General features: G+C 45.0%; 1 protein-coding gene and 1 non-coding gene across 2 annotated transcripts; one reads left to right on the forward strand and one right to left on the reverse strand.

Moving 5' to 3' along the window:
* Positions 1-6,168: 6,168 nt before the first annotated feature.
* ZFP64 (ZFP64 zinc finger protein) lies at positions 6,169-39,270 on the forward strand. The gene is given in 7 exon segments (XM_029612524.1): positions 6,169-6,618; positions 13,946-14,188; positions 15,824-15,985; positions 17,897-17,959; positions 19,174-19,425; positions 37,940-39,123; positions 39,125-39,270. Coding segments are annotated over 7 exon segments (2,067 nt in total). The 5' UTR covers positions 6,169-6,572; the 3' UTR covers positions 39,242-39,270.
* A 5,914-nt stretch (positions 39,271-45,184) lies between these two features.
* Positions 45,185-45,257, reverse strand: TRNAF-AAA. The gene has a single exon. It is a non-coding gene; the product is annotated as a tRNA-Phe (tRNA).
* Between the last annotated feature and the right edge of the window lie 26,832 nt (positions 45,258-72,089).

The following is a 72,089-nucleotide window of genomic DNA, read 5'->3' on the forward strand; positions in this document are numbered from 1 at the left end:
CAGGTTAACCTGGCAGAAGCCAGCAGAGGAGGAGAAAACAGAAGGGCCATTTGGGAGGACCAAAGCTCTCTTGCTGGAGTGCAGAATAGGAGTTGGGGAAAGATACTCAGGGGCCGGGTCGTTCACTCATTTCAAGACAAAGCACAGAGGTTTCAGCTGCACCCTGTTTTCGACCAAAGCCAGTGTAGTTATGTGGTCAGATATTTAGATCTTTTAAGCCTGTGCCCATATGCTTTATACAACCAAGACCACTGATCATTTTAATTGCCACCCTCTGGACAGACACCATCATGTTTATATTCTTTTAAAGATGCAAACTCTAGATCTGTACACGTCGGTATTTAAAATGAGGTCTCACCAGAGACTTGTACAGAGGCAATATCACCTCCTGGTTTTCTGCTGTCCATCCCGCTCACCATGCACTCAAGCATCTTTCCAGCCTTTGCTGGCACTTTATCGTCCTGCTTGGCAACCTTAAGATCACTCAGATGCAATCACCCTCAGATCTCAGTCTTGTTTTGTGCTGAGGAGAATTTCACACACTCTACTGTACTACCCCTTAGGCTTTTGCAGCCCAAATGCACGACTCTGCATTTTTTAGCATTAAGTTTTAGCTGCCAAACTCTAGACTGTTTCTCAAACTTTGCTAGATCCCTCCTCATATTTTCTACACCTTCCTGGCTGTCTAACCCGTTGCAGATTTCGGTATCATTTGCAAAAAGGAAAACATTTACCAATAGTCCTTCTGCAGTGTTGAAAAGAACTGGTCCAAGCGCCAATCCCTACAGACCACCACTAATAATGCCCCTTTCCTCAGAGTGGGAGCTCCAATTATCGCTGTCCTGCCACCTCCCACTCAAACCAGTTTCCTAACCCAGTCAGTCACTAGGGCCCACACCAATGACGCTGAGTTTATTTATACATAGTCTACGTGGAACAAATGTTTTACTGAAATCTAAGTACAATACATCTAACACTCTCCGCTGATCCAACTCTCTGGTCACCCAAAGAAATTGATACAATTTGTCTGACAAGATCTACCTCTGGTACAACCATGCTGCCTCAGATAAGAACATAAGAAATTGCCATGCTGGGTCAGACCAAGGGTCCATCAAGCCCAGCATCCTGTTTCCAACAGAGGCCAAACCAGGCCACAAGAACCTGGCAATTACCAAAACACTAAGCAGATCCCATGCTACTGATGCAATTAAAAGCAGTGGGTATTCCCTTAGTAAACTTGATTAATAACCGTTAATGGACTTCTCCTCCAAGAACTTATCCAAACCTTTTTTGAACCCAGCTACACTGACTGCACTAACCACATCCTCTGGCAACAAATTCCAGAGCTTTATTTTGCGTTGAGTGAAAAAGAACTTTCTTCGATTAGTCTTAAATGTGTTACTTGCTAACTTCATGGAATGTCCCCTAGTCCTTCTATTATTTGAAAGTGTAAATAACCGAGTCAAATCTACTCGTTCAAGATCTCTCATGATCTTAAAGACCTCTATCATATCCCCCCTCAGCTGTCTCTTCTCCAAGCTGAACAGCCCCAACCTCTTCAGCCTTTCCTCATAGGGGAGCTGTTCCATCCCCTTTATCATTTTGGTTGCCCTTCTCTGTACCTTCTCCATCGCAACTATACCTTTTTTTAGATGCGGCAACCAGAATTGTACACAGTATTCAAGGTGTGGTCTCACCATGGAGTGATATAGAGGCATTATGACATTTTCCATTTTATTAACCATTCCCTAATAATTCCTAACATTCTGTTTGCTTTTTTGACTGCTTCAGCACACTGAGTCAACGATTTTAAAGTATTATCCACTATGATGCCTAGATCTCTTCCCTGGGTGGCAGCTTCTAATATGGAACCTAACATCGTGTAATTACAGCAAGGGTTATTTTTCCCTATATGCAACACCTTGCACTTGTCCACATTAAATTTAATCTGCCATTTGGATGCCCAATCTTCCAGTCTTGCAAGGTCCTCCTGTAATGTAACACAGTTCACTTGATTTAACTACTCTGAATAACCTCACTCGTCGTATTCCTTTCCATATCATTTATATATATATATATATATTGAAAAGCACCGGTCCAAGTACAGATCCCTGAGGCACTCCATTGTTTACCCTTTTCCACTGAGAAAATTGACCATTTAATCCTATTCTCTGTTTCCTATCTTTTAACCAGTTTGTAATCCACGAAAGGACATCGCCTCCTATCCCATGACTTTTTAGTTTTTGTAGAAGCCTCTCATGAGGGACTTTGTCAAATGCCTTCTGAAAATACAAATACACTACATCTACCGGTTCGCCTTTATCCACATGTTTATTAACCCCTTCAAAAAAATGAAGCAGATTTGTTAGGCAAGAGCTTCCCTTGGGTAAATCCATGTTGAGTGTGTTCCATTAAACCATGTCTTTCTATATGCTCTACGATTTTGATCTTGAGAATAGTTTCCACTATTTTTCCCAGCACTGAAGTCAGGCTCACTGGTCTATAGTTACCCAGATTGCCCCTGGAGCCTTTTTTAAATATTGGGGTTACACTGGCCACCCTCCAGTCTTCAGGTACAATGGATGAAATCTGTAACTAATAGATCAGAAATTTCATTTTTGAGTTCCTTCAGTACCCTAGGATGCATACCATCTGGTCCAGATAATTTGCTACTCTTTAGTTTGTCAATCTGGCCTACTATATCTTCCAGGTTCACAGTGATTTCATTCAGTTCGTCTGACTCATCACCCCTGAAAACCATCTCCGGAACTGGTATCTCCCCAACATCCTCATTAATAAACACGGAAGCAAAGAATTCATTTAGTCTTTCTGCAATGGCCTTATCTTCCCTAAGAGCCCCTTTAACCCTTCGGTCATCTAATGGTCCAACCGACTCCCTCACAGGTTTCTTGCTTCGGATATATTTAACAAGTTTTTATTATGAGTTTTTGCCTCTATGGCCAACTTCATTTCAAATTCTCTCTTCGCCTGTCTTATCATCCGCAGCAATTCCATTAATTTACTCACCACAGAGGTCAGACTAACCAGCCTGTATCTCCCAGCCTCCTCCTTACTCCCACTTTTGGGAAAAGGAAACTCATATGCCTGATTCCATTCCTCCGGAACTACTCCCAGCTCTAAAGAAGCATTGGAAAGCTCAGCCTGCGGAGCTGCCGGAACTTCTCCATATTCCTTTTAAACACTCACATGTATATCCCATCTGGCCCCATTGCTTTATCTGCTTTATGTATAGCTAGTTCCTTATGAGCACACTTTTCTGAAAATGGTTTGGAGGTTTACCTCGCTTCCAATCTTATTTGCATCTGATTTCTATGGTCCTGCTGCTGGCCCTTCCTCCAGCGATTCTGCATCATTAATTCCATTTTTCTAGGAGAATGAGAAAGCTAAAATACGGCACTCTCTTTTCCTGCTTGCTTGCTCTCCTTTGTAAATTATACAGTTACCGGAGAGGGTTGCCACAGCAGGTAGGAAGGCACAGCAGGCAAAATGCTTATTCTTTGTACTCTTACTGTGCTTTGTCCATTACACATCTCTAAATTACCAGTTTAAGCCAACAGCGGTTCCAAACTGCAGAGTCGCTGAGAACTTGCTGGGCGAGGGAAGAGCGAAGAAACTTAAGTACACGTCATTCAAAAAAGTTAAAAGGGCTGTCGAACTGAAGAGTGGCAGAGGCAGAGGTCGCACACTGCATCCCTCTCTGGCTCCTATTCCTGCTGCTCTCCCCCCTTCAAGAGGTGGGAGGGGAAGAAGAGAGTGAGATGCTTACAGAAACTATGACACCCAGAGGGAAAGGACAGTAAAACTGCTATTAGCCAGTTTCCAGCAAGGTGGCGCATCTGGAGCGCTGGCTGCCAATACCCAGAAACCCTCAGTCCAAGAAGCTAAAGTCCCAAATTTGTTCCCAAGCCTACCTCTCACATGCAAAAAAAAATAAAATGCTAACCCTCTGCCTCTTAAATATGCACTTTTCATTTGACCTGGCAATTCCTCCTTTCTCTTCCAACTTAATCAGAACCAGTACTGGGCTCCTGGGACCATGAGCCTTCACTCACAACTACCTGGGAATAATTCCCCTATTTTAACCGACCCTCCATCTCACTGTTCCTATTCTGCTCATTGAAGTTTATGTGGCGCTGGTGCACGGAGCCCATTCAGAACCTCGCGTCATGGGCTCCAAGTCCAGCTATTAGGTGACAACTTCATTGAAAACTGCAGTTCCTCCTCTTCCTTCCCCCAGCCCGCCCAAGCGCTGTGAACACTGCCTCCGCAACCCCCAACCCTCCCATGGTGTGGAAGAACTGATCCGAAAATCCAATTGGGGACTGGATCGACCCTAAATATGTACTTTTACTAAAGAAAGGTAACAGCTACGCCTACAGAGTCATTGCAGGTTGGCACTGTACAAACAGAAGTCTTAATGTGCTATGTGCTAATGCATGTTTTCATTAACACCTGGGTTAACACTAACGTAGGTATTAACGTCCATATACTAAGCGCATTAAAGCACATTATTTCCATGCATGTTAGCACAAAAAAAACCGAAAAGAATATCTGTGTGGCAGATGTTATTATAGCTGTTGCTGTAAACAGGGCCATTAGCCAGGGCACACATGGTCATATGATCAGAGAGGGAGCGAGGATCTCCTCCCTGGATCCCAGAAGGAGAAAGATTGTGAGTTCTGGGCTGGGATCCCCCACCCCCCAGTGCTGGAGAAGAGATACAATGAGCACAGGGCCTAGAGGAACACAAAGAGTGAGTATGGGGCTGAGGAAGCCCCTCCCTGAGATCCAGGAGTCTACGAACACAGGGACTCCACTTCCTGGGACCTAAGAAGCTAAGGTCACAGTGAAGACCCTGGGATACCCTCTTTTAGGTCCAAAGGGGAGAAAGAAACCAGTAGAGACCTGAGGATCCCCATTCCAGGATGAGACAGGAGTCAGTAGGGATCCCTTCCCTGAACCCCAAGATCAGAGAAAGTGGTTAAGAGAGGGTGCCCTTCAAGTTTTTCTCTGTCTCCATCTGCTGGGAGGCATAACCCACAGTCTGGACTGATCCGGGTACGTACAGGGAACAGTAAATCCGTTTCACTAGAACAGAGAGTAAGCATAGGGCCTGCAGAGAAGGAAGGAAGTGTTCAGCCAGGGATCTCAGTAGAGCACAGGATTGGGAATCCCAACTCTGGGAAACAGGAGAGTCAGAGAATCAGTGGATGCTGAGCCAAGGATCAGAAAGTGGCATGGGGTTGGGTATCCCCTCCCTAGGACTCATTAGAGACAGCGAACAGTGGCCAGAGGTCCTTTCCCCAGACACCTGTTTTATTTAATCTTAAATGGCTTTCACTACTCAATAGGGTTCATTGTAAGGTTGCTTGTCTTGCATTCAAGGCTATTCAGGATTTACCTCTATTTGTCAGTAAAATCTTCTAAATATTCTCCAGTTTGGCATTTAGGGTCAGGGAATGAGTGCTTTCGATCCATACTTAGCTGGAACTAGGTCTTGGGCCTTAACATGTAGCTCCATGTATGAACACTTTATCGATAGAAGTGAAAGAGAATAATTAAAATTTAGGCAGCTTTTGGAGGCTCATCTGTTTCAAAAAGTGTTTAACTGTGCTGTTTAGTAGTGAGCCTGCCTATATGAACAACTATTTGGGGAATTTTTAGTTTTACATTTCATGAATTTGGTCTGGTAGTTAGTTTTATTATTTTAGTCTTTGGTGATGTTTTTTTGGGCATTTCATTTTTAGTTGCTTGTTTTTTTTAATCCTTTGTATTTTTTTATTATGTATAATTTGGCTCTGTTTGTTTCTTATTAAGGATTTTCCAATTTTTGTTGTGCATGACCAAGGGCACCAAGATGGGCAATTACTAAATATAAACAAACAAACAAATCCAGGAGAGGGTACATGCAGGAGTCCTCTCCCCAGTATTCAGGAGAGCCAGTGCAAGTATTCAGGAGAGCCCATCTCCAAGCCCTTCTGTGACTCCAGGACCTAGGCGACAAGCGAGTCCTGGGATCACTGGGGCCCCGGTTTGTGGATCCCTTCCCCAGGACTCGGAAGAGTGCAGGGGTCTTCTCCCCTGGCACACGTGGTATCCTGGGTTCAAATGATCCCTTCCCCACGGCTCAGAAGGCAGCGATTCCTGGGATCACAGAAGAGCAGAGCAATGGGGCTTTATTTCCTCCTAGTTTACGAGACAGTAAGCGCGACAGGGTAGGGTCAAAGCGAGGAGTTGCATTGCATCGCACTAACAGCGGGCACGGCAGTAGGGAGGTCCTCGCCAACCCCCTGCAGTGCTCCGCAAAGTCGAGTGGAGGACCGGGCCTGTTTGGTGACAACAGCGAAAGAAGCAGCTACTCGGGACCGGCTGCCCCGCGGGCCCCAGCACAATCCCTTTCCCCGCCTCCGGGCGCCCTCTAGCCAGCGGAAGTGGCACTGGAGGTGCACAGAGATGGCGTGACTCGCCCCCATTCTCCCCGACGGATTAGGGGAGCGCCGGGGAACAGGAGCTCTCTCCCCCCCCACTACTTCCCGCTCCGTTCCGCAGCCATGAACGGCAGCGACGGCCAAGCCGAGGCCTTCCCGCCCGGCCACTGTAAGTGTGGGGGCTGCGGCACGCCGCGCGTGAGCGCGCGCTTTCGGGCCCCGGAACCTGGCTGAGGCAGAGCGCGAGGCCCCGGAACCTGGGCCTGGGAATGCCTCGCGCTTCCCGCACGCGCGCCGGCGCTCGCCGTGCAGGCTGGGGACGAGCGTTCGCAGCGGGGCTGGAGGCGGGAATGGCTTGCCACATAAACCCGGTTTAGTGCACTGCAGTAAAGAAAATCTGAGGAGGTTGCTGGGAGTGTCCCTTTTTACCGATAGCAGGGTACTTGACGATTAAAATTAGTGCTCGCTCTGCTTTGTTTTGTATTTTTTTTAACTGCTTTTTTGCATGCTGCATCCCTATGGAGAAATATGTTTTTTGCCATAAGGAGCTGCAATGCAAATTACCGTCTAGCTCTGCTGTAGCGCAAAGCTGTGCCAGTCCGGACTTTTCACTCAGTGCATGCATGGACTTGTAGTTCCCGTTCCTTAATTAAGAAATCTGAATTACATATCCTCGTTTTCAAAGAGACTGAAATCGCGCCCAGCTCAGCCTCGCCCTGCTGACATGGAGCCAGTGGCTAGCCAGAATTGATTTTTTGGGTGGGCACAAGGTTAATATAGGTGGGCTGTAGGCATGCAGGTCTACTAGTTGTTTTCTTATTGATAAATAATTCCATATACTGCACCCTAGAATGGCTTTCTAAGTAATTTGCAACAGGCATTATGCATCATGTATGAACCTTTAAAATAATTTACCTCAATTATTTCAAGCACTTACCATCATTAAAAATTCCTTATTAATCAGAATTTATTTTATATCTATTGCAGTTTATAAATGCACGTATAGAAAAGAATCAGATCCAATCATGTAATAAAACAAAAATTAATGTATTCTTTCATGAACCATCTTTGCAAAAAAACAGAAATCATCATAAATACAATAAAATATAATTATTCATCAGAACAGGTGCAGCGCAGAGCTAGGGCAATTCACATTACAACTAACATGAAAAAAAAAATTCTAATTCTGGTGTCACCTCAGCAAAAAATAACCCTCCACTGCTATTTTGTGAAGTAACACAAACTCTTGCAAAGAAAGAGGCATCTAGAACCTTGCCATACCATATAGTCACAGCACTGACTCTCAGGATTCAAATAAAGGCAACCTTATGAAAAAGCAGCAATGCAAATACTACACCAGGCCCTAGAACATTAATACATCACCTACTGGAATAACAGAACAAGCTGGACTACTACTCCTGGAAAACTACACCCTAGCAGAAAAACTGATTTTCGGTCACACACACACACAGGCAAAACAGAGACCTATCTTTACCTAATATAGAAATAAGAGACCACAAATTAGAAACAGAAACATGCAGATAAAACCAAAATAGCCTGAGAAACTAAAGTTTCTGAACAGTGGAATACTTAAGAAAGAGCAAAATACAAAAATATAAGAAATGCACATTCCTAAAGATGCCATATTTAAATTGCTCATATAATCAAATACTTCTTTTACGTTTTTTGACGATTCAAATACTATATATTCAGGAGGACGTCAAAGAAAGTCGTGCTTATAAATATTTCTCTTTATAGAAATCCCAATGTCACAAAACACTCTTATTTTTCATGAACGACTTTCATACCGCTCTACAGTATTCTTGAGCATTGCCGCCCATTTGCTATACTGCTTAGAGAGCCATCTTTAATCATTGGTCGGTCGTATAATGTATTTTATCCCTTTTTCTTTTTTTATCTTTTTCAAAATTATGGTAAAATTCAATTTTATCGCTTTTAGTTCTTTCTAGAGATATCAAGTTATGGGTACGTCCTTTAAACAGTAGAGCCCGGTTTCACTCGGGAGATAGCAGAGTTCGGTCCAACGTAATTATGTTTCGTGTCCCAGCTGCCCCAGTGACCTCTCTGGTATCAAGTTCGCTTTGCCGGTACTTCAGATGCCAAGGGATATATTCTCAAATTTCTTGTACGAGAATGTTTCTAAAATGACAAAATATTATCACAACCACTTTAATGGAATTATACTTTAGCTTCCTTGCAAGACGTAAACTTACTCAACAGTGGGCGTTATAATTACATTCCCGCGGTGCGGGAGAAATATCCTGCTACATTGTGTGTATGTGATCTCTTTTTATGTGCATGCTCATAAGTTGATTCAGAGGCGGGATGATCTTGATTGTGCCCAGATGAGTGCAACTAAAGTCAAGAAATGAAATCACATGAACTGCGTCCACTCGATTTCGCGATTAAGCCCATGTGGAGAGACAGTGTGTAGTTGGTAAATTCACCACTGTTCATTTTGAAGGAGCCGTTTCACCCCATTCCCTCTGCGCCAATGTTTTGGAACATATCGTAGAATGGTCCATGTAAGATCTGCAAAGACATGCTGCTGTTCCTGACAGTGGGCAATTAATGGTGCCTCAATTTTCCCGGTTTTCAGGCAGCTTTTATGTTCGGTTAACCTGGTTCTAATGAGTCTTTTTGTCATTCCAACATATGTCAGCTCGCAAGGGCAGAAAATTGCATATACCACATATTGGTCGTGACATGAAAAGTTTCTTGGTAAGTTTATATCGCGGCCAGTGGCCAAACGAATTGTGGTCTTAACAGATTTCAAAGAGCAAAAACTACAGCCTTTACATTCTGAATCACTCTACACTCTGAATCAACCTATGAGCATGCGCGTAAAAAGAGATCACATACACCCAATGCAGCAGATTTCTCCCGCACCGCGGGAATGTAATTATAACGCCCGCGGTTGAGTAAGTTTACGTCTTGCAAGTAAGCTAAAGTATAATTCCATTAAAGTGGTTGAGATAATATTTTCTGTCATTTTAGAAACATTCTCGTAAAAGAAATTTGAGAATATATCCCTTGGCATCTGAAGTACCGGCAACGCAAACTTGATACCAGAGAGGTCCCTGAGGCAGCTGGGACGCGAAACGTAATTACCTTGGACCGAACTCTGCTATCTCCCGAGTGAAACGGGGCTCTACTGTTTAAGGGAAGTACCCATAACTTGATATTTTGAGAAAGAACTAAAAGAGATAAAATTGAATTTTACCATAATTTTGAAAAAGATAAAGAAAAAGGGATAAAATACATTTACATGACCAATGATTAAAGATGGCTCTCTAAGCAGTATAGCAAACGGGCGGCAATGCTCAAGAATACTGTAGAGCGGTATGAAGGTCGTTCATGAAAAATAAGTGTTTTGTGACATTGGGATTTCTATAAAGAGAAACATTTATAAGCACGACTTTCTTTGACATCCTCTTGAATATATATATAAATTGCTAACATCTCAAAATAATTTTTTTTTTTACCTTTGTTGTCTGATCTTTGTATTTTTCTAATCAGTTGGTCCTGGTCTCTTTATCCTATTTTTTCCCTTGTCGCTCATTTCCTAATTCCTTTTCAGTGTCTTTCTTCTACTACTGTCTTCTTCCACACACACACACACACACACTTTCTCTCACAGACTCCCTCACACACTCAAGCTCTCACTCTCATATGCTCATCCCCCCCACACACACACAAGCTCACACTCTCTACAGACACACATACAAGCTCTCACTTTGTCACCCCTTCCCAGGCTTACATTCTATTAACACACAGCCACACATCCAGGCACCCATTCTCACCCACGCACTCAAACCCAGACTCCCATTCTCACCCACACATACACACATTTAAGGTCCCATTCTCAACTACACTTACACACATTTAAGGTCCCATTCTCACACACACATACACACATTCAAGCACCCATTCTCACCTACATAGTCAAGCTCCCATTCTCACCCACGCATACACACATTCAAGCTCCCATTCCCACCCATGCATACACACATTCAAGCACCCATTCTCACCCACAAAAAAACCCAGGCTTCTATTCTCACCCACATACACACATTCAAGCTCCCATTCTCACCCACACATACACCATTCAAGCTCCCATTCTTACCCACATATAAACATTCAAGTTCCCATTCTCACCCACGCCTACACACATTCAAGCTCCCATTCCCACCCACATACACACACATTCAAGCTCCCATTCTCACCCAAATACACACATTCAAACTCCCATTCTCACCCACACATACACACATTCAAGCACCCATTCTCACCTACATAGTCAAGCTTCCATTCTCACCCACAAACAAACCCACGCTCCCATTCTCACCCACACATACACATATTCAGGCTCCCATTCCCACCCATGCATACACACATTCAAGCACCCATTCTCCCCTACATAGTCAAGCTTCCATTCTCACCCACAAACAAACCCAGGCTTCTATTCTCACCCACATACACACATTCAAGCTCCCATTCTCACCCATGCATACACACATTCAAGCTCCCATTCTCACCCACATACACACATTCAAGCTCCCATTCCCACCCACATACACACATTCAAGCTCCCATTCTCACCCCTGCATACACACATTCAAGCTCTCATTCCCACCCACATACACACATTCAAGCTCCCATTCTCACCTACGCATACACATACACACATTTAAGTTCCCATTCTCACCCACATACACACATTCAAGCTCCCATTCTCACCCATGCATACACATACACACATTTAAGTTCCCATTCTCACCCACATACACACATTCAAGCTCCCATTCTCACCCATGCATACACATACACACTTTCAAGCTCCCATTCTCATTCCCATACACCCATTATCATCCACTCATACACACAAGCCCGCGCACAGCTTCTGGTTCCGCTTCCTCCCCCCAGCAGGAAGATCTGTTGGCCTCTCCTGCTTCCACCGGCCTCCTGCTATCTTCGGGCCGTACGGCACACCGATCCTCCTACTTGGGGGGGAGGGGGAAGAAGTGGAAGCTGTGCGTGGCGCTTCTGCGCCCCCCACCCAAACAGGAAGATCGGTGGGCCATACGGCCGCAGGACTGCTTCCCCATGAGTGCCGTGCAAATGCACGGAATAGCACACCAGGCCTGGGTCCTCTTCGCCATCGTGGGGATGGGATCCCGCGACGGCCTTGCAGTTCCGTTGCCAGTTGGCTGGGCCTGGGTCCAAATTGGGTGGGGAGCTGCCCACCCAGGCCTACCTGTGGCTACACCACTGCATGGTGTAGCCACAGGTAGGCTTGAATAGCTTGAATAGAAATAGCTTGAATAGAAATGAACCAAAACATTTGTGATTGCAGACAGCTGCCTCTTTCCGGAGTTGCTAAGTGACCCAATGCAGAGACCTTTGGGCCAAACCTGATTTGTGAGCTTATGTCCCAGGAATAAAATATATATATACATATATTCCGATCTCTCTCTCTCTATAAGGTAATACCTTTTAATTGGACTAATTTAATATATTTCTTGTCTAGCTTTTGGGAACTAATACTCCCTCAGTTAATGTCATTCTTTGCTCAATCTATTCTTATCAGAAAATATTGAATCATAAAAGGCATTCCATATGGCCCAGTTTGTGGCAGTCAAAAAAACAAATAGAGTGTTAAGATACTATTAGGAAAATAATGGAAAATAAAACAGAATATCATAATGCCTCTGTATTGATCTGTGGTGCACAAGCTTGTACTGTGTGCAGTTCTGGTCACTCCCGTCTCAAAAAAGATATAACAGGGTTAGAAAAGGTACAGAGAAAGGCGTCCAAAATGATAAGGGGGATGGAACGGGTCCCCTAGGAGGAAAGGCTAAAGAGGTTAGGGCTCTTCAGCTTGGAGAAGAGACGCCTGAGGGGAGATATGAGAGAGGTCTATAATATCCGAGAGAAGTGAAACAGGTTATTTACCCTTTTAAGTAGGACTAGGGGACGCAATGAACCCAATAGAAAGCACATTTATAACAAACTGGAGAAAGTATTTTTTTTCACTCAGAACACAAACTGTGGAATTTGTTGCCAGCGAAGTGGTGAAAGCAGTCAGTGTAGCTGGGTTTAGAAAGGATTTAGACAAGTTCCTGGAGGAAAAGTCCACAAAACATTATTAGCCGTGTAGGCTTGGGAAACGTTATCCCCGGTTATGAGCAAGAAGGATTGGCTCTGTTTTTTGGGATCCTGCCAGGAACCTGTGACCTTGATTGACCATTGTTGGACACGGGATGCTTGCTTGATGGACCTTTGTTCTGACCCAGTATGGATTTTCATATGTCCTTAATGATAGTGTGAAGGGAAGGAGGAAAGAAGGGGTGCTTGGATGGCTGACTGGAAGGTGGAAGGTGGTATAGTTGTATGGCTCATAATGAGTTAAGAAGCTCAGGTCTTTGCATCCTCTTTGAGTCAATTCCGATCATTTTAATTTCAAAAGTCTTATGTTCCTGGATTATTTTAAATGTTCTTTTCTTTATCCTGATCATAAAGTCATTATTGTAGTGGTCTGATTCCCAAGGTGCTCCCCCATGGAGGCATTGCCTTGGTCTTCTCTGTAGTGCTGATATTGTGTCTGTGTGAATTGACTCTTGCCTTTAATGTCTGGCCTGTCTCGTTAATGTATCGTACTTCTTCACATTTTCTGCTCTAACTAAGCTAGCCCAGTAAACAGGTATCACCTTATATATTTTCTTTTTGTTAACCTTTATTTTCCATACATTCAAGTGAACTAACATGGCAGCCACACTAGATCCCAATGCACTGTGGAATTTGCATCATCTGAAATCAGCATCGCAGATACCACGCAACAGGATGGGGTTGTCATATCCAGGATTAGCCTAAAAATCTCCCTCCTTGAACTGGGTCACTTGGCCGCTCTGCCCATAATCTGGGTATGCGCCCTCAGGCATGGCATATTGGCCATGGAACTGCCCTTTGGCAAGTACACGTATCATGCCTTAGTCTGCTGTCACAGATTACAATTTTTGTGCCGTTCTTAGCTTTGCAATTATTTTTTCTAGCTGTGTAGGTGCTATAAAGTCACATGCCTAAGTGGTTAAAAACCAATTACATCTTAATTATTAAGCATTGCAGCAGAACACAGAATTTCTCTTTTTTCTACCCTTGGGATTTATGTTGGAAGTGGGTATTGGCATTGAGTTTAAAAAAAAAAAAAGGATTAATGGCAGCTCATGGGGTTTCTGACGTTCATACCATAGGCTTAAATTTGTGTCACTCAGATGCAAACGCCTTCTTTGGCCTGCTGGACACAAATTTGGATGTGAATGATGCTTAGCGAGTACCAAGGCTCGTTATGGTGATGTGGGGGAGGGGTGCTGATGGGCGCCCCAGCAATGAATCAGGTGAGCCTTGTATTTATGAAAACTTTTGTAAGGCTTTTGTTGTTCTTTCTCTGCTTCCCCCCCCCCCCCCCTTTCCTGCAGTCCCTGGCGGCACTACGGTTCTCGTGGAGCTCACACCTGATATTCACATCTGTGGCCTTTGCAAGCAGCAGTTTAATCACCTGGACGCCTTTGTTGCTCACAAGCAAGGTGGCTGCCAGCTGCCCAGTGCCGCAGCCACCAGTGTTGCTAGCACTGTCCAGTTTGTGTCGGAAGAAGCAGTGCAGCTTACGCAGCCTCAAAACCCAATCAGGACAATCACTTCAGAGACCCAGACCATCACGGGTAAGGTATAAAAGCCAGCGCCCAGCAGAAAATACATCAACAGAAACAGGCAGAGTGGCACTTTCTTCCTGCATGCTCATATTTTCTGGAAAATAAAATAAAGGCCTCATAAGAGCAATTTTCTCACTAGTCTATGCCAGAAACATGAGAATAATGTGCAATACACTAGTTCCATGAGCAATGATAATCCATATGCTTTTCTTTCATTCTACATAAGCAGGATAATAATCAAAGGGATTTCTGAGGGCAAAGTAGTGCTTTACTAGCAGAAACAGCTCTTCAGAAAACTGTGCAACTGATATGCATGTACCCTGTGGGGTGGATTTTAAAAGGGTTACGTGCGTATATTACGTGCGTAACCGCTAAAACTTGCTCCTGCGGGCGCCAAGCCTATTTTGCATATTTCAAGCCCCGGGACGCGCGTATCTCCCGGGGCTTGAAAAAAAAGGGGGGGGCGGAGCCGGAGCCTCCAGGCACAGCGGCCATTTGCCGTTATGCCCAGGATCGCGGGCCGGCCATCGGCTGGCGTGCGCAACCTACGCCTGCCCAGAGGCAGGCGCAACTTATAAGATAAAGGTAAGGGGGGTTTTTAGGTAGGGCTGGGAGGCAGGTTAGGTAGGGGAAGGTGGGGGTGGCGGAGGGAACGGAGGAAGGCTGCACGACTCGGCGCGCGCAAGTTACACAATTGTGCACCCCCCTTGCGCGCGCCGCCCTGGATTTTATAACATGCGCGTGTGGCTGCGCGCACATGTTATAAAATCAGGCATACATTTGTGCGCACCGGGTTGCGCGCACAAATGTACACCCGCGCGCACCTCTTAAAATCCGGCCCTGTATGCGTGTTCAGAGGCATTCCAGGGGGTGGAGTCTGGAAGGTTTGGGACTTACGTGCTTACCTTATGAGTTTAAATGCACCTGCATTCTCTTGGCAAAAGTGCATGAGCCAAATTGTCGGTGTAATTATGTGCATGGAGTTAACGTCACTACAAATTTTTTTTTAAAGTGAACTTGCTTGCATTGACAGTTGGGTGCATAACAACCTCCAAATTTCTATGGTCCTATTATAAAATTACTCCTTTAGAATTAAATTTAAGGTGGCTGTTGCCTCAAGCTGGGTCCCTTGTGTAGAGTACCAGAGAGATCAGGCCTGCTTTTTTCACTAGGGCTTCTAATGTTAACATACGTTCATAAGGATTGGCTCTAATTGAGCTGGAAGTTGGAAACAGCCAGGCCAAAAAAACGAATCCCCTCAACTTTGTTCTATATACTTATTGGCATGAAAAAAGATTTCATTTCTTAAAGCGATGTGAATATTTGTCTAACTGGAACTGGACCGAGAGCCCCAGCTCCCTTCATACAAGCCATTTTAACTATGAGTTTATAGTTTGAGGGCTTGTAGGAAGTGAACTGGGGCTTGCTGACCTGAGCTGGATTTGGTCTGGTGACCTAGAAGTGAAAAGCCCCTTAAACTTGTACCAGTCTTCAAACCCTCACAGAAATAACACCTTTTTTTTTCCCCCACTGTGACATAAATATTTCTGCCTGTAGACAGCCTGAGTGGCTAAAGGGAACAAAACTGTTTTCATAATATTCAAGTACATTCTAATGGTAAAAATTAACTCCCCTGTCTGTTAGTCTCAGCTCCAGATTTTGTGTTCGAGCACGGCTATCAAACGTATCTACCCAGTGAAAACAGCGAGCCTCGGACAGCAGCTGTTGTGTCCGCGCCACCCAAATCTCGCTCCAGAAAATCCACGGCCCTGCTTGCGCAAAAGAAACTTGACTGCTGCTTCCCAGGTAAAGGAATTAGGTGTAGTCTCCTTCATCCATTCCCTCCTCCGATCCAGACCACCTCACGGCGCAGCGTGCGCAGCGAGAGATTATTCTGTATGGATTATTCACGTCTCACGGTGGGGAGCGGCTGCGCTCATGGAATCTCAGAAGAGTCACGTTCAGATTTTACTCCATGCCGGTTTCATATGAAGGAGCTGGGTGAAGGATCCCAAAGAGCCACAGTTTGCGTCTGAAGCTCAGGTTGGGGATAAGCCATATTAACTCTCCATTTGTCTGTCCAGGTTCTGTGACACCCACCCGCAGAGGTTGACTGCATGCGTAATTCTGAAGTGATTATAGCACCTGTTGGAATGAAAGGGTTAATGTGCACGTTAGGGCTGAGGACCAGGCTATCCAGGTTTCAGTCTTGCCTCTCCCCACTGGCTCCCTGTGGGATTTGCATTGCTTCTCAATTCTTTTTTTAAATTTTTTTTGGATACGATCAAAGCGTAGCGTCAGCTTATAGTTCACTGATATGAAAACAGCCATTTCTGACCTCTCCCCTCCCCCCTCAATCACATGGCAAGGTGGGTGCATGTCAGGTTTAAAAGCCTGTTGTAATGCAAGCTTGAGATTTTGTGCGTATGAAAGGTGCCATATAAATTCAATGCATTATCATTTTACTTAAAAATGTAATGAAGACCTAGTATCTTAAGCAGTGCTTTCATACTAGCAAATCAACTTATACTGTTCAGGTAGGTTGTCAGTCAACACTGATGACCACTGCTTTCCATGCTGTATTTTGCTGCCATTCAGCTTTCAAAAAGAATGAAGAGAAGTGAAACATTATTTTGGAAATATAAAGCTTGCTTTGTGGTAAATTTTAGTTTATTTTTTCAAGATGATGTATTATCAGAGACTCGTACCCATCTCTGCCCCCCCCCCCCTCCCCACACACACACAGCATTTTTCCCCCAGGAGCAAAAGAAAGAGAAATAAGAACCCTTGGGACGGATAATCTGTTTTATCTACGTTAACCTGCATTTGACACAGGAGTGCCATGTGGTCTAAGCATCATCTGCAATCTGTAATTTCAAACATAACCTTGAGCTGATAACTCACGATTCATATTCTCAGTCTCCCCTCAGGGGGTTTGCTTGAGATTATATTTTACAAGTTGATGCCTGCCACTCTTGTTGTGCCCTAGGAACAGCATTATCCACTCGGAAGCCAAAATACAATCTTCCACCTTATTTGATGCAGAATTTGTCATTCTTAACTTGGGTAAAATTGTGACATATGGTATTTTTTCATGGAGCATAAATCTGATTTGCTTTTATACTTATTGCTCACCTTTTTTTTTTTTTTTAACAAAAATATGCACTCCAAGCAAGTAACAAAGCAAAAAATATCATAATATAATCAAGCGTAAATACCAAAAATATAAAATAAATATACACCAAGCATTAACATATACAATAAAAACATCATAAATACAATACACGTATGAAGAACATAGCCCACCCAATCATTAATGCAATAATAATCAAAAGCAACCTAAATCCCAGTCATCCAACCCCCTGGCCAGATGGTAAAGCCCAGTCACTCCCAAAGGGGCCCTGGCAGCAGGCCCAGCCTCATGATTAGACAAAGATGACACGGTAGCATGAAGAAGGGGCCAAAGTTATTGATGGATACATTTCCGTAATGTGATGAGGAGCTTACTTTCCTTCACTACCAAATGAGAACCCAAATACCATGCAAGGTTGACCAGGCTTGTGATTTCCAAGGTGCAAGGCCTTACTTCAGAGAGATTCTAACGAGTTTCTTACAGCATTGTCCGTACCTGCATAACAGTTTACCTGGTGTGAGGCTTTCCTGCCAATGGATTTTTGCTTTCCTGACTTCCACCCCTCTACCTTATTTTTCATGCAGGTTGCCAGTTCAAGACTGCGTATGGCATGAAGGACATGGAACGGCATTTAAAAACTCACACAGGTGAAGCGATCTTGTACTGAACCGAATCGTGAAAGGTCCCTCTTTATGGTTTCTTGATTTGCAGTGCTGTGTGTAATGCCAAATAGCAGTGCCCCCCTCCTCCACATAGTAGCATTCCAAGACACCATAGGGAACGGAAATTTATTGCAGCAATGCAGAAGAAATCCCGGGGTTTGGGGTTTTTTTGCAGCATGTTACAAATTAACTGGGAGCCCAAGACAATTCTTGATTGTTGCTCCCAGCCCACCCCTATCCCTCTCCATTTCTCTCTTTATATCTTAAGCTGCATGCACCCAATCCCTGGATGGGCTCTTTGGAAGCGTCATCCAGTTGACGGTCAAGGGCATCATGAGGAGGAGGAGAGAGAGAGAGACCGAGAGGCCAGTTTTTCAACTCCAGTCTAGTGCAGCCATCATTGGTTGGCTTAAAACTGGGATAGTTTTTAATTGGGTAGTGAGCAGGAAGCTCTGATGCTTCTTAGCAGTCAGGAAATCCAGTCTGTGGTCTGCTCGGAGGGCTCAAAGCATTCAGGTGCACCTCCAAACCAGAGTTGCTACCTCATCCTGGTCAACCCCCACAGGCCGATTCACTACTGCGTCTGTTGCATCTGTGCGGCGTTAGGTTCTGAGTTGCCTGAGCAGGAGTGCAATGCCATGCATGCAGGGGGACAAAACTAAACGCTGGGTTGCCCTGTTCAGATTGACCTAGGCGAGGTGGCCACCCTGCTTCCAGCCCTTATACAAGTTCAACCAATCCGCAGGTCAAATTTGAGGCCTCCTGTGCAGATTGGGCATTGAATGTAACCAGCTTCAAACCTTGCTCTTTTACCTTTGGCCGGTGAGCAATTAATGGTTCATTTCTAAAAGCACGAGGATATTTTGATGATTGAAAACAAGATTTTTTTTTTTTTTTTTACCCCACAAAAAATGTCAAACTTAACTAAGAGATCATGTCGATCTTATGAGACTCGCATTGAAGGGCAAGTCCCAGCCCAGGTATTTGTTAGAAATGGTCCAGTTGTAGGATCACAATCCACGGCTCGGGTTTAGCCATTCCTAAAAGAATTTTAATTTAATGTATACAAGTATAATTATATGTTTAGTTTAAGTCCTCATTTTGGGGGCTCGTGCAGTGGCGAGGGGAATGCGGATTCAGCCGGCTGCGCTCGGGCTTTCCTGGTGACGGCAGCGGGTTCTTTGCGTTTCCGCCCACAGGGGACAAGCCTCACGGGTGCGAGGTCTGCGGGAAGTGCTTCAGCCGGAAGGACAAGCTGAAGATGCACACGCGCTCCCACACGGGGGAGAAGCCGTACAAGTGCAAGGACTGCAGCTACGCGGCCGCCGACAGCAGCAGCCTGAACAAGCACCGGCGCATCCACTCCAACGAGCGGCCCTTCAAATGCCAGATCTGCCCTTACGCCAGCCGCAACTCCAGCCAGCTGACGGTGCACCTGCGCTCCCACACCGGTAGGTCCGCGCCGAGACTTTCGGGCCCCCCCCCCCGGGCGCTCACCCTACGGGACCGAAGATGTGCAAAATTGAGAGAGAAGGCACTTTTTCGCCGGGGTTACCAGCTTGGCTCCGTTTTTTCAGGATAGGCTGATCCGGTCCTGTCTTGCCCCCCTCCCCCGTTGTGTGCTTGGGCAGTGCATTTCCTCCCCTGAGGAGGACAGGATTACAGGTGCCCCTACATGCAATGTGGTTAAAGAAGGAGTGGATCGATCTGTCAGGGGTCGACGGAGCCTGCTGGTAACCCCGGGCATGGTTGCGGCTTGTGTACACGGCCAGAATACGCCTCTCTGTGTGGCTATGGAAACCGTACTGTGTTTGTTAAAGTAATTACTTCAGTCCTGGCTCAGATTAGAAGTGGCACATCCTCAGTAAAGAGAGCAGCTGACTTCAGTGCCTCTACCGAGTAGGCTTTTCTTTATAGATGGCCTTAACTGCTCCTTCCTTTGCTTCCTGCCTAGTCCTTGACTCGTTAGCCACCACTACCGAGCTTCCAGACATTCACACAGAACTAAAAGACAGCAAATTATAAGGCAGCCAAATGACTTTATGATAGAAAATAAACACCATTAACAGGTAGAGCTCTCTATACTGAGATTAGTGTTTTTAGAAAGTGAAATTTCAAAATATGTTAGGGGAAAAAAAAAAAGCGAATTAACGGTCCCCAGGAGCTATGAACAGGTCTGGTTTCCCAGTTGACCAATATGTTGGTTGACCATCAGCTAGAGCCATTGCATGCAAATCAGCATCATGAATATTCATTGCAGCTGTGGGGCCCCTGGCGCATCATCCTGCCTGCTCAGCTGCACGGTCCAGGGGGGACCCTACTGTTGCCAGTGCCTCCTGGCTCCCAGCTCAGACCGACCGGCAGAAACGGTCCATCTTTAGGAAGTGCTGTTATTGGGTCGGACCAGTGGTTCATCAAGCCCAAGCCACTTGGAGGTACCCAACAGTCCTCCAATGGGGATCTCTTGCTTTTTCCCAGAAGTGGCAATCTTCAAGGTTACCTGGCCAGTGGTGGCTACTGGACCTGTATGCCAGAAACTTGCCCGGCCCCTTTTTAAACCCAGTACTGGCCTTAGCCCTATCATTTCTAATTCGTCTGTCACATTATTTCTGTAGTACAGCCCAGGCTCTCTTTAGCTCCAGCCCCTGAGGGATGCAGACAGCTGTGCTTTAAGGATATCCACAATGAATACTCATTACGTCTGTTTGCTTGCCTGCAGTCTAAGAACAAGGTTAATTTTCATATTTTTGTTGAGCTGTTAAGTGCCTGCGTGTGGCACCACAACACGTGGTTATCGTTTGAACAAAAGGACCCTGGCATAGGGGGTTTCAAAACGTTTCCCCTGAGGATCCACTTTGAATTATAACAAAATCTCAGGCCCACAGAAAAGAAAAGACAACTTCCAAACCTTTGTCAACATGTGACGGGGTTTCTACACCCTTTGATCCTCTGTGTTGTCTTGATGTTCGCCTTTTATACTCTTGGACCATCTGGTTGAGTGTCTCTAGTGGGTGGGGAAACGACGCTCTCTTTCTGTCCAGAAATTTGCGAAGAGGAATCCCTTCGCACGCTGTCCGCACTCTGCACTTTCGAGCCTAGCTGTCACCGCGCAGCCCGCGCGCTCGCTCCTCCCCGAGAGGTGCAGGAGCAGAGAATGTTGCGTGCATTAAAGGTTAAATAAATAAATAAATAAATAAGGAAAGATCCCCGTGGCCCGCTCCCTCTACCCCCCGCCTTCTCCGTGCCAGTCCTTATTAATCTCTTGTTTTAGGGCACATCAAGGTGATAACTAGAATTTTGCTTCCTAAGCTGCCACAATCCATCTTATCCTTCAAAGGTCAAGTGTAATACAGTAACAGGCTCTGTGTTCCAAGAGCTTGTCAGCAGAAAAAAAAAATAAATTATTAAAAAAAAAAATAATAAAGAGAGAATATACACCTGCCATCACACAAACTTTTCAGCAACGCTTGCAGCTTTCTTTCACCCTGTAATAACGTTTTTATTCTTCCCTTGTCCTCCAAAAAACCCACAGGGCTAGAACACGCTACGTTAAAATCTTGGGGGGCGGGGAGCAAGGTTCATATGGATGCACGAGCCTATGCCAAGGAAGTAAAATTAGTGGAGAATAAACCCAAATTATAAAACTGATTTGGGCAACAGGAAAGGGTCTGGCTCTTAAGTCCAAAAGAGACAAAAAAAAAAAAATAAGAGAAAACAATTTAAATATGCCTGGCTTTAAGGCCCCCCCCCCCCCCTTTTTCTGTGGAAGCTGACGGCAGATTCTGCTGCAAAAAAAAAAAAAATCAGAATTTTCCATGCAAAAAAAATATTTCAAGCAATGTGTTATGTCCGTAAGTGTAAAATATGTAAATAATTTGCTATTTAAATTGTGGAAAAAAAAACTTGAACTGGACATGGGAGGGGAGATGTTTCTTTAGCTCCGTAAGTAACGCAAACCGTGTTGCTGGGGTCCTGTGGCTATTTATAGGCCGTGCAATCATTGGAGCACATCAGATTGTCTTTCAACGCTGTTATCTCGTGGTTCAGGGATTTTTGCTACCAGAAAAAAAAAAAAAAATCATGCAAGTCATAAATCGCACAAAAAAGCCAGCGGGAAATGGGCAGAAATACCCACAGCGTTCTTTGTGGAATTTTTTTGGGGTTCCACAATTTTTTTTTTTCCTTTCTAATATTTTTTTTTCCCTTCCCGAGTTTGCAGGAAATTTGCGGGCAGATTTTAAATGCCCGGCGCGCGTATTTCCCGGGGGTTCACGCTCGGGGCCGGGCCTTACGCGCACCGGGCGCGTTTTCAAACGGGCCCGGCCACGCGTGTAGACCCCTGGTATGCGACTAAGTGCCGGGCCCGGAGAAAGGGGGAGGGAGCGGGGCTTGAGGCTGCCGGGACAGGGGCCGTTTGCTGCTGTGCCGGGGAAGTGCGCGCCATCAGTCTGCCGGCGCGCGCGCGCGAGTTGCTTCCGCTCCAGCGGAGCGGTAAGCAACATAACAACAAAAAGGGAAAGGTAGGAAAAAGGGTTTAGGGGGGTGGGAAGAGGGAGGGGAAGAAGGAGGGAGGTGGGGGTGGGGGCAGGAAACTGGGAGTGGCCCGATCTCGGCGCCGTGCATCCCTTTATAAAATTAGGCCTCCCTGCACGCGCCGCCCACACACGCGCACGCGGCCCCCGGATTTGATATAAAAGCGGCGCGTCCATGTGTGCACTCAGGGAAGCGCGCGCACATTTTTAAAATCTACCCCTACGGCCTGTGTATATATTTAATGGTGGATTGTATCCTGTTGCTGCTTTTCTTAATTGTGGAGGTAATGCGCAGTAATGTCACTTTCTAGACATAGTAATGACGGCAGAAAAAGGCCAAATGGTTCATCCGGTCTGCCCAGCAAGTTTATTATGGTAGTAACTGCCGCTCCGTGCAGGTTACCCCCAAGCCTTATGTTAAGGTTACTAATGTTAACAGTCGAAACCAGGCAAGATGGGTGAGCAGCTTGCTTGATAATTCAGGCGATGCTGCTTGGACGTGCTTTGCTTTTGTACGTGGCAGTAGAAGCAGTCCTGGGCTTTTTCCTTAATGTCTGCGTATCAGTGCCCCAGCCCGGAAAAAGTCGGGGCCCAGTGTTGGCTGTCGTCTGAATCCAGTTCTCTTTTTTCCCCTCTGTCATCAGAGTGGAGCGTGATGATGCCATTGAGTCAGTCGTGTAAGCTGATTGGTTAAGGGGCGTCATCCCTATGCCTGCTGTTAGGGGCAGCGGCTGCAGCTCTGTGCAGGTTACCCCCATGCACTCTTTTCTTAATTTCCAACTCTGGCCTTTAGGGATTCACAGTGTTTCCCCCATGTCTTTTTAATTCATTTACTGTTTTCATCTTCACCACCTCTTCCGGAAGGGCATTCCAGGCATCCACCACCCTCTCTGTGAAGAAATATTACCTGGTTTTGAGTCGTCCCCCTAGGAGTTTCATTTCAAGATGCCTAGTTCTACTGTTTGCTTTCCAACTGAAAAAGATTGAAATTTGTGCATCATTAAAACCTTTCAAGTATCTGAAGGTCTGTATCATATCTCCCCAGCACCTCCTCTCTTCCAAGATGTGCATATTCAGATCCTTCAGCCTCTCCTCATAAGTCTTCCAATGTACACCCCACACCATTTTGGTTTCCCTTCTCTGAACCGCCTTTATGATGGCTTCACTATAGCAGGCTTATATACCAGTCAGGTGAAAGGAGCTGGCGGTCCGAGCAATATTTTAGACCCGAGTGTTTCTCTAAAAGTCCATTGAATGTGAGGATCCTGCGGCTTCCGCCTCTGGGAGCATACGTTTTGTACCTGCAGCTTCAGGGCAATTGGTGAGGTCAGTTTGCTGTAAAGTGACTTAACCTGAGCTCCTGTGAGTGCTAAACGTCATTTCAAAATTGTCCTCTTGCTATCCACTGCCCACCCGATCAGTTGCCAGATTCACAGAGTCTGATGTGACCTCCACTTATCCAAGCTAGCAGGATAGCTGAGAAATGGGTACAATGATCTTTTGTGTCCTTCTATTAGTGGCTTGAGTGACTGCGGTTTTAAGGACCTTGCTTTGTCCATTCCACTGGGGATTCTTCAATAAATCTCTCCTTCTGCCACTTTTCCCAACAATAATAACCTCTATAAATCTCTCTCTTTTTCCCTCTGTCTTTCCAGCAAAGGTGCTGTCCTTGGTGATGTTGCTCTGATACACCTGGAAGCAATAGCCTGGAGAGATTTATACAGAACTTCACAGAGGGGGATAGTAGGGTCCAAATCATGAAACCAGGCCTACTCAGCAATGGTTAATGTAAATCCATCACCCTGCAGTGGGCCAGTTAGGTACACGGACAAATGGAAGGTGTGAGCTAAACATTTTTATAAGCAACATAACAAAAGAGTTGTTGAGGAAATTTGGACAATCAGGAAGGAGTGAAAAACACGAGGAGGGTTCTAATGAAGCTCAAGAAATGGTCTGAGGTCTAGCAGCTAAGATTTAATGCATTTAGGATGCAAAACCCAAGGGGAAGATACAGTATTAGAAGTGAAATTCTTCCAAGCACAAAGGAAGCGCAGGATCTGGGGGTGATTGTATCTCATGATGTTAAGGTGGCCAAACAGGTGGGTAAAGCGACAATAAAAGCCAGAAAGATGCTTGGTTGCATAGGGAGAGGAATAATTAGCAGAAAAAGGGAGGTTATATTGCCCCTGCATAGGTCCCTGGTGAGACCTCACGTGGAATAGTGTGTACAGTTCTGGAGACCGCAACTTCAAAAGGATATAAGCAGGATGGATTTGGTGCAGAGGGAGGCTACCAAAATGGTCAGAGATCTTCATTTTAAAGCATATGGGAATAGACTTCGAGATCTAAACGTACACCCTGGAGGAAAGGTGAGATAGGGGAGATATGATAGAGACATTCAAATATCTCAAAGGTTTCCATGCATAGAAGGTGAGCATTTTTCAATGGAAAGGAGGCTCTAGAATGAGGGGTCATGAGATGAGGTTGAAAGGGGATAGACTCAGGAGTAATCTTAGAACATAAGAATATGCCATGCTGGGTCAGACCAAGGGTCCATCAAGCCCAGCATCCTGTTTCCAACAGAGGCCAAAACCAGGCCACAAGAACCTGGCAATTACCCAAACACTAAGAAGATCCCATGCTACTGATACCAGTAATAGCAGAGGCCATTCCCTAAGTCAACTTGATTAATAGCAGTGAATATACTTCTCCTCCAAGAACTTATCCAAACCTGTTTTAAACCCAGCTATACTAACTGCACTAACCACATCCTCTGGCAACAAATTCCAGAGCTTAATTGTGCGTTGAGTGAAAAATAATTTTCTCTGTAGTCTTAAATGTGCTACTTGCTAACTTCATGGAATGCCCCCTAGTCCTTCTATTATCCGAAAGTGTAAATAACCGATTCACATCTTCTCGTTCAAGACCTCTCATGATCTTAAAGACCTCTATCATATCCCCCCTCATCCGTCTTTTCTCCAAACTGAACAGCCCTAACCTCTTCAGCCTTTCCTCATAGGGGAGCTGTTCCATCCCCTTTATCATTTTGGTCGCCCTTCTCTGTATCTTCTCCATCACAACTATATCTTTTTTGAGATGTGGCAACCAGAATTGTACACAGTATTCAAGGTGCGGTCTTACCATGGAGCGATACAGAGGCATTATGACATTTTCCGTTCTATTAACCATTCCCTTCCTAATAATTCCTAACATTCTGTTTGCTTTTTTGACTGCTGCAGCACACTGAGCCGACAAATTCAAAGTATTATCCACTATGATGCCTAGATCTTTTTCCTGGGTGGTAGCTCCTAATATGGAACCTAACATCGTGTAACTACAGCAAGGGTTATTTTTCCCTATATGCAACATCTTGCACTTGTCCATATTAAATTTCATCTGCCATTTGGATGCCCAATCTTCCAGTCTTGCAAGGTCCTCCTGTAATGTATCACAATCCACTTGTGATTTAACTACTCTGAATAATTTTGTATCATCCGCAAATTTGATAACCTCACTCGTCGTATTCCTTTCCAGATCATTTATATATTATATTGAAAATCACTGGTCCAAGTACAGATCCCTGAGGCACTCCACTGTTTCCCCTTTTCCACTGAGAAAATTGACCATTTAATCCTACTTTCTGTTTCCTGTCTTTTAACCAGTTTGTAATCCACGACAGGACATCGCCTCCTATCCCATGACTTTTTAGTTTTCTTAGAAGCCTCTCATGAGGGACTTTGTCAAACGCTTTCTGAAAATCCAAATACACTACATCTACTGGTTCACCTTTATCCACATGTTTATTAACCCCTTCAAAAAAAATGAAGCAGATTTGTTAGGCAAGACTTTCCTTGGGTAAATCCATGCTGACTGTGTTCCATTAAACTATGTCTTTCTATATGCTCTATGATTTTGATCTTGAGAATAGTTTCCACTATTTTTCCCAGCACTGAAGTCAGGCTCACTGGTCTATAGTTTCCCAGATCGCCCCTGGAGCCCTTTTTAAATATTGGGGTTACATTGGCCACCCTCCAGTCTTCAGGTATAATGGATGATTTTAATGATAGGTTACAAAATTTAACTAATAGATCAGAAATTTCATTTTTGAGTTCCTTCAGTACCCTAGGCTGCATACCATCTGGTCCAGGTGATTTGCTACTCCTTAGTTTGTCAATCTGGCCTACTACATCTTCCTAGGTTCTCAGTGATTTGGTTCAGTTCATCTGACTCATCACCCTTGAAAACCATCTCCGGAACTGGTATCTCCCCAACATCCTCATTAGTAAACACAGAAGCAAAGAATTAATTTAGTCTTTCTTCAATGGCCTTATCTTCCCTAAGAGCCCCTTTAACCCCTCGGTCAACTAAAGGTCCAACCGACTCCCTCACAGGTTTTTTGCTTCGGATATATTTTAAAAGGTTTTTATTATGAGTTTTTGCCTCTATGGCCAACTTCATTTCAAATTCTCTCTTCGCCTGTCTTATCAATGTTTTACACTTAACTTGACAATGCTTATGTTTTATTCTATTTTCTTCAGATGGATCCTTCTTCCAGTTTTTGAAGGATGTTTTTTTGGCTAAAACAGCCTCTTTCACCTCACCTTTTAACCATGACGGTAATCGTGTTGCCTTCTTTCCACCTTTCTTTATGTGTGGAATACATATGGACTGCGCCTCTAGGATTGTATTTTTAAACAATGTCCATGCCTGTTGCACACTTTTAACCTTTGCAGCTGCACCTTTCAGATTTTTTTCTATTTTCCTCATTTTATCAAAGTTTCCTTTTTGAAAGTTTAGTGTTAGAGCTGCAGATTTGCTTATTGTCCCCCTTCCAGTTATTAGTTTAAATTTGATCATGTTATGATCACTGTTGCCAAGTGGCCCTACCACCGTTACCTCTCTCACCAAATCCTGTGTTCCACTAAGAATTAAATCTAAAATAGCTCCCTCTCTTGTTGGTTCCTGAACCAATTGCTCCATGAAGCAATCATTTATTACATCCAGGAACTTTATGTCTCTAGCAAGTCCTGATGTTACATTTACCTAGTCAAAATTGAGGTAATTGAAATCTCCCATTATTATTGCACTGCCAAATTGGTTAGCTTCCCTGATTTCTCTTAGCATTTCATCATGTCTGACCATTTTGTCCAGGTGGATGGTAGTATACTCCTATCACTATACTCTTACCCAACACACATGGGATTTCTACCCATATAGATTCTACTGAGCATTTAGTCTCTTGTATGATCTTTATCCTGTTGGACTCTATACCCTCCTGGGCATAAAGTGCCACACCCCCACCAAGTTGATCCTCCCTATCATTGAGATTTTGCCTTTTGCCTTTTTCCTTGTTTAGTTCTTGCCTTTTGTTTTTAGTTTTTGCCTTTAGTTCTTGCCTTTTTAGTTTAGTTCTTGCCTTTTGCCTTGTTTAGTTCTCCCCCTTGTTGTGGCTCCCCCCGTCCCTGTTCCCTGTATTTCTCTTAATTCAGTGTAAACCGATATGATGTACCCACGAATGTCGGTATAAAAAAGTTGTTAAATAAATACATAAATATTTGTACCCTGATATAGCTCTGTCCTATTGGTCATCCTCCTTCCACCAGGTCTCTGTGATGCCAATTATGTCACTCATCATTTACTACTGCAAAAAAAGTTTCAATGTATGAGGGAAACTGTAAAATACAGTATTAAATTCTTACTTAATTATTAAAATCTCGGGAATCGGTATCAGAGGGATTAGTGCTGCAATCTCCTGGGCTCTTGCCCACAAAGGGCTACAACCCGTGTCATATACGCACTCGTTGTTACGTGATTTATTTCATCCCTTTTGGTATATTTTTTTGTTTTTCACTTCATTAGTGAAATCAATTCTAAATATTACCCTTTTAAAAAATACCCTTAAGTGAACTCTATATTTCAATGCGACTTATCTCATTTTTTCTTTTTTGACTAATATTTCTGACGTCGCCCTCTGCGTTGCTTCTTATTGTTGACTGCCTTGCCTTTTTTTTTTTTTTTTTTTTTTTACTGACATACACTCTAACTCTCCCATCTTACTTCTTAGACTTCTGGCATTGGCATACAAACATTTCAAAGTGTGTTTTTTGTTTGTATTAATAACCTGCTTTTCAGCTGATAGGGATAATTTGGAAATCATTAGCTCAGGTGATTTTTTACATATAGGCACATGGACTATGTTTGCTTTTAATGGAACCTCTCTGTTGGGATGTCCTAACTCTCCTGTTTCATTAGTGTCCTTCAAGGATACATTTCTCCGAACCATGCTCTGCTGAGTGACTGTCGGCTTTCCCTCTTGTTCTAGTTTAAAAGCCGCTCTAGGAAATATTTCTTTACAGAGACTGTGGTGGATGTGTGGAACAGCCTCCCAGTGGAAGTGGTGGAGAGAAAAACAGTATCTGAATTCAAGAAAGCATGGGATAAATTCAGGGGATCTCTAAGGAAGTGATGAGAATTATAATGCTAAATTAATTGGACGGATGGGCAGTCTGGATGGGCCATCTGGTCTTTTTGTACCATCATGTTTTTATGTTTATGAATTAAAAATTATTCTTATTAAGAACATAAGAACATAAGGCTTGCCATACTGGGTCAGACCAAAGGTCCTTTAAGCCCAGTATCCTGTTTGCAACAGTGGCCAAGCCAGGTCACAAGTACCTGGCAGGGATCCCAAGGCGTAGATAGATGCCAAGCTGCTTATCCCAAGAATAAGCAGTGGATTTCTGCAACTCCACCTTAAGAATGGTTTATGGACATGGTCACGGACTATCCACTGGTGAGCTTGTCAACGGATCACAAATCCCCCCTGAAGCAGATCCAAACGAAGCATGGAGCCATGGTGGGGAACTTTATAAGGCTTTTGCCTCACCACGTCAGTTACTGGGTTGTTTTTTTTTATGGACTTTAATTTGAGTTTCAGCTCACTTTGGGGCAGATTTTAAAAGCCCTACGTGCTCCGAGCCTATTTTTTGCATAGGCCCGGCGACGCGTGCAAGCCCCGGAACGCGCATGTGTCCCGGGGCTTTGTGAAAGGGACGGGGCAGGGCGGGGGCGGGACCGATGCCTCCGGCACAGCGGCCGTGCCAGGGGATCGCGCGCCAACCCACGCCTGCCCAGAGACGGGTGCAGCTTATGGAACAAAGGTTAGGGGGGGTTTGGGTAGGGCTGGGGGGGCGGGTTAGGTAATGAAAGGGAGGGGAAGGTGGGGGCGGACGGAAAAGCCATCGGGGCTCCCCTAGGGCTCGGCGCGCTCAAGGTACAGTAGTGTGCGCCCCCTTGCGTGCGCTGATGCCAGATTTTATAACGTGCGCGCGGCTGCGCGCGCATGTTATAAAATCGGGCGTAGATTTGTGCGCGCCGAGTTGCGCACACAAATCTACGCCCGCGAGTAGTTATTAAAATCCGGCCCTTTTTGTTTTGGACATTTAAATTACATTGAAATCTCGACACAAGTTTTGAAACAAGGCATTTTATTTGCAATTTTGAAAATTAAAAAATGATTAAAACCGGACCTATTTTTTTCTCAACCCTTAAAGAGTATTTAAGGTTGGTTTAGTCCCACAAATATACATAGTTGGTATTGTCTGGCTCACGTTCTACCAAGACTTTTTCCCATTGGTTGGTTATATATATAGTCTCAGAATTCGTGGTATACAAGCACGCAGGCTTTATTTTTGATATTTATAGACCTTTCCTCCAGGAACTTGTCCAAACCTTTTTTTTTTTTTTAATTCTTTATTAATATCACAAGTAACAAAATGAAATACCCCTATGTCACAATGCCAACGAAAGCAATCAACAGCAAAAAGATAGTACAAGAAAGTATATTAAGCTGTATACAGTTTTATAATGTATATCCCTTCCTCCCCCCCCTTTTTTTTTTCTTGTTCCGTAGAGAATAAAGTACATCCAAACAAGGTAAGCCAAACATTTTTTTTAAACGCAGCTACACTATTAGCTTTCACCACATCCTCTGGCAACAAATTCCCGAGATTAATTATGCGTTGAGTAAAAATATATTTTCTCCTATTAGTTTTAAATGTATTTATTACCCAGTAACTTCATTGTGTGTCTCTTGGTCTTTGTACTTTTCAAATGAGAAATTAACGTTTACTCGTTCCATTCCACTCATTATTTTATAGACCTCCATCATATCCCACCCTCAGCCGTCTCTTCTCCAAGCTGAAGAGTCCTAACCTCTTCAGCCTTTCCTCTTAGGGGACTTGTTTCATGCCCTTTATCATCTTGGTCACCCTTCACTGTACCTTTTCTAATTCTGCTATATCTTTCTTGAAATGTGATGACCAGAACTGCACACAGTACTCAAGACGAGGTCGCACCATGGAGTGATACAGGGGCATGATGATATTCTCTGCTTTATTCTCCATTCCCTTTCTAATAATCCCCAGCATTCTTTTTGCTTTCTTGGCTGCTGCTGAGCAAAAGATTTCAACATATTTTCAACGATGACCCCTAGATCCTTTTCCTGGTGGTGACTCCTAATTTGGAGCCTTGCATTCTTTAGCTGTAATTTGGGTTACTCTTCCCTAAGTGCATCACTTTGCATTTGTCCATATTAAATTTAATTTTTGCATTTGCATTGCAGTTTTACAATGTCCTCTTGCACTTTCTCACAATTCTCTTGGGATTTAACAAGTTTGAATTATTTTGTGTCATCAGCAGATTTGATCACCTCACTTGTTCCCATTTCCAGTTCATTTATAAATATATTAAAAAGCATCAGTCCCAGAACAGATCCCTGGATCACTCCACTATTCACCTTTCTCCATTGGGAAAATTTACCGTTTAGCCCTACTCTCTGTTTTCTATCTTATTTATTTGCTTTTATATACCGACTTTCGTCGGAGTACATCACATCGGTTCACTTTATAACAGGTGTAATAGTATGACAGGGGTGTCTTACTATTTATACATTGTAACCTTAAACCTTAATGGGTCAACAAAAAACAAAAATAACATTATAAATTAAGTATAGGATGTTGCAAAAGTCAGAAATAAACCTGGGCTAGGGGGCCTCTTAAAAGATACTATGATACAATATATACAATGTAGCAGGAAAGTGTAATAGAATACACAGTGTGGCGTGTAACCGATGTTTAACTTATGATTAAGGAGTCTTAAAGATGGTACATGGGAGGAGGGGGAAGGGAGTTGGTAGTCCATAAGAGGATACTGCCCCCTATCCCATGACTTTTTAATTTCCTAAGAAGTCTCTCGTGAGGTCTGTCAAGTGCTTTCAGGCAGTCTAGATACACCCTATCAACTGGCTCACCTTTATCCATCACGCCCTCAAAAAAATGTAGAAAGTTTGTGAGGAAAGATTTCCCTTGGTTAAATCCATGTTGGCTTTGTCTCATTAAACTATGCTTATCTATGTATGTGTTATGATTTTGAGGTGTTGGAGTGGATTCTTGGATACTGCGGTGATGGCCAATCCCACGGGGAGGAGCCCCGAGAGGAACCGCAGTACTAGGCTAGACTCGAGACACGCAAACACAGAAGATTTATCTTTATTATACATCTGAATGATATCACCAGAGATGGCAGTAGTGAGGTGATCCAGTAGAAGCAGTCCAGTGGCCCTCGGCAGAGGAGTTCCGGATGCAAGTTCCCAGTGCTGGGCTGTAGATGAGACAGACCAACAAAGGTTAGATTACTCACTAAAGGGGTAGATTTTTAAAAAATGCGCGTTCGCGTACTTTTGTTGGCGCACCAGTCGCAAACAAAAGTACGCTGGATTTTAGAAGATACGCGCGTATCTTCTAAAATCCAGGATCGGCGCGCGCAAGGCTGCCGATTTTGGGCAGCCGGCGTGCGCCGAGCCGTGCAGCCTGCCTCCGTTCCCTCCGAGGCCGCTCCGAAATCGGAGCGGCCTCGGAGGGAACTCTCTTTCGCCCTCCCGTCACCTTCCCCTCCCTTCCTCTACCTAACCCACCCCCCCCCCCGGCCCTATCTAAACCCCCCCTACCTTTGTCCACGGATTTACGCCTCCCGGATGGCATGACATCACTCGAGGGGGACCCCCCCGACGTTCCCGCCATAACGTGGATAAAGACGTGGGTGGCGTGCGTGCATGCGCGCACCCTAGGAGGCCCTCAGGAGAAACATGGCGGATAGCCTTGCCATTGCCGTTCCGGGGACGCCGGAGAGAGCGGCATGAAGATGCAGCAGCAGCCATCTTCCCAAGGCTAGAGGAGAGAGCAGGAAGAAAGATGAGGCACAGAGGTTGAAGCCGTCTGAGACCGACGGACGCAACAGTATGTTCAGCAATTTTGTTCTTTATGATAGTTTCTACCATTTTGCCAGGCACAGGTGTAAGACTCACGGGTCTGCAGTTTCCTGTATCACCTCTTGATCTCTTTTTATAAATTGGCATTACATTGGTAACCCTCCAGTCTTCAGGTACCATAGATGATGTTACTGATAGTTTACAAATTTCCAATAGTAGGTCCGCAATTTCATTTCTCAGTTCTTTCAGCACTCTGGGATTATACCATCTGGTCCAGGTGATTTGCTACTCTTTAGTTTGTAAATTTGCCCTAGCACATCTTTCAGGTTCACTGAGATTTGTTTCAGTTCTTCTGAATCATCACCTTTGAATATCATTTCTGGCATGAGTATATCTCTCAAAAAAGCACCAAAGAGAGGGAAATAGAATCAAATCCTATTGCCACCAATTAATATACACAAGAGACAATATCATAGACCAAAGCTCAAGAATTGTAATCTACTGTCTCTCACCCGCAGTGGGCCTCAGGCAGTTGTCAGCCTTCTGAGCAGCATTTTTTGTAATCATTTATTGTCTCTTGTATTTCTACTCTTAAAGACTATATTATCCAGTTTTTTAGCAAAAACTTTATTAAATGCATCTCTTAAAATGATATCGACCTATTGTCTCTATATTGAAACCGGAATACTTAGCCAATTCAGACGCTCATCAGCCACTAATTTTTGACTGGGATGAGTTCTCAAGTTTATCACCCAAATGTTTTCACCCGACATGGGCCATGTTTCGACTATTACAGTCTTCGTCAGGGGAAATGTTGTGGCATTGATTTTGAAGAGACGAGGTATTGATTTTGAAGAGACGTGGCATTGATTTTGAAGAGACATGATTTGAGTGTCTGGGTTAAGAGAATATTATGCCAATGGTGGATAGTAACTATTTCCCCTGAAGATGACTGTAATAGTCAAAACATGGCCCATGTCGGGTGAAAACATTTGGGTGATAAACTCGAGAACTCGTCCCAGTCAAAATTTAGTGGCTGGTGAGCGTCTGAATTGGCTAAGTATTCCGGTTTCAATATAGAGACAATAGGTTGATATCATTTTAAGAGATGCGTTTAATAAAGTTTTCCTAAAAAATTGGATAATTAAGAGTAGAAATACAAGAGACAATAAATGATTACAAGAAATGCTGCTCAAAAGGCTGACGACTGTCTGAGGCCCACTGCGGGTGAGAGACAGTAGATTACAATTCTTGAGCTTTGGTCTATGATATTGTCTCTTGTGTATATTGATTGGTGGCAATAGGATTTGATTCTATTTCTCTCTCTTTGGTGCTTTTTTGATTGTTAACATTGAGAGGAGTGGGCTTCTGCTTGTGTGAATGGGTATATCTCTTACATCTTCCTCAGTGAATACAGAAGAAAATAATTAATTTAGTCTCTCTGCTATGGCTTTGTCATCTCTAAGTGTCCCTTTTACCTCTTGATCCATCTAATGATTGAACTGATTCCCTCGCAGGATTGTTACCTCAAATGTTCCTGAAAAAGTTTGAGTATTTGCTTCTACTGCAAGCTTCTTTTCAAATTCTCTCTTTGCTTTACATCTGACTTGCCAGTGCTTATGCTGTTTCCTGTTTTCCTCATTCGGATCCCTTTTCCATTTCTTGAAAGATGTTCTTTTAAATATTATAGCCGCTCTCACCTTACCTTTTAGCCATGTCTGTAGTTGATTAGCCTTCCTTCCACCTTTCTAATGCGTGGAATACATCTGGTCTGGGCTTCCAAGATGGTATTTTAAACAACGTCCATGCCTGAGCTAAACTGTTAACCAACCTTTGCAGTTGCTCCTTTCAGTTTTTTCCTAACCATTTTCCTCATTTTATCATAGTCACCTTTTTGAAAGTTAAATGCTGTTCTAGTAGATTACTTTTTTCCACTCTCTCCAGTTATTAAGTCAAATTTGATAATGTTGTGATCACTGTTGCCAAGCGGCTCCAACACTGTTACCTCTCGCACCAAATCCCATGTTCCATTAAGAACCAGGTGTAAAATAATTTCCCGTCATAGAGATTCAGTTCGTGTACCAGCTGCTCCATGTGGCAGTCATTTATTTCATCTGGGAACTTTACCTCTCTATAATGTCCCGATGTGACATTCACCCAATCAATCACCCATTATTACTGTGCTGCTGATTGTGTTGGCTTCCCTAATTTCTTTTAGCATTTCATTGTCTGTTAGTTCATTCTGGCCAGGTGGACGGTAAAACACCCCCACTACTGTTTTATTCCCTTTTTCAGCTGGAATTTCTATCCATAAAGATGCAACATTGAATTTTGTTTCCTGCAGAACTTTTATCCGGTTTGACTCAATGCTCTCTTTAACATCCTCCACCTCCACCAATTTGATCCATCCTATCATTTCAATATAATTCGTGCCCTGGTATCACAATGTCCCATTGGTTCTCCTCCTTCCACCTTATTTCAGAGATGCCAGTTACACTTACCTCTTCATCCAGTGCTATACACTCTAACTCTCCTACCTCATTTTTTAGACTTCTAGCATTTGTATACAGACATTTCAAACTATGTTTTTTGTTTCTATTAACACCCTTGATATCAGTTGACAGGGGTAATAGGGAATCTTTCTGCTCTTTACTTAAAGGCCCCTGGTCCACTTTGGCATTTATTGCAACCTCTCTACTGTGATGCCCTGTGTTCCCTGTTCTCTTAGTATCCTTCAAAGATACATCATTCCCAACCATGCGCTTCTCGGCTTTCCCCCAATCATCCCCCTCCATTGTTAAAACAAAGAAAGGGGGCGTAATTGGCCAAGAGATATGCACAGCATGTCGTGGGTGCTCCAGTACTTGATTTGTTTTCTTAAGACCTGGAGCCCATCTCCGTGTTTCTAAAATGATTAAATAACCATGCAGTGTAGTGTTACGCCCTGCTGGTCTGGGAAGTGACAGAGAATTGGGCTCTGAACCTCGATGTTCTGAAGACTGCCCCTGCCATGTCACCTGCCATCTCTCCAGGCAGATAACTAGAAGGGTTCGGCGCTCGCCCTGCTGGTGCAGAACTGCAATATTTTTTTTTGCTTGTTGGCTTCTTTAGCCACTTCCACTTTCCCACATAAGCAATCGCCAGGGAGCCCCTGCACGGGCCACACTTTCTGCATGCGTCATTACTGCCCCTCCCCCCAGTGCCATTCACCTGCACTGTTTTATAAAAGGCGAGCACAGCACCTCAGGACATGGTTCACGGGGCTATAAGTTCCCGGCCCTCCAGAACTAACAATCTGAGCGCGGGAGCGTGGGGAGGGACAGGGCGACTCGACACCGGGCGTGCGTTTCACGGAGCGTTTCACGGATGTACCAGGATGGGAGGTGAGCCGAAACGTTCTCTGAGCTGGGCCTACTCATTTATCCAGGGCTGTATCAAAGCATTATAAACCCATACCGGGGAAGTTATCTGACATTTTAGGGAGTCATTTTTGAAAGGTTTATACATGTAAATCTGCTTTTTTAAAATTATCGTGCGGGGGGGGCCGTGGCGAGGTGGTCTGGGGAAGGGCACGCCTGGAACACGATTTCACCTGTACATTTCCCCAGACTAGGCGTCCCGATGGGGGAGGGGGACAGGGGAGTGGATTCGGGGCATGGAAACCACGCAAGTATGCGTGAAAAATGGACACGTGGGAAGTCACAGCTGCCCCGGAGCCAGTGGAACGTCCCGCGCGTGGGTCATCGGCCTACGCGCTGGCAGCACCCGCAAATTTTCAAAGCGGGACTTGTAAGCCAGAAGGCTGAGGCTACTGAAAATTGCCCTCTGAAAATTAAGTGGGGGGTGGCAGTAAAAAGCAGGCACATTACAAAGAGGCGTTCCCTGCAGCAGGGAAAGCTTTTACGCGTGCACTTTCAGCTTTCCAGAGCATGCGTGTAAGTGCATGCACAGACCGGTTGCTCCTGCTCGCGAGCGGGTGTAACTTTCCGCACGCATGTGTCTGCGTTCACCGGGACAGACTCACAGGTTTTCACCGAAGACTTGTGCGCATAAGTCCGCTTTGAAAATTGGGCTGTTGTGAAATCACCCTTATAACGGTCTGTGTGAAATAACTGCCTTGACAAGTTTCATTAGTGGGAGCTGTCAAAAAAGCAAACAGAATGTTGGGAATTATTAGGAAGGGAATGGTTAATAGAACGGAAAATGTCATAATGCCTCTGTATCGCTCCATGGTGAGACCGCACCTTGAATACTGTGTACAATTCTGGTCGCCGCATCTCAAGAAAGATATAGTTGCGATGGAGAAGGTACAGAGAAGGGCAACCAAAATGATAAAGGGGATGGAACAGCTCCCCTATGAGGAAAGACTAAAGAGGTTAGGACTTTTCAGCTTGGAGAAGAGACGACTGAGGGGGGATATGATAGAGATGTTTAAAATCATGAGAGGTCTAGAACGGGTAGATGTGAATCAGTTATTTACTCTTTCAGATAATAGAAGGACTAGGGGGCACTCCATGAAGTTAGCATGGGGCACATTTAAAACTAATCGGAGAAAGTTCTTTTTCACTCAACGCACAATTAAACTCTGGAATTTGTTGCCAGAGGATGTGGTTAGTGCAGTTAGTGTAGCTGGGTTTAAAAAAGGTTTGGATAAGTTCTTGGAGGAGAAGTCCATTACCTGCTATTAATCAAGTTTACTTAGGGAATAGCCACTGTTATTACTGGCATCAGTAACACGGAATAGACTTAGTTTTTGGGTACTTGCCAGGTTCTTTTGGCCTCTGTTGGAAACAGGATGCTGGGCTTGATGGACCTTGGTCTGACCCAGCATGGCATGTTCTTATGATCTTAGGAGTTTAGAAAATGAAAAAAAAAAAAAAAGAGAGAGAGAAATTGGGTCTGGGTTGCTGGAGGCTCTGCTTCAACGGCAAGAAGTAACGGGGAATTGGACTCAGACAGCAACCTACAAGGCCCCTGATTTTGACGGTTTGGGAAACTAAGTAAGGGAGTGACTTGTATGGCGCTACCATGAGCTTGCTGGGCAGACTGGATGGACCGTTTGGTCCTTTCCTGCCGTCAGTTTCTATGTATTGTCTGCCTCTTGCTTGGGGGGGGGGGGGGATTTCCCTACGAAATGTCTAATTCGCCTGCATCCTCTCTCACCAGGGGATGCCCCTTTTCAGTGCCAGCTGTGCAGTGCCAAGTTCAAGATCAACTCCGACCTGAAGAGGCACGCCCGCGTGCATTCGGGCGAGAAGCCGTACCAGTGCGAGGTCTGCGAGTTCCGCTGCGCCATGAAGGGCAACCTGAAGTCCCACACGCGCATCCGGCACAACTCGGAGAACCCGGTGAGCTGCCCGGAGTGCGACTTCCAGTGCGGCAGCAAGACCAGCCTGCGGCTGCACGCCAGAGCCCACCAGCCCGAGCAGCCGGTGAAGTGCCCGGACTGCAGCTACTCCTGCTCGAGCAAGGCCGCCCTGAAGGTGCACGAGAGGGTGCACTCGGCCGACCGCCCCTTCAAGTGCCAGTTCTGCGGCTTCGACACCAAGCAGCGGAGCAACCTGACCACCCACATGAGGAAGGCTCACCGGGACAAGGTCAAGGCCAGGAAGCCGAGCGCCGAGAAGAAAGAGGGCGCGGCGCCAAAGCCGGCCGCCTCGCGTCAGGCGGCCAAGCTGGACGCCAAGAAGGCGTTTGGCTGCGACTGCTGCGAGGCCTCGTTCGTCCGGCAGGATTCGCTGCGCAGCCACAGGAAGCAGCACGGCGAGTGCCAGGAGGCTAGGACGTCCGAACTGGCCGTCTTGCAGCTTCAGGTGGATCCCGGGAGGCAGGGCAACGCCGCGGTGGACGTCGGGCACCTCCAGGTCCCGTTTCAACCCAGCCAGGAGACTTCCTACGGTGAAAGTATCATCAAGGTCATCGTGGGCCACCAGCTGCCCCAGGCTAATGCCGCGGCGCAGGGGGCGGCGTTGAACCCGCTGGCCCCCGGCTTGCTGAGCCCGAATCGGCAGGACGTGGCCGCCGGCGGTCAGCTGGAAATTCTGCGCCAGGTTGGCCTGGTGGCTTCGGACCAGCCCCTGGTAGCTCGGCACGAGGCGCGCGCGGTCGGGCACCAAGCCGTCCTCCTCGCCGCCCACGACCAGAACGCGGGCGGCTCCCTGCACCAGACTCTGATTTCCGCGGCGCTCCGCGGCCCCGAGTCGCTGGGAAACCAGCTGCTCCTCCCCGGCGCGGGCATCGGCTGCTGCGGCCTGGACGCCTTCGGCGCGCTGATGCAGGAGGGTGCCGCCGGGGTGACCATGGACGGCGCCGGAGGAGGAGGAGGCGATGCCGCCGTGGCCGCCTCGGCGCCCCCCTCCCCTCTTTTCTGCGCCATCTCACGTGGAGGCGCCCAAGCCCGCCTGGTCCATCATGCAGGACGGAGCCCAGCCGGCCCTGCTGTGTCCTGCAGACTCCATACCGGATTAACTTAAAAAATAAAACGAAGCCCTTTTTTTTTTTTTTTGTTTTGTTTTTCCTTCAGGTGGCGGTGGCTGCTCTTGTACTGGACCTGGTAGGGTGAAGTCAGCTGCAGTCAGGGTTACCCTCTGTCAGGACTGCTCTCCGGATGCTTTGTAATGGGGGTAAGCGCCGATTATTAGTCATCGGTACAGGGAGTCACCCAGATAAATCCCCCCTGGGGGATGGAGACCCATTTCCAAAGGGGCATCCTTACAACTGCAGACCAAAGGGACGATCCCGGGGGAAGGGGAGAGGGGGGATTAAATGTTTGAGATCCCCTCCCCCTCCCCCGCCTGCACGTTTCCCCAGAGGCCCTGCCCCCACATGAAGAGGAGGTGCAGAGTCGGCCTTGCTGGTCGGATCCCCAAAGCCAAACTCTGCGCTGCATGTCCCTTAGGAAAATGTATTACCTTGCAGATACCTGCAAATTGCCCCATCATCTCTATTTTCCTACAGGAGGGCCTGATTGACTCTAAGTTTTTTGTTGGTTTTTTTTGCCATTATCAGAGAATGGAAGAAAAGCCTCAGGGGTCAGTTTTTCTAAAAAAAAAAAAAAAAACCAAAACAAAAAAAAAACCGTTCCATTCCTAAATGATGTACCCAGGTTTTACAGATTTCTCAATTTACGGGTCTAATTTAGCACAAATTTTCAAGCACTAGGCACATAAGTGCCTCTTACTTTTTTCTCTCCATCCTAACTCCAGCCCGAGTCACCCACTTTTAGGGACCTAAGTTTAGATGCTCAGCCCATCTGTTTTCAAAGGGGTCGGTTTGGGCTCCTAAATTCCCAGGTGAGCACACAAGTCCTGTGAAAAATCAACCCTATAGTACACAAACCTGAATTTAGGTTTTTTTTATTTGTTTATTAAAAAGCAATTTATTTTTAAAACTGTGACAACATAACACAACTTTAATTAAAGGGGTACTTCGTGTTGTAACGCTCCTTTAAAAAGAGAAAATCATTTTGCTGCCTTTCACGTGTGACTTTTGTGCCACTGGGGCGCTGCCCGGACATTCTTCGCTTATTTGAAGGTTGCCCGCAGGACGCAGACCATGTTCATTGCCGCCTCAGCTTGCAGTGTCCCGTGTTGTCCTTCTGTTTCCTTCTGGCATTCTCCAAATCAGCACCCGAGGAAGCCCGAAGCTGGTGCCCGATGCTAGAGACTGCAGTCGGCCTTCTTTAAAAAAAATATATATATATATATGGTATTTCGGCTACTTTAAGAGCTGAAGACACTGCCACACATTTAAAAAAAAAAAAAAATCGGCCACCACCTGTTTTGTTTGGTTTTTCTTGCTTGGTAAGGGTAAGTCCCCATGAGGTTCCCTTTTTAAATTAACAGTGAATGGAGGTACACAATAATATGGACTGCTGTAGGAAAATTTGGAAATCCCTCTACCTCAATGGTGGGGAGGAAGGTGGGGAACCTCTGGTCATTGAGGGGCCCCATCTCTGTCAGGCTTTCATGATCTCTGTGACGAATATGCATGAGAAAGCTTTGCATGCAGTAGAAGCAGGGTGCATCCATCTCTCACGTGCCCGTTCCTTAGGGATCCTCCGAAAAAACCACACCTGGCCCTGCCTGCTAAATTGATTCCTGTGGTCAGGAACCCAATAGGATGGCGGCAGAGCCAAGTTGGGACCGTGTCGGAAGAATGGAACTGTGTGGTCTTCGAAGCTCGTGGTACAGTTTGTTTAGTTTCCCATCCCACCCCAGCCCGAGGGCTGGAGGGAGTAAAGTCACCTCCTCAGCAGCAGCAGCTTTCTTCCCTCTGTCCCCCCCTCAGTCCCACTGTGCCACCTGTGTGGCCCGACCGGCCACCAATGCCCAAGGATCTCCAGTGCAGCCCGAGACCCGAGCTGGCCCATACTACACCATCTCTTCAGTAGTCTTACACTGGCCCCAATAAAGACTGCAACATCAAGTCAAGAACAGGGCACTGTTCTATGGCTGTGGAGAAATATTTATTTTATAACTGTCTTATATTGCTTCCATTGTTGAATCCAATACCTACACACCATGTGGGGTCTATGTTGTTTTCAAAAACAAAACAAAACCTTATTTTACTGTCTAAGAAAAATTTTTTTGGGAAAAAGTAGAAGGTTTCATATACAGTGTAGGTGTCCCCGCTCTGATTTGTTGCAAGTTATAATCATTAACCTCCTACCGCCTCCATATTCATTTTTAAAAAAAATGTTTTGAGTGAAACATAATTCACAATAAAGTCCCAAAAATACGATGACATCCGTCGTGTTATTGGCTCTAATCTGTTCACGAAGGGGGGGGGGGGGTAAACTTATGAGTTGAAATTTGACGTTTGTGATTTATTTAAAGCGGGGCACCTGCCGACTTGCTGTGTGTTGGCTTCTTTAGATGATAAAATTTGTTCCCGACGCGCTCGTATTTCAGACATGCGTCTTTCTTCGGGGGGGAGGGGGAGTCTCACGACGGAAATCTCCCAACTAGCAGGGTTCTCTGCTTGCTGCATTTTTTTAAATTTTCTTCAAGTTGCCATTATTACGTCCTCTTCACCGCTCCGTGCCTACGGACAGATGTCGTGACCATCAACTGAAAATTTTTTTCTTAGACAGTAAAATAAGTTTTTGGTTTTTTTTTTTTTGAAAACAACATAGACCCACATGGTGTGTAGGTATTGGATTCAACAATGGAAGCAATATAAGACAGTTATAAAATAAATGTTTCTCCACAGCCATAGAACAGTGCCCTGTTCTTGATTTGATTATAAATTAGTGGATCGCTGTGTCTAGCGGTGGTTATATAGAGTTTGGTTTGTCCCAATAAAGTCTGTGGCGGGCGAGATTCTACGTTAGCACAGACCCGCTAGCAAAAGCAAACTCCTGCGTATGCTCTGCTGGCCATCCGCCTATTGCTTCATATTATTTCTTATTTTAACAGGGCGGACAGTAAGGCTGCGGAAAACAGCAAAGTGATGTTTTAATAGTGGCTGCTGCGGGGGCAGGGAGTTCGCCTCCAGATCTGGTTCTCAGGGTATCTGCAGTGAATATTTGGGAGATTTGTTCTCGGGCAGTGACTTTTAGACACGGTTTATGTAGCACGGTTAACCTGAAAACCAGACCTTCCTGCAGCCCTGGAGTGTAAGCTCCCTGGGACAGTTTTACTGCCACACCAGAAAGTGACTGGAAAATTTCATTTTAAGTCCATGTTAAAGGGAGATTATGAGATTTGCGAAAAACAAACCAAGAAAAGGGAACTTGCCAGTTCACCTTTTACTGTTTCCTTTTTTTGCATTTTTGGGGGGATTGGTTGTTTTAGGACCGATTTTCAGTAAAGATTCACAATCCCCTTAAGAAGTTAGCAATGAAACAAAGGTGCTAAGCTTTTTATTGCAGTAAATCTGTTTGGGGGCAGGCAATCATTTTCAGATTAGCTGCATGTCTGCCATTGCTTTTTACCCACAGACTTTGCCCTAATTTTTCATGTGAAACGTATCTGCCTGCTTTCACCTTGCAAATTGCTTAAGGAAAATCACCCGTGTGCTTTAACACCTGCAAGTCTGGGCAAGTGGCTTTTCTGCCCAAAAATACATGCACACGCTTTTTTGAATTTCCAAAAATATGCATGCACTTATAAAGTCTGCCCCCGCCCCCCACCAACCCATCCCCAAGAATACCCCCTTCTCCCCACTGCACGCAGAAGTGCACACATAGTGACACTAGGCACCTGTCTGGGCGGGCAGTATTCCAAAATCCCATTTCTGCAGGTAATTAAATGACTGTTTTACTTATTGAAATGGCCGTGTGAGCCTCCCTTTGAGTAGCATTTGAGCACTGCACCCTCTCCAGCCAGGTAGTCCGGTGCAGAGAAATCACAGCTTCTGCTGCGACCTTTATTTCTGTATAGCCAAGTGGACTAATTCAGCAACCACATTAATTTAAAAAAAAAAAAAACAAAAAAAAAACACTTAATGCGACATTGGTATGTCAAGGGAAATGTATGTCTGCAGAGAGAAGAATCTTTCACTGAAAAGGTGCATTATAAAAGAAGACTAATGGGAGAAAGACCACAGCAGCAGCAGCATAAGAAAGGAAGTCAAGAATTGCCCTTATATTCTGTCCTGGTGGGGGAAAAAAAAAGCTGAATATTGGCCTACCGGTTGCAATAACACAACTGGCCTGCAGGAGGCGGCAGCATTTATTTCTGAAATTTATATTCTACATAATCGGTAAATCAAAGCCGTGTACAATAATGCACATAACAAGACCAGACTCAGACACCATCACTGTGGGGGTAAATCCTGGGCTATGCAGAAGGTCTGGTGAGGGCAAGGGATGAATCACAGGGTGAGAGTGGGGAAATCTCACTGCAAGGATAAGAACCGTCAAGCCCCTTTTCTGCCTCCTTCCCAATTTCTCCAAGCCAGATTCAAACCCACAGCCCTTGGCACTCAGAGGGCAGACTCACTGCCCCCACCGAGCCACAGGAGGCAGTGGTTGAGAGCCAGGAAGACACTGGGTACCATATTCTGGGAACTGTATGGCAGAGAGGTAGTGAGTGAGGCTGGGTAAGTCTCGGTGTAGGACACGGTATGTGAAGGATGGAACGTCGATCCTGTGTGTGGAGGATGTCGGCGTGTGAGATTGTGATTCAGAATGTGAACCCCTGGGAAAATTTACTCCTAGTACATTATTTTTTCTAAAATTTCATTTAGTCGTAACTGACTTTCTTAATTCTGAAATCATTTTGTTACTATAAATAATTATATAATAAATATACCGGAATATTTCATTGCAACTCGCCTAGAGTGAGAGCGAGAAATAAATGCAATAATAAATATTTGTACCTCTGTATATTTTCTAATCCTATAATTGTGAGAAGTTCTGTCCTCTCAAACAGCCTCTAAAGCTGCTATTTTTCTTCCTTTCACCCACCTGTCCCCCCTCCTCCCCGGATGAAACGATATACAGAGAAATGACCCTCCAAATGCTTCCACCCAAGAAAGCTGAATTTCTAGTGTCCAGAAGCCAGCGTTTTTCCTTCTGAGTTCCTGCACCTCTTACTGTAGGGCTTTGGCAAAACGTGGGATTTTACCTCTGGGAATCTGGTCGCCTGATGTCAGATGTTCCTTCAGGCCAGGTGGATTTTTGCAGGCTCGGACATGATGCAAAGGAGTCGAGCAGATGTAGTCACTGATTACTTATTATATAAGTATACTGTAAACCACTATGAACTGATTTGTGGAATATGTGGGCTATAAGAATTGTATAAATAAATAAAATAAATATTCAGTGTGGTGGACGCTGCTGGGTATGGCAACTTCCTAGGTCTTAAATATGTAAGAAAAACAGATGGTGCTCCTATCCCAATCTTACTAGAACACAGACAGAGGTCGCCAGATAATATGTATATGTGTGTGTTTTATCTTAAGAACATAAGAAAATGCCATACTGGGTCAGACCAAGGGTCCATCAAGCCCAGCATCCTGTTTCCAACAGTGGCCAATCCAGGCCATAAGAACCTGGCAAGTACCCAAAAACTAAGTCTATTCCATGTTACCATTGCTAATAGCAGTGGCTATTCTCTAAGTGAACTTAATAGCAGGTAATGGACTTCTCCTCCAAGAACTTATCCAATCCTTTTTTAAACACAGCTATTATACTAACTGCACTAACCACATCCTCTGGCAACAAATTCCAGAGTTTAATTGTGCGTTGAGTAAAAAAGAACTTTCTCCGATTAGTTTTAAATGTGCCACATGCTAACTTCATGGAGTGTCCCCTAGTCTTTCTACTATCCGAAAGAGTAAATAACCAATTCACATCTACCCGTTCTAGACCTCTCATAATTTTAAACATCTCTATCATATCCCCCCTCAGCAGTCTCTTCTCCAGGCTGAAAAGTCCTAACCTCTTTAGTCTTTAAAAGATTTTGCCAAAACCCAGAATCGAACCAGGGACCTTTAGATCTTTAGTCTAATACTCTCCCAACTGAGCTATTTCGGCTGCTAAATGTGCCTTTGAGCAGGAGTTGAACCAGCGACCTCAGGATCTCTACTATTCCCTTATAGTCCTCCCCTCTACCAGCTGAGCTATGAATACATGTTTCTCGGCCCAAGCAGAAGGTGCTGGTGGATAGTTTTTTAAACATGCATTCTTGGCATAACCAGTAGATGGTGCTAGAAGTCAAGAAAATCTCGGAACCAGTCTCCCTATTAATAAATACTGAGAATTCACCGATTTGGTAATGGTCTGCCCCCGTCCTCTAATAAATCTCTTGGGCTGTCAGAGATAGGATGGACCTTTGTGCCTTTTACTACTGTTGCTGAAACCTTGCAGGACCTTCATCTTTTTCCAGAGGATAAAATAATCAGAATGCAAGGCTGCTAAAATATTAATGGCCAGGGTTTAGAGATTGGTTAAAACGAAGACGCAAAGAAAAATCCCGAACCCTGCAGGTCAAAATGTCTGCATTTCTGAGGGGCTGATTCCACAGGAAAAAATTGCATGCCAAAACTGTTGCCAGACTTTTGGCCAATGGGAGCAGAATTCCAGGCGTGAATGCTTCCTACGTCCACAAATTCAGGGAGCAGAAAACGGGGCAAGCCGAGCGTGGTGTTCCTCACAAAAGGAAACACAGCTTTCCTAATCTGCACATCTTCAGGTAATTGAACTGGTTGTACCTGGTATAATTCAGAGGGTCCAGAACCCCCGGGGCTCTCCGAAATTGTCCTGGTGACTTTCTCAGCCCAGTGAATTTTCAAGAAATCTGCAGTGACTAAGCATGAGAGAAATTTGCATGCACTGGGTGTCCGGTGTATGGGAAAACTTCTCCTGCAAGTTCTCAGAGAATGTTCTGAAATCCTGACTGACTGGCCTTACCTACCGAGAGGACAGTGCGCGTTAACAGGCCGATGCCATAATATTGGAACTAATAAAACGTGCGTTGGTTTTCAGAGCGTATTTTCGACACCAAAGATTTTTGTTTAACTCGTGATGCAGTAAGCTAATGACATGCTAATGTATCGGGAGTTTAAACATGCGTAAAACCTGTAAAATGTGCGTTCAGCCGCCACTTAACCGGATAAAGTCTGATGTATCCATCTCTCTGGCAGCAGAAAGCAGTCACTAGATAGACGCAGTAATCGGTAGCTATCCAGCTATCTGCTACGGGTCACCACTACTTAGCCGGATAAGTAGTTATCCGGCTAAGTAGCAGCGAACCGTTTGGTTGAACGCTTTCTGCATCGGCCTGTAAAAAGCGTGGTTAGCGTTCCTAATCTAGTTTAACCTGTGCTCACGGCACTTTCAACACGCATTAGCTTGAGAGAGTTTTAATACAAAAACCTACCCTAACGAGCTAATACGATGCAAAGTAAGCGCAGACCTGTTAATGCCTCTCGGGGAGGTGCGGTTACGTTGTGGCTATAATGTCCTCATTAATGTGCTAATAAATGAACGCAGAACCATCTGCATGTGGCTAACACGGGCCGTGAACCCGAGCTAATTAACGTGCACGGACGCACTTTTGTGCATTGTCCTCCAAACGGGAGCTCAGGAAAAGTAAACGTCTGAGTCCGGTGGGTGGTCTGCCGATTGGAAGTGGGATTTGAACCTGGGACTGTTCACCCCCCTGCACTTTAACCCACAGGCTGCACTACCTGCACGTGCTTTGATGAAACCAAGCCCGCTTGCTCTCAATCTGGAAGACGTAACACCCCCCCCCCACCGGCTTCTTCTATTATTTTTTTTTCCAGTTGCTTTCTTTATTAATCCCATTTGATCTCCTGATTTGCGTGCGCGATGCAGCTGAGATCATGAAGGAGTCGCCGACTTGCTAACCTAACATCAGATAAATGCAGCAGCATTGGGGGTCGGGGGCTTCTACCCGGGCACCTGGAGGGACCTGTGTTCAAGCAACTGTCATGGGGGGGGGGCGCTTGGGGTTATCTTGGCCTCTTGTCTTTCAAAACAAAGCAATGTTTACCTTCAAGTAGGAAACCAGAAGATTTCTGTCGTTTTATGAATGCGTGCACTCCATCCTGGTCCCTCAGTTACCTTCTTAGATAAACAGGAAAGATAAGGCCTTGGTTAGATTTAAAATAGAAAAGTGTTCTGCTCTCCTTATCAGCACAATACCTGGTGTATGCTGCCTGCAAGGAATAATCTGAGGCTTTTTCGGTGGGTGCAATAAGAAGGAAGTCTTAAAACGGTCTTAAAATCGGACTCGCTTAGGCGATCGCTGCAAACCCATGCCTTGTATTGACTGCCTGGGGGGAGGGGGGAGGGAATGTTATTTCCCTACTGTCTGCTTTGGGACAAAGTGTGCGGGCACGTTTTACATGAGAACTTTGCACCGAGTTTCAGACAGAAAGTGCACACGGCATGGCTTTCCCCTTGAAACTTTGCATGAATACAAAGCACTGGCTTTGTTTCAGTTGGGGTTTTTTTTTATTATTATTATTTTTCATTTACTGTGCACTATTTTGAATTAGTGCGCACAATCAGGTGAATTTTCAAAGACGTGTGTAAATGTCACGTACTACCGTAGCAATTTGAAAAGCCATTTATTTATTTAATTATTTATTTATTTAACAGTTTTATATACCGAAATTCTTGTAAGGGTTACAAATCAGTTCGGTTTACATTGAACAGAAACAGTGCTTCAGTAAAATGAAAGCAATTACATGGAACATTAACAGAGCTTCAAAAGAGAACAATTACAAAGAACTAAGGAATCCAAAAATAAAAATATATTATTAACCAATAAAACAAGCAGATAACATTTAACATTTGTACAGAAAAACAGTGTCTCGGAGAGAGTAAATATAATAAATTTAAGGGTGTAAAGTGTACTTACACAGATAAAACCTATGGAAAATTCAATGGCATATGCTGTAGCAATTTTCAAAAGCCCGCTTAAAGTGAGTAAAGTGAATTTACACGCATAAAACCCAGTTTTTGAAATTTAATGCTTTTGAAACTTAGTCCCATAGTGCGGACTAAATAAAAACATTTTTATCATTTCTGTTTAGAAACGATATGAAATGAAATGGGCACTGGAAAAAAACAAAAGCACAGCCCTAGCAGGGACCTTAATCTTAACTTTGGCCTGTAAAAGGTTTAAGGTGGACATGTGCTGAGAGAAATTAGTGCACGCAGGGTTATCCTTTTAGCAGCTGACAACCATAGGCAGAGGGAAGGCTATGTCAGCCCATCCCTGCATTCCAGGGCACGGCGTGTGGAGGCTGAAACATGATTTTTAATCAGCAGAATGAGCGGTGAGCTGCAGCTATCGGTTTGATAGAATGGCAGGCAGGCAGGCCACCTTGGGGCACTCCATTAGGGCTGCACATGAGCTGCGAAAGCAGGATTTGAACTCGGCTCTTTAGGCTTTACTGATCTACAGTGCCATTCTTTTCATAATTTATGTGCCCTACCTTTCGTCCAAGCCAGGTGCACAGGGTGCTTTAGGATTGCAGACCCTCCGGAGCCTACAGGGCTTCTCCAGAGTGGAGATCCCTGCCCCCTGCTTGTGAACGAGAGAGGGAGAGCATTGAAAAGTAGGGATGTGAATCGTTTTAGGACGATTAAAATTATCGCGCCGGCGCCGGCCATACGCGGCCATACGCCGGCCATGGCGCCGGCCATACGCGTATGGCCGGCGCCATTTTCCGTACGAAAACGATTCGCGGCGGGAAATCGCTCCCTGACCCCCGCTGGACCTCCAGGAACTTTTGGCCAGCTTGTGGGGGGCCTCCTGACCCCCACGAGACTTGCCAAAAGTCCAGCGGGGGTCCGGAAGGACCTCCTGCCGTCCAATCTTTTTCGTCTATGGCCGCCGCCATTTTTCGGCGCCATTTTGGAAAATGGCGCCGGCTGAAGACGACAAGATTCAGAGCAGGAGCCCGTTCCGGACCGCTGCCGTTCCGGACCGCCGCTGGACCCGCAGGTTATTTAAGTTATTTGGGGGGGGTTCGGGAGGGTGGGGGATTTAATTTAAAGGGTCAGGGGTGGGTTTTAGGGGGTTTTAATGTGCCGGTTTTTCGATTTTTCGATTTTTAACGATTTTTCACGATTTTTCACGATATTTTACCCCCCCAAACGGCAACAATACGATTCCCTCCCCCTCCCAGCCGAAATCGATCGTTAAGACGATCGAGGACACGATTCACATCCCTATTGAAAAGCACAAGGGTTTTCAAGGTTGTATGTCCTCCAGAAAATCCAGCATCTGCCAGAGTGGGCAGTTTCACAGACTTGACTTTCACTTGAACACTTTCAGGCCGATACAGTACAGTGTGCTCCGACGGAGCACATTGTTAGCCTGCTATTGGACGTGCGTTTTCCCTTACCCCTTATTCAGTAAGGGGAGGAAAACGCGCGTCTAACCCACGGCACCTAATAGCGCCCTCAAAATGCAAATGCATGTTGATGGCCCTATTAGGTATGCGCGCAGGATACAGAAAGTAAAATGTGCAGCCAAGCTGCACATTTTACTTTCAGAAATTAGCTCCGACCCAAAGGTCGGCGCTAATTTCTTCCGGCACCGGGAAAGTGCACAGAAAAGCAGTAAAAACTACTTTTCTGTGCACCCTCCGACTTAATATCATAGCGATATTAAGCCGGAGGTCCCGAAGAGTAAAAAAAGTAAAAAAAAAAAATTTGAATTCGGCCTGCGGCTGTCAGGCCGAAAACCGGACGCTCAATTTTGCCGGCATCCGGTTTCCGAGCCCGTGGCTGTCAGCAGGCTCGAGAACCAACGCCGGCAAAATTGAGCGTCGGCTGTCAAACCTGCTGACTGCCACCGCTCCTGTCAAAAAGGAGGTGCTAGGGATGCGCTAGTGTCCCTAGCGCCTCCTTTTCCCCGTTTCTACTGTGCCACCTAATTTGAATACTGCATCGCGTGCACCGGTGAGGGGCCGGTGCGCGTGCCGGGAGAGTGGGCGTTCGTCCGCTCTCCTGCGGACTTTACTGAATCGGCCTGTTTGTAAGTCAGCTGCAGTTCCATAATTACTGCAATGTAAGATCTGGGGGGGGGGGGGGGGGGGGGGTTTTGGCCCTTTCTTATGAATGCAGACTATGTCCTAGTGGCAAGGGTGTTTTTGGCGACTAGAATTGACAAGCACTGGAACAAGATCAATAACGTATAGCTCTCAAATCCACCACCCACTGGTAACAAGACGAGGTGGCAGCAGAAATTATCAACTGCTCTCTATCTCAAGGATTAGTTCCAGACATTTTAAAACTCGCCATATTAAAACCTCTACTAAAAAAACCCAACCTGCCAATAGATGACCCAGCGAACTTTCGCCCCATCACCATCTTACCTCTCATCGCCAAAATTATGGAGAAAATTGTCAATAAACAACTCTCGGAATACTTGGAAGGACACAAGATGTTAGCTCCTGCTCAGTGTGGATTCCGAAAATCACTGAACACAGAATCACTCCTAATTTCCCTCACAGGCTCGATTTTAATGAACATGGATAAAAGACAACCGTATCTTTTGGTTCTTCTGGATCTGTCCGCAGCCTTCGACACTGTTAACCATACAATTCTCTTAGACCGTCTGGCAGATTTAGGCATTTCTGGTACGGCTCTCAACTGGTTCAAATCCTTCCTGTGCAACAGAACTTTCAAGGTCAAAATCAACAATAAAGAATCTCACCCGGTCACCTCCAACTATGGAGTCCCACAGGGATCCTCCCTCTCACCAACACTCTTCAACAATTACCTCCTACCTCTCTGTCAGCTACTCTCTAAGCTACAGCTCACTCATTATCTCTATGCGGACATTATACAAATTCTCATACCAATCACCGAATCTCTACATAAGACCCTAAGCTTCTGGTATAGCTGCCTCCAAGCAATCAACGCGCTCCTCTCTAGTCTCAATCTAGTCCTCAACTCCAAGAAGACCGAAATTCTCAAAATCTCCCAAGACGACAACAATCCACTTCTTAATGCTCCAACATTGTCGCCTTCCTCGAACCTCAATCATGAACCCCACGTAAGAGATCTTGGAGTGCTGTTAGATAACCAACTTAACCTAAAAAAATTTGTTAACAACACTACCAAGGAATGCTTCTTCAAACTACAAGTCCTAAAAAAACTGAAACCCCTCTTACATTTTCACGACTTCTGCCTGGTACTTCAATCTATACTCTTCTCTAAAATCGATTACTGCAACTCGCTGCTCCTTGGACTTCCGGCAAACACCATCAAACCTTTACAGATGTTGCAGAATTCAGCGGCCAGGATCTTGACGAACACTAAAAAAAGAGACCACATCTCCCCTATCCTTTACAACCTCCATTGGCTTCCTATTAAATACAGAATTCTCTATAAAGTCCTAACCATTATTCACAAAGCCTTACACAACCTATCTCCTATTGAGCTTACCATCCAGCCAAGGCCTCACTGCTCCAGCAGACCAATTAGAGGAGCCTATCTAGGCACCCTTTACGTTCCCCCAGCAAAAACATCCCTCAGAAAACGTGCCCTTTCCTCAGCAGGCCCCTCACAATGGAATGCTCTCCCTCCAGACCTCCAACAAGATCCATGTCCTCTATCTTTAAAAAAAAAACTCAAAACATGGCTCTTCAAACTAGCATTCCCAGAATGATGACTTCTGTTCACTTCATAGACCAACATGACCTTGCTTTGTTCCATGTTTTACTCAGTAACCTTCCCAATCTAAGTCCACCGCAAGAACTCATACCTTTTTAATAAATCTTGCAAGTAGTTTTATTAAAGGCGGATTTTAAATGCCCTGCCCGAGTAAATCCGGCCGGATTTACGCAAGCAGGGCCCTCGCGCGCCGGTGTGCCTATTTTGCATAGGCCGCCGGCGCACGCAGAGCCCCGGGACGCACGTAAGTCCCAGGGCTTTTTAAAAGTGGCGTGTTGGGGGCGTCACCAAATGACGCGGCGTTTCAGGGGCGTGACGCGGCGTTTGGGGGGGCGGGCCCGGGGGCGTGGCGCCGGCCCGGGGCGTTCTGGGGGCGTGGCCGCGCCCTCAGGAACAGCCCCCGGGTCGGGTCTTGGCGTGCCAGCAGCCTGCTGGCGCGCGCAGATTTACGTCTGCCTCCGGTAGGCATAAATCCATAGATAAAGGTAGGGGGGGGTTAGATAGGGCCGGGGGGGGTGGGTTAGGTAGGAGAAGGGAGGGGAAGGTGAGGGGAGGGCGAAAGAAAGTTCCCTCCGAGGCCACTCTGATTTCAGAGCGGCCTCGGAGGCCGCTCGGAGTTCTTGGTTCATTGTAAACCGGTGTGATTTGTAGTTTCTACAGGGATGCCGGTATATAAAAAAGCAAATAAATAAAATAATACATTTCAGTCACTCCCAGATTGGGGCCAGGATTGAACCATGGCTGGGAATCCTTCGGATTAATCCTGCCTGTCTGCATTTGGCCAGTGTGACTTCCAGCTTCCATCTCATCAGGTCACTGGTGAAAGTCACTCTTTCCTCCCCTTACTCCTGCACAGTGAAACTGGAACATGGAGCTCACGAGGTCTTTCCTGTACTTATCTGCTTAGAATTGTAGCTATAGTAGACTATAAGGGTTTTTTTTTTCATAAATAACTAAAGACAATCTTGCATTATTGTTCCACTGATCTGTTCGCTTTTTATGTTGTACATCACCTTGGGTGATCTTATAAATGACTGCCCCTTTGTCCAGGGATCCCATCTTCAGAAAGAATGTATCCTCTGCGCCCTGCACCAGGTTCACAGGTTGGTGCCAAATGAAGGGGGTTATGATGAGCTGGAAGTGACAGAGCATCCCAAAACAGATCTCATTTCTGACCATGGAGGTCTGTGGTGGTGGATGTGGGAGGAATTTGGATTTGGAAGATGCTCTAAACGAGGACCAGCACCCATTAACTGAAATCCCGTTTGCGGTTCTGGAACGCAGCGCCACACCTCACGTGCCAGCAAACGCACAGAAGACCGGGCAAGCACAGGTCGGCCACGAAGGCGTTACTTTCAGTGTCCCGTGGCTGTATTTATCTGCATTCAGTTTGCCAGTGAAGAGCTAACCGAATTGCTGCATTAGGAAGGCCAGAGCCCGGCAGGTGACGGCACAAAATCAAGGAAAACCCATTTTCCTGAAAAGTTAAAATCGATTTTAAGTCTTTGGACTTTCCCGCCCTTCCTGCTCCCTCCCGTTGTACTTTTCCCGAGAACAATGCCCGTCGTGAATCATCCTGCAAAGTCACTTTAATGGACGTGCCACGTTTCACTTGACGCACAGCCTAGTTAGTTTAAATATGCGAGGACAAGCTGTATCACAAACTAAAGCAGAAAGGAGCCCGTCCATGCAGTATATCAGGAGATCTTTTGCTCGTGAGTTTAACACAGAGTAGGCGGGAACCGATCTCTCTGGCTAGCGATGTTATGTACGTTATGTGTGAAGATATACAGATGCCAGTTACTCATTAGATGAAGGTTTTATTTTAGTGGTCATGAATGAGGCGAAGGTTATTCATAATTCCTGCACGATCGGTGACCCCCTCCCCTACATTCAGCTCACACCCACGTTTGCTGTGGAAATCTCTCTCCCGAGGGTACCGTGAGCCTGGAGCCTGGGCATTGCAGGCCAACCATGAATGCGTCCTGTTTCTGCCACGCAAGGAATGCCCAGTGCAGCTTTACTGGCCGTTGTGGTTTGGCTGGTGCTGTCGGAGAATTTTTGCCGATGGTCGTCGACCACAGGGGGGAAGCAGCTGGCTCCGTGGCATCCGTCGCCTCTCGACTGGTCGGAGCTGCCGGGTTTTCTTACACCAGGAAGGTCCTGTAGGAAGCTTTAATGCCTGCCCAACCAATTTTTATAATCCACCCATGGAAATGGATGTCGACCGGCGTGAAGGTGGCCACGATGCTTATTGAGCCAAGTACTTACTGTCCTAGACATTGCCCTGTATTATGTATTTTCAAACGCTGTTTTGATTGCCATGAAACATATGCAGTGTTGTTCTAATCATGCTGATCGTGATTTTATTTGGTTACACCAGAGAAAAGCAGCACAGCAAGAGCAATTACAGTTCTACTTCCCACCATGGGCCTAATGAATTCTGTATGTATGTTCTCCCCTTTAAAATATCAGGGCCTCTAGAAAGGCTTAATTGGCTTGCACACTATATAGTGCATTCAGCATCATCGTAGATATGATTTAGTTTTGAATGTGACAAGGTTTTAGTTATTCTGTAACTAGCCGTTAAGCCCGTAACAACGGGCTCGGTCCGTTTTCTTCCCACTCCCTCCCCCTCATTCTCCCTCCTCCTTCACCCCTCCCCCCCCTCTCACCCCCTACCCCCTCTCTCTCTCTCACCCCCTCCCCCCTCTCTCTCTCTCACACCTCCCTCCCCCTCTCTCACCTTCCTCTCTCACACCTCCCTCTCTCTCTCTCTCACCTTCCCTCCCTCTCCCTCCTCCCCCTCTCTCTCACCTCCCTCTCTCACACCTCCCTCCTTCTCTCTCTCACACCTCCCTCTCTCTCACCTTCCCTCCCTCTCCTCAGTCACTCCCCCTCTCTCAATCCCCTCCCCTCTCTGATCATCCACAACCGGCAGATCTCGGGGGGGGTGGTGTCCCTCCCCCGCGCGCGGCGCTGCTACTTCTCCTCCCGCTCCTGCCGGCAGATATCGGGGGGGGGGGCTGTCACTCCCGCGCGCGCGGCGCCGCTGCTTCTCCTCCAGCTCCTGCTTGTCTTCGCTACTGCTCCTCCTGCTTCGCGGCCGCCGCCGCTCCAGCTTTTCACCTTCGCCGCCGCTCCTGCGGCCCCACCGCCATTTTTTTTTTTCGGGCACGCACGGCTCTGACCGACGTGCTCGCCCGCACATGCGCGGTAGAGCTGCTCTCTACTGCGCATTTGCGGGCCGTCGGTCAGAGCCCATTTATAAGGTAGATAAATGCGCTTACTCTATTGATTTTTATCTTATGATTTATATCTTATGTATTATTTATTGTTGCATTATGTTGTAAATTGCTCCAAGCTTTTTTTTCTGGAAGAAGTGAATCTAAAAATGGAAATAAATAATACATTGCTTCTTTTCAACTTGCATTACTTGCTGTATTTAATGCTATGTTTATTCATCCTTAATCATCAGAGAACACTGTAGCCATTTAAATACTAAAAACGTCGAAGCTCCAATAGTAAAGCATTGTTTGGTGGCAAACCATGATTTCTCATAGTTGCACTGGACAATTTTGGATCATATTACCACGTCTCTCCGTGGAGGAGATACACACTCTATGTTAAATTACAAAGAACAACGTTGGATATTTAAATTATCTACTGAACATCCCGCGGGCATGATTGACAATATAGAATGGATGTCTCTGATTTAAAGGTCCCTTTCAGGGTCATCCATTGGTTGGTTACCAACAGCCACTTTTTCTCATTGGTCAGTTCATGAGTCAATCGTAGGTTTAAATACCCCTTGTTTTAAGATGGCGGCTTCATTTTGAAACGCCGAGCTTCAATATCATATGTGGATGAGTTCAACGGTTAAAGACATGTATGTTATGCTATCCAAAGAATGGATTCGATTTAATGTTTTGTTTCCTGACATTTCAACTATTTTTTTCCATTTTTTACAGAAATTACTCCTAAGCCCCTAACAAAGTTTTGAACGAAACACGCGCAGTGTCCGGCGCAGGCGTTTCAAGCAGGGCATCTGAACTTCTTGCCGCTGCATACATCTTAAGGATAAGTGTCTTTCTCGTTACTATGAGGCGTTAAAATGTTAAAAAGTTAACAAAATTATTGGAAAAAAAGTGCCACAAAAAAAAGCTGAAAAAGTTGAACCTCTTTAAAAAAAAATTTTTTGACGAGCCCTATGATTACAATAATTTGAGCAGTTTACTTTATATCACTTAGGTATTGAAGAGATATCCTTATAAGTGAACAGTATTGTACACATCATAGTGTTTGGATATTTGTTCATCAATGAGGGTTTCGTCATTTCATTATTAATATTGGCATTTCACTTTATGTGGTTTTTTACTAAAAAATAAAATATTCATCCTTAGGAGCATGCCAGCTGTCACGCTAGTATTCCAGTGCATCCGCCAATTTTCCAGCACTCACATGGAGCTTTGCATTTTGTTTCTCTTGAAATTTATCTTCCACTTAAGTGACTTTTTTTGTAGAGCGAGCACTATTACAAAATTGGGCTGATGTATCTATGACGAGGGAGATTTTTCTCGTCTCCTCCGAGGACAGGGGGGATAATCTTTAACCATGGTGCACTGAATTTGAAAAGAAATGGAATGAAGCTACTGTTTTTTCTCCCCTGCCATTTATCCAGCTGACCGTTGATAAGATGACAATGGTTTCTATAGTGAGCTGGAGGTCAGGCGAATAACGTCTCGGATATCACTGGGAATTAGCAGTCCTTGGTAGGGAAAGCTTTCTTTGTGGCCTATCCAGTTCCAACTGGGCCTTTATTTCATTCCCCAGACATCGAGGGGAGCTGATAAAACATACAGTATTTGGTTACAGCATTATCTTTTCATGTCTTGGAAAGCGCATCATGCCAATCTCGGGAACCTCCCCGGCAACAAGTGGACTTTTGTTAAGCTGGCAAAACTCTTGTACACGAATAAGCCCTAAGAGAGACCCCGGCGATCACGTCACAAGGTGCGATTCCCAGAGGCACGCGCACAGGGTGAGGAATTGCATTTAGAGTAAGCGATACGTTCTGTTTCTCCTGCTGCGTACACCTCTTTCTCAAGGCCTTGGGGTTTGAAAATGTTGACCTTGTTGTTCCTGGGCAAAGCTCGGGCTCTTAATGTAAGCTCTATGGGAAAGGAACTCTAGTAAGGATGTAAGCCTGGAAAGCAGACTGAAAATCCAAATCTTAGTTTTCTGGGTCTCCGGCTTGGTTGCAGATCCATCCCGCTCTGACCTATCGCTGTGTGCCATGGCAGAGTTAATTTGGTGACGGCCCGCATCGATTGAACGTCAGTCAGCCACAGACTTTTACACAAGGTTTCAAAGGGAAAGAATGCGCGCATTTTCCTTTCGAAAATTATCCCACTGGAAACACCGCACGTATTTTACACCCTGGCAATATGGGCGCGGTTTGTTTTTGGCGAGAATCCACACACGCTTTTGATAATGTTAGCAGTGTGCTTGTAATTCCAAAGCCCTTCCCAGCCCTGCACCCGGGAATGCCTCTGCTCACTGCAGGTAAGAGTAGACACAGACAGGCCCTACGCACGTACGGTACTTTGAACTGTATATTGGGTAAATAAAGCAATGTTTTACCGGCAGAAATGGCTTTAAAAATTACTCTCGGGGGGAGGGGGCCGATGTAAGAAGCTCTGCATTTAAGCCGGTGCGCTGAAGTTCAGCACACAGTTTCTTAATGCAGACGCACACAGAGAAAACTTACATGGGGAGTTAAATAAAAGCATACTAAGCCGAAAAATGTGCACAGTTAATGCTCTTAGTGTGCATAAAATATGATGTATGATATTTGTGTGTAGTGTCTTCTGCAAACAAAGCACAACTTGTGTGCATAAGATATAGTCTGTGCACAAAGCTTTTCTCCACGCTTAAAACTTGTTTTATGCACAAAAAACTCGATTTGCACACAAGTTGTGTTTTATACACACATTCCAAGCAGAGGGATCCCCCCCTGCAGCAGGAACCCCGGATTCAGCCCCATAGACTAGCATTAGCCCAAGTAACTTTACTCCAGCTCTGGACCAGCAGTTACATTTCCAGCCTTAAGAAACCCTGAGTGAAGCCTACGCACCTCTCAGCATCGGAGAGCAAGAGCTAATGCCCTCACTAACGTGGGATGTAACGGGAGGAGCACTAATTTTGTATGCAGTTCTTCCCACGTTTGGACAGGCAGAAACACCTTGCTGAGTAAAGTCTGCACACAAAAAATGTGCACACATTTGGGGGGTATAACCGTGCATGTACCTTATTTAAAAAAAAAACTGAATTGCGCTGGGGGTTCTTGCTAGAATTTTGTTCTTTTAAGAGTAATATGTCCACATGTACCCTCTCGCTGAGCATTGGGTCACGTCAAATGGTTTGGATTATAAGACTCCGGCACTCCTGAGGGCAGGACACGTGAATTCTGTACCACTTACACCTGGATGAGTTACTGTTAATTTGGACTGCCCTCACAAGAGGCATATTTCATGGCTTTCTTATCTGAAGCTTAAAGGAGCAGGAATGCAGAGACTTTGGACACTGAAACACAACAAACAAACTCGCCATTAGAAATGCCCTTTCCCATTTACATAATGCGATAGTGATGAATCTGATGTTTGCATTCACAACAAAGCAAAGTGCATTAGAGGTTACGGGGCACAGATTTAGAACAAAAAGAGCAGATGAACAATATTACCCTTGAAAGCTCTGTGCGACCTGGCCCCAGGATTCAGTGCTGGGGGAGGGGGAAAATGGGGTAATAAAATAGAAGAGAGATAAAAGTCAAAGGCTGGGAGTTTGTGGGCCTTCTAAGGCCCCAGAATCAACAATCTGAGATTATTATTAGATATATGTACAGTATATGTACACAATCAATCACACACAATCCAGCAACTCTGAAGAACTCTTCTCAAACTCAAGAGCTGCCAGCCTGCTTCCCTGCTTCTTCCATGTCAGTCTGAGATTGCAATATCCCAGCCCCAGTGCATGCTGCGGAAAACATGGGCTGGCCTGTCAAACAGAGAGTCAGCAAATCCAATAAGGTAAAGAAATAACTGGTTAGGTATCCTAAACCACCCAAAAAATAAAAGCAAAAAGTCTATAAGGAGAGTATAATTTATACAAAATTAAAAAAATCTTTAATGATAAATAATACAATAAGGTTGAATAATACTACAAAATATATAGATTGCATATAGCTCAATTTGGAATTAATATTTCCTCCGCACTCAGGCAGGCCAATCCACACCAGTGTGCTATGCACTCCTACCAGCAGATGGAGACGGAGTAAAGCTGACTCGCTGACAACAATGACATAAAGCCCTGCCCCGACATCAGTCTGCCAGTATTCATCGTCTCCAGCAGATGGTGGACGTGCATCTCCCTTTTGGGGATTGCATGTGGTTAAAAAAAAAAAAAAAAGTCATTGCGGCCGCCTATGTGGATGCAGATGTCCCATTTCTTAGACAGGTCAGGGCGCATTCTACTAGAGCTCAGTTTCACTATACCACTTCGGACCTTTCTTCTTTCTCTGATATATCTGAAAATGTATTTATTTGTTTATTTATTTGGTGACTTTTCTATACCGTCAATTCTTTCACAACAGTTCACATGAGGCACACAATATAAAACAGTATAAAAGAAATAAAAATGAATTGCCAAACATCTTACTTAAAATACAATCTTACGTAATAAAAAATCACAATAAATAATACATTAAAACTTTAGGTATTCATCTCCCTTACCTCAACAAACTATATAGTAAAATATCTAAAAACGTTTTGTCACATCGCTTTACCTCTTTGTTCTTTGTCTTCAAGCCTATGCAGGCAAATATTGGCTCTGCTGCGTTCTCCTTTGAGCCTTGCAGCCCGATACTGATTCTTTTTCTAGCCTGTGCTGTTGGCTCCTGGTCCCCATGCTAAAGTCTCCAAGAGAAATGAAGAATTGTGCACGGGAGAGGAATTCTCTGCAAATTCTGTACTGAGCATTTGCACAGAATCTCCCCAGAATACAGGTCCATAGCTTATAGGGAGAATACATGACCATGGTACAGGTATATAGTTCACGGAAAGAACACATGACAATGATACAGGTACATAACTTATAGGGAGAATACAATGACACAAAAAAGGGGATTAAAAAAACCCGAGTGATGTCAGAATCCCTAAAGGAGATTTGGGATTATAAGTAGGAATGGAGGAGACAATGTGATAGTACCCTCTGGAGCAGTCTTTTAATCATAAGGTTGTTATTTTGCCCATAAGAATTGAAGGAACATGAGGTCAGCAAAACAGGAAAGCAGCAATTGAATGGTGATCATGGATTAATCTAATCTTTTGGAATGACAGTTGGAGTAAATCCTTAGTTCATTCAGTTTTTAGTTGTTTAGCTGAGTGGCAAGCACATTTCATTGGAAAGATTGTGGAACACGAGTGAACCTCCTGGATGCGCATCCTTCCATTACTGACAAAAATTCATTTGAAGTAACCTCTACCTACATTGCTGTTGGGGACTGTCCATCTCCATTCTCCCAGAATGAGTAATTCATTAGCTTTACAGTTCACGGGGTCCTGAAACTGTCAAAATGAATTCAATAAATGCTGATATATATTTAAAAAATCTATGCATCATTAAACCTTTACATTATTAAATTGGCAAGTCGGAAATGTGCTTTTATTAAGAGAGGAATTTTTCATGGCTTTTTTTTTTTAAGTGCAAAATGTAATTTAATAGACTTTGATAATGTTGATGGTCTGCTAATATTTGAGAAAGTCACCATTCTTTTTTTTTTTTGTCAAGTGTTTAATTAAGGTTCAGAGGCTAATAAAATGTAAGAAGCAAACAGAAATGGATCGCCTGTTACACGGAGTGCTAGGAACTCCTCAGAGAGAAGAAGTCTGAAATGTTAGATAGAACATGTCGGCGATATTCTGCCAGGAAACTTGCAAGGCGTGCCGCTTCGATAACAAAAATGCTTTTGGTCTTGCTTTAAGTAAAAGGTTGTCCTAAGGCCACTCCCCTTTTAGGATTTTATTTAAATCGGCTGCAAACGCATACTTTTACTGAGTGTTTTGAAAGCAAACTTACTCCATTTCCAAAAATGTTGCAAAGGACTGAATTCTGCAGCAATACGGTTACCTCTAGTAATGCATGAACTCCCCTCGCTGCTACCATTTGCCATCTTCCACTCAACCAGTTTCCAACCCAGCCACTCACTTTAGAGCCCATAAAGAGGACGCTCAGTTTATTGATGCCACCTATGCAGAACCGTGTCAATGTCCTGGATCTCCTTTTCTCTCCTTCCACTGCAAACTAAATATGGCTCAGTTTTCAGCACCCGCTGGAGTGGGCATCTGTACCCATGAAGGGGAGTGCTGCAAAAATCCATGGATTAAATGCCCAGAGGTCGATATCCGTCTAGATGGCAAAATGGTGATATTCACCACCGTATGCGGCTAGAAAGTAGCTGCATAAATCAGGGGCGGGCTGAAAGCATTTCTGGGAGGAGTGGAGTTAGCTGCACAAGTTATGTGGCTAATTCCAATATTCGGAGTTAGCTGCTTAACCCATGCGGCTATGTCTGGTCAGGCCAAAGGGCTGTCCTAAAGTTACCCGGTTAGACATAGCCAGGTATATTCAGAATATGCAGTGCTAGTTAGCTAGTTATGTTTATCCGGCTAACGAGCCGAGCCACACAGAGGCTGAAAATGCACACACACACACCCTGCCAGAGTACAAGTATGTCATTCATAGTTTCACACTATGAATCAAGGTGCTGGTGCTGCAGGAACAACTCACAATAACTTTAAAGTTGCACCTTTTATGATTCAGATCGCTCTCCTGCCGCATCACCACCACTCCACCCCACTGCATGGACATCTTCACATTTCAGGTCTTAGTAGCTGCAGAGCTAAGTGAGCAGAAGGAAGCCCAGTTGCACTCTTTCTCCTACACACATGGATGAGAAAGAAGCCCAGGACTCTAGAACATTTATTGCTGGTGATTGCTAGTGAGGGGAAAGGAAGAGACCTTGCTCGAGTACCGTGTGATATTGTCTCCCTATTAACTGAGAGTCACACAGATACACTGCAACTGGAAGATGAAGCCAATGGGATGCTAGAACATAAGAACATAAGAACATAAGAAATTGCCATGCTGGGTCAAACCAAGGGTCCATCAAGCCCAGCATCCTGTTTCCAACAGAGGCCAAACCAGGCCACAAGAACCTGGCAATTACCCAAACACCTAGAAGATCCCATGCTACTGATGCAATTAATAGCAGTGACTATTCCCTAAGTAAACTTGATTAATAGCAGTTAATGGACTTCTCTTCCAAGAACTTATCCAAACCTTTTTTGAACCCAGCTACACTAACTGCACTAACCACATCCTCTGGCAACAAATTCCAGAGATTTATTGTGCGTTGAGTGAAAAAGAATTTTCTCCGATTAGTCTTAAATGTGCTACTTGCTAACTTCATGGAATGCCCCCTAGTCCTTCTATTATTCGAAAGTGTAAATAACCGAGTCACATCTACTCGTTCAAGACCTCTCATGATCTTAAAGACCTCTATGATATCCCCCCTCAGCCGTCTCTTCTCCAAGCTGAACAGCCCTAACCTCTTCAGCCTTTCCTCATAGGGGAGCTGTTCCATCCCCTTTATCATTTTGGTTGCCCTTCTCTGTACCTTCTCCATTGCAACTATATCTTTTTTGAGATACGGCGACCAGAATTGTACACAGTATTCAAGGTGTGGTCTCACCATGGAGCGATATAGAGGCATTATGACATTTTCCGTTTTATTAACCATTCCCTTCCTAATAATTCCTAACATTTTATTTGCTTTTTTGACTGCTGCAGCACACTGAGCTGACGATTTCAATGTATTATCTACTATGACGCCTAGATCTCTTTCTTGGGTGGTAGTTCCTAATATGGAACCTAACATCGTGTAACTACAGCTAGGGTTATTTTTCCCTATATGCAACAACCTTGCACTTGTCCACATTAAATTTCATCTGCCATTTGGATGCCCAATCTTCCAGTCTTGCAAGGTCCTCCTGTAATGTATCACAGTCTGCTTGTGATTTAACTACTCTGAATAATTTTGTATCATCTGCAAATTTGATAACGTCACTCATTGTATTCCTTTCCAGATCATTGATATATATATTGAAAAGCACCGGTCCAAGTACAGATCCCTGAGGCACTCCACTGTTTACCCTTTTCCACTGAGAAAATTGACCATTTAGTCCTACTCTCTGTTTCCTGTCTTTTAACCAGTTTGTAATCCACGAAAGGACATCGCCTCCTATCCCATGACTTTTTAGTTTTCGTAGAAGCCTCTCATGAGGGACTTTGTCAAACGCCTTCTGAAAATCCAAATACACTACATCTACCGGTTTCACCTTTATCCACATGTTTATTAACCCCCTCAAAAAAATGAAGCAGGTTTGTTAGGCAAGACTTCCCTTGGGTAAATCCATGTTGACTGTGTCCCATTAAATCATGTCTTCTATATGCTCTACAATTTTGATCTTGAGGATAGTTTCCACTATTTTTCCCGGCACTGAAGTTAGGCTCACTGGTCTATAGTTACCCGGATCACCCCTGGAGCCTTTTTAAATATTGGGGTTACATTGGCCACCCTCCAGTCTTCAGGTACAATGGATGATTTTAATGATAGGTTACAAATTTTAACTAATAGGTCAGAAATTTCATTTTTGAGTTCCTTTAGTACCCTGGGATGCATACCATCCGGTCCAGGTGACTTGCTACTCTTTAGTTTGTCAATCTGGCCTACTATATCTTCCAGGTTGACAGTGATTTCGTTCAGTTCGTCTGACTCATCACCCCTGAAAACCAACTCCGGAACTGGTATCTCCCCAACATCCTCACTAGTAAACACGGAAGCAAAGAATTCATTTAGTCTTTCTGCAATGGCCTTATCTTCCCTAAGAGCCCCTTTAACCCCTCGGTCATCTAATGGTCCAACCGACTCCCTCACAGGTTTCTTGCTTTGGATATATTTAAAAAAGTTTTTATTATGAGTTTTTGCCTCTATGGCCAACTTCATTTCAAATTCTCTCTTCGCTTGTTTTATCAATGTTTTACACTTAACTTGACAATGCTTATGTTTTATCCTATTTTCTTCAGATGGATCTTTCTTCCAATTTTTGAAGGATGATTTTTTGGCTAAAATAGCCTCTTTCACCTCACCTTTTAACCATGACGGTAATCGTTTTGCCTTCCTTCCACCTTTCTTAATGCGTGGAATACATATGGACTGCGCCTCTAGGATTGTATTGTATGCTAAAGTCATGGGAGCTCTGAAATCACACCAGGAGGTGACAACGTGGCCATTTTAAATTCTGAAGTGCAAGGGGAGAGCCCCCCCCCCCCCCTTTATCTTTGACAAACGTGCACATGCTCCAGCATCTGACACCAAGCTTGAGATGCATCCTGTGCTCTTTGGTGTCTCCAAACAGCAGGGCTTGATTTGTAGGCAGAGAGTGAGATGGGCAGGGGCCGGGACCAGGTTTGACCTGTGCAAAGGGGTGGGACCAGGGCCAGGTGTGAACACATGCTCTCTTTCATTTACATACACACCTGCATCAAAGCCATGGGGGTGTCCTTGTCTCCAGGTAAGCAGCTCTGCTTCCTCCAAGGGCCGAGGGACCATAAGAGATCCATGCAACTACTGGGTCTGTTCTGTTTCCTCAGGGGAGCCAGAACGGATATATACTGCCAGCTCTGCTCTGCTTTCTTAGGTCCCAGAAAAAAGGTGGCAGAACACTGTTCTGCCAGAAATTAAGCCCTCACTTAATGGATACAAAAGGGGGCTGAATTAGCCTAAGTTTGAAAGTTGTGAGCAGTAGTGCCATTCATCAAGATTACGGTTGAAGCCTTGACAAGTGGCATTACTGCTCCCAACTTTCAAGCTTGTGCTGATTCAAACCTTTTTTTGTGTCTGTTCTTTGCTCTGCAGGGTCTGCTTCAGTATCACCCCTTCCCCTACTGTCCCCTGCAGTACGGGAGGGGGAGGGGGAACAAGAGAGGAGGGGCTGGATTAGAGAGCTGTTCTCTTCTCCGTGTGCTTCAGGCTCAGTCCCACTTCTTCTCTTCCCTGCAGGCTGCCTGGAGGGGAAGGGCTGGAGCAGAACACCCCTGCTGCTCTGCCTCTCAAGCCTGAAAAGAAGTGCCAGAACTGCGTTCCACCCTATTCCCCCACAAATTAAGCCCTGCCAGACAGGATGCTTTAGGGAGGATACAAGAAGAGTGACTAGCAACAGACACTTATTGGCCCTCAAATGTGTCCGTTTGTTTATGCATGTGACGGTTACCTCCATGAATACTACCATGCATCCCTGTTCAGAGCAGTGACAAGATCATCCTACCCTCGAAGGACACTGCAAGTCAGATACACTAAGCAAGAACACAAGACTTGCCATACTGGTTTCCATCAAGCCCAGAATCCTGTTTCCAACAGTGGCCAATACAAGTCATAAATACCTGGCAGGCTCCCAAGGAGTAGATAGACTCCAGGATGTGTAGATAGGGGTAGATAGATTCCAGGGTAAAACTCAACGAATGAATCAAGTTTTGGTTCGGTTCATTGGAACCGAACCAAAATATTGAACCATCCAAAAATATCTGAAATCTGGATATTTTCAGTTCAGCAAATGGTGTGCACTGTAGCAAATAGAACCCATTATTTACAAGCACACAAAAATACCCCCTATGATCCCTGCATCTCCAAGACCTCGGTTTACCCCTTCTGGGGGAGTCTTCAGAGTAGAAAGAGACAGGAACAATCTCCAGTCGCTCCTGCCTTGCTGACTCATGGTTCCAAAATGGCACCAGCCAGGGCAAATAGGCGTTTCAGAGAATATGCCAAGGAGACAGTACGGCAACAGTAGTGTTCTTATTTTCTTGCCCTTAGAGCATGCTGACATTATATCCTGTACATGCTCAGTGCAGTTTCCCCATCCTTTTCTATAAATGATCAAAGTCACCTAAGCGAATTTGCATAACCATGAAGCTCATGAATTAAAGGAGGCAGCTAATGCATTGCATGGCTCAGAGCAGGGAGGGCTCAAAATGCTGAATTAAATATTTACCACCCAATTTGCTGCTGTTCCGCTCCCCCCCCCCCCCCCCCCCCCCCCCCCATATAGCCTCTGCTCCTGCTTTGAAAAGCCTATTCTTTTATATGCCCAACCTTTCTGGCCTCAAATTGGACAAAGTGAGACCTGTATTTTTTTCTTAATCAATGATCACTACATAAACCCATTATGACCAATACAAAGAAACTATTGAACTAGGCCCCTCAGTATAGGTGCCTAACATTAGAAAACTTTCAGCCGAACTTCTGAGTCATGGTCATGTAAATTTTCCTGGCTCTAGGCGCTTGAAACTGAGGTCCCTAAATTTAGGCTTGCTTTTTATTTGCTTACATTTAGACATCTGAGTTAGGGGCTTCACTTCCCATGAACTGACCCTGCCCTCGCCACATCTACATTTTAGGTACCTAAATTTAGGTATCTAATGAAAGTAGGTCCTTAAATTTAGGGACTCGGTCCTGGTCAATTTTCAAAGGTGCCAACTTAGATGCCTATATTGATCCCCGTTGGAAAAAGATCAACTATCAGTAAAGAAAAGAGATTTGCAAAAATTAAAGGAGAACATTGTTTCCGTTGATAAGCAAGGCTAAATTAGCCATGATCTGTGGTAGTGCGACCCCTGGCAGCACTGGATGAAAGCTATCTCTCAAATCTATCAGCGCTTTTACTCCACTGAGCATGCACGGGAGTTCCCGCATACAGGCATCGTCAGTGTCCCCTCAGTCTCTTTTTGTTGCGCTCCACATGGATGGTATTCTCTTGTCTCTCTCTAGTTTTGCAGGTGACACACCCTTTTTTCAATTTTCCTTGCTCAGTGAACCCCAAAACAGCACTTTTCAATGCTACTTCCTGGTTGGGAAGAGAAGAGAAAAAAAAAAGAGGAATCAATCATGGCAAAAAGAGCGACTAGTGGCTTCAAGGCCTGCTCCTGTGACCAAATCATGTCACTCATGGATAGCCATGACTGGTGTTTGCCTAGGCCCCAACCATGATCGGGTGAATTGCGGTTCCTTGGATGGATGTCCCTGCGGGTGCAGAAAACCAGGGCGGCAAAGACTGAATCCCTGAGATTACAAGCCCAGCCTCGGGCCCCATCAATATCTGGGAGCAGCCAAAGTAAGTAATCCAGCAATGGTGATGATCGGGTCAGGGACAAAGACCGCCCTCACCGCACATCCTTGATGCCAAATTGAGATGAGTCAGAAACAGCATCAGAATGTCCTGCGAAGTTGAAGTATAGAGAGGCCTCGACGCATTCGATGCACGCAGGTTTGGTACCGGCTAAAAAAGCAAAACTGTTGAAGCAGCATCGATAGAAAGGCCCTGCAATGCAACTTGCTTCGAGTCATCATCCTCATCAAAGCAAAAACATGAGGAATCAGTATGCACGATGCACCAAAAACATTGAAGGCCTGCGAACATCGAGAAACTGCTCACCACACCAAAGTTGACACACTTGACGCACTCATCGAAGCAGTCGATGCAAAAGCCCACGGCACACACTTCCATCAAGTGTACAGTGCATCCCAAAACATATTGCAGCCTATGACTCCTTCCAGACAAATCACTGAAACTGCATAGTTGCCTGAACCACCTGTGATCATCTCCAGATAACGACCAGGACCTTCTCCCTCTGGCACCTCGTTTTGAAGCCTCAGGAGTTCAAGAAGAGGAGATCTCCACTACTCTGTCTTAACATGTCACCCGACTGAAGAGTCGACAAGGGAAATTCTCTGGGCTGCCTTAGCCATCAAAGGGTTTATGGCCCAGCGGCCACGGAACTCATCTCTTCACCTTCCACTACGTACCACATAAGCCAGGTTTTTTACATGATCTATTTTTAGTCTGTTCTTATCTAATTTTAATGTTAATTTTAGTCCTTATTTCAGATAGTTTTTTATAGAATTTTATTTCTGGAAATTTTGATGATGTATTGTTATTTTTTTCTTCCTTTGTGTTAATTGAGTATTGTAAACCTTGGAGATAGAATTTGTTCTGTGCAACGGAATATAAAAATTGCATAAATAAATAAAATAATATAAACATTAAGAAAGGTGGAAGGAAGGCTAAATGATTACCGGCATGGTTAAAAGGTGAGGTGAAAGAGGCTATTTTAACCAAAAGCTCTTCATTCAAAAATTGGAAGAAGGATCCAACAGAAGAAAATAGGATAAAGCACAAGTGCTGGCAAGTTAAATGTAAGACATTGATAAGACAGGGTAAGAGAGAATTTGAAAAGAAGTTGGCTGTAGAGGCAAAAACTCATAATAAAAACTTTAAAAAATATATCCAAAGCAGAAAGCATGCAAGGGAGTCAGTTGGACCATTAGATGATCGAGGGGTTAAAGGGACACTTAGAGAAGATAAGGCTATCATGGAAAGATTAAATGATTTCTTTGCTTTTGGTGTTTACTGAAGAGGATGTTGGGGCAATACCCGTTCCGGAGAAGGTTTTCATAGGTAATGATTCAGATGACCTGAACCAAATCACGGTGAACCTAGAAGATGTGGTAGGCCTGATTGACAAACTGAAGAGTAGTAAATTACCTGGACTGGATGATTATACACCACAGGGTTCAGAAGGAACTCAAAAATTAAATTTCAGATCTATTAGTTAAAATTTGTAACCTATCATTAAAATCATCCATTGTACCTGAAGACAGGGGGGTGGCTAATGTAACCCCAATATTTAAAAAGGGCTCCAGGGGTAATCCAGGAAACTACAGACCGGTTAGCCTGACTTCAGTGCCAGGAAAACTAGTGGAAAGTTATCTAAAGATCAAAATCACAGAACATATAGAAAGACATGGTTTAATGGAACAAAGTCAGCATGGCTTTACCCAAGGCAAGTCTTGCCTCACAAATCTGCTTCACATTTTTGAAGGGGTTAATAAACATGTGGATAAAGGTGAACCGGTAGATGTAGTGTATTTGGATTTTCAGAAAGCATGTGACAAAGTTCCTCATGAGAGGCTTCTAAGAAAAGAAAATAGTCATGGGGTAGGTGGCGATATCCTTTCGTGGATTACAAACTGGCTAAAAGACAGGAAACAGAGAGTAGGATTAAATGGACAATTTTCTCAGTGGAAAAGGGTAAACAGAGGAGTGCCTCAGGGATCTGTACTTGGACCGGTGCTTTTTAATATATTTATAAATGATCTGGAAAGGAATAGGACGAGTGAGGTAATCAGATTTGCAGATGATACAAAATTGTTCAGAGTAGTTAAATCACAAGCAGATTGTGATAAATTGCAGGAGGACCTTGCAAGACTGTAGGATTGGGCATCCAAATGGCAGATGAAATTTAATGTGGACAAGTGCAAGGTGTTGCACATAGGGAAAAATAACCCTTGCTGTAGTTACAAGATGTTAGGTTCCATATTAGGAGCTACCACCCAGGAAAAAGATCTAGGCGTCATAGTGGATAATACTTTAAAATCGTCGGCTCAGTGTGCTGCAGCAGTCAAAAAAGCAAACAGAATGTTAGGGATTATTAGGAAGGGAATGGTTAATAGAACAGAAAATGTCATAATGCCTCTGTATCGCTCCATGGTGAGACCCCACCTTGAATACTGTGTACAATTCTGGTCACCGCATCTCAAAAAAGATATAGTTGCGATGGAGAAGGTACAGAGAAGGGCAACCAAAATGATAAAGGGGATAGAACAGCTCCCCTATGAGGAAAGGCTGAAGAGGATAGGGCTGTTAAGCTTGGAAAAGAGAAGGTTGAGGGGGGATATGATAGAGGTCTTGAAGATCATGAGAGGTCTTGAATGAGTAGATGTGACTCGGTTATTTACTCTTTCAGACAATAGAAAGACTAGGGGGCATTCCATGAAGTTAGCATGTAGCACATTTAAAAATGTTATGTCTGTCAGTCACAGACGGCTGCAACCGTGAGTACTCAGTTCTTGCACCACTCTCCTGCCCTCCCCGCGGCTGCTAGCAGCGCAGGCCTGCCTACACCACGCGTTCCTTGGGACTCCTCATGGCGGCATGGGTGCCGCTACTTCCTACTCTGACATCGGGCCTTCCTAGGCGCGCGTGCACGTCACAGGCCCCACCTTTGAAGCCTCTTCGGTGGGAACCTCGCGGGCATCCCTGTTTGATGTCATCGGACTCCTGTATTTAAGCTCCACCTTCGCCCCCAGGTAGCCGACTTGGCAACAAGTTCCGTACGAGATCTCAACTCCTGCCTTGTGTTTCTGAGATGTCACTGCGTGCCTTGCTCCTGGACCCTGTCTGGCACCCACTCCTCGGGGGTCAGTGTGCGCTCCTAAGGGACTTGCTCCTCTGGCCTACCCCGCTCCTCAGGCTGGCTCTGCAGCTCCTGGGTCCTGCTCTGCATTGGCTCCTGCTACTCGGGTCTCCCTTGGAACACTGCGGCAACCTGTGAGTGTCTTGGCTAGCCTTCCCTGCTCCTTGGGGTTGCGTCTGTGTTTTAGCAAAGACTGTCTGCGCTCTCCCGCTCCTCGGGTCACGCTTAGTACTCAAAAGACTACCTAGAGCCTCCCTGCTCCTCGGGGCTGTGCTCCTGCCTATTCTACGACTGTCAGCTGTCCCGCTCCTTGGGCCTGCTTCTCTACTACACTGCCGGCATTCCTCTGCTCTTCGGGTTCCTGCCTACATCAGCAGCTGGGATCGGGTCCGGGCTTTCCTGCCTCTTGGGTTGGCCTATGCCTCCTAATATACACCCACTACGCTGCAGCTCTGCCCCCTCGGGGCTGTCCTCCCAGAGAACCTTCTACACAGTTATTCCTGTGCCTACCGCTCCGCGGCCTGCCGGCACCTCTCTCTTCAGGGTCTCACTCCAAGAACCACCCAACTGACTGTCACCCTACAGGGGTTACCTTCTGGTCCCTGGGGGTCTCTCCACCACTGTGCCCAGAGCTCCCCACTGTGCCAGTACCTCGCCTCTTGATGGTGTGGACCTGTGGGGCTCCTCCCCACGGGCTGTTACAACTCGCACCTCAGGCCAAGGGTCCACATACCCACAAACTTTAACAATGCACAATTAAACTCTGGAATTTGTTGCCAAGGGATGTGGTTAGTACAGTTAATGTAGCTGAGTTTAAAAAAGGATTGGATAAGTTCTTGGAGGAGAAGTCCATTACCTGCTATTAATCAAGTTGATTTACAAAATAGCCACTGGTGGGGGAGATTCTAAGATGGCCGCCGCGTGAAACGGTTGGCGAAACATGCTCTCCCCGATTTCTTTGAAAAATTTCTTTCTTGAAACATGCCGCATTCAAAGAGAAAAGCCAAGCTCAGAGAAGTTCTGGCCTCATTATTGCCAATCTCTGAAGGTGGCCAAACGAGGATCGAGTCGTTTTTCGCTACCGGTATAGCAAGAGGATTGCCGGTAGAGGAGGCCGCTGCAAATCCCGACATAGGGCGGATGTCGGCTTTGCTGGCTGATGAGATGACACTTAGTCCCGGTGCTCCGATGATCCCCCCCCTCCCCGGTTCCATCGGATGCTGCGATAGCTGGGGTAAGTCTTCAAGAACTTTGTATATTACCTTGGGAAAATACTGACTTGGATAAATTAAATATGAGTGGCTTACCCAGGAGCAGTGAAGATGAGGAAAAGAGAGCTATTTATTTATTTATTTATTTTGAATTTTTATATACCGATATTCCTATAAAGAATATAGATCACACCGGTTTACAATGGAACAGAACTTTCGCTGGGAGGCGATACATTAAACAATGAACTTAGCAATTGGAACATTCAGAAAAACATTTGGAAACAGGGAACCATGAAACCATAACAAACCGAGATTGTGAGTGGGACTACGACAGGAGGGGAGAATTGGTTCAGAAACAGATATTGGAAATTTATACACCTAAGGAGACACCGAAGGTTATAACTATGGAGTCCTTATGGCATGCTATGAAGGGTCTGGAAAGAGCAGTTGTGAATCTGACTAAAGTTACACTGGAATCAAATAACAGGTTTATAAAAATTGAAAGTGTTATGACTGAGCAGACTACCAAGATGCAAGTGATGGAACATCGTATGAATAAAATAGA

This window comes from Rhinatrema bivittatum, chromosome 8, assembly GCF_901001135.1.
Source record: "Rhinatrema bivittatum chromosome 8, aRhiBiv1.1, whole genome shotgun sequence".
Classification (NCBI taxonomy): domain Eukaryota; kingdom Metazoa; phylum Chordata; class Amphibia; order Gymnophiona; family Rhinatrematidae; genus Rhinatrema; species Rhinatrema bivittatum.